This window comes from Salvia splendens, chromosome 19 (genome assembly GCF_004379255.2).
Source record: "Salvia splendens isolate huo1 chromosome 19, SspV2, whole genome shotgun sequence".
NCBI lineage: Eukaryota > Viridiplantae > Streptophyta > Magnoliopsida > Lamiales > Lamiaceae > Salvia > Salvia splendens.
The window spans coordinates 7,642,430-7,714,518 of record NC_056050.1 but is presented as its reverse complement, the minus strand read 5'-3'; the positions used below and the strand labels follow the sequence as shown (position 1 = coordinate 7,714,518).

The window sequence follows — 72,089 nt, the reverse complement described above, 5'->3', positions numbered from 1 at the left end:
TGTAAAAGTTTCAGTTATAATGAATAAATTGTCATTTATAATTTACCTTCGAAGACAAAATGTGTGAGTTGTTTTACATAAAAGTTCAATCATAGATTTGTCCGAATGATTTCGTGGATCTTTCTTGAGGAAAAATTAAATTTTAATTGCTTGGAATTCAGCGTGAGAACTAAATTCGAAATTGAATCCGACATATTTTGCTGTTAGGGGCCACATTTAAATTTCAAAGAAAATTACGTCTCAAAATATTACAAACGCTGAAACGCTTGTATTTATTATATATATAGAGAGAGATATACTGTATGAAAGATAATTATACGAGCATTATATGTGACCATTGAATTCGTCTAGATCACATTAGTAGTCAATGTTTATTTTATCTTGTATATTTAGTTTGTTCTCATCCCTGATCTGCTTTATTATCACTCAAAGGTTCATATTAATTCAAGGTTATATAACAATATAAGATATTCAAAATTGAAAAACTATCTATTTTTAAACTAATAAAACAACAGAAAAATCATATGTCGAATTTTAAAGCTCTGGGTATTTGTAATTAAATCTTGCACCCCTAAATAAAGAATTCTAGATCTGTCACCGTGTTTGCCGGAACCTACTTAATTTTTTCATTGATAATTTATTGCTCGTATCAAGACGCCAAGTTCAATTATAATAATGAACACACTATTGATTAGTTATGGATTATTATAGCTGCTCTTCGAATATGAAAAATAAAACACTGATGTGAAAAATAAAAGAGTAAAAATATTATACAAACTCATGTGTAATCTTCTTCTAAGTTGTTGCACGAGTTCACTCCATTAAGGCTATTATTTATTGTTTACAAACAAATTTTTGTTCCATTTCTAGTAAACATATCTTGATTAATTTTATTATATTAATTCCCATCCATTCCTACATTTATTTGTTCCAATTCTAGTAAACATTTCTTGATTAATTCTCCACTCTTATTATTTTTATTTTGTTCACTTTCCATGCACATTCTTGCACTCTAGCGAAAGACCCGATGCCTATTCATAAAAATCTAAGTCGGTTGTTATTACAGACTTGAATTTGATACCCAGCGAGATTCTACCTAAATTTGATAGTAAAAAAATTAAATCAATGTATTGTATTATGCTAGGGTAATATTCTTTTAAAATTTTCAGTCTTCTATCTGCTTCAACCAATACTATACAAGGAAATATTGTCTATTTATGTACACACATTTACTAGATCTATTTCTAGTAAACTTTACTTAATTTATCTTGTTTGATTAACTCTTATCCAATTTTACTTTATTTGATTCACTTTGCAACACTTCTTCTAAAGCTGATTGCATTCTCATACTCACTATGTCCCAATAAATATGAAACATTTGGTTTTGGGCACGCAAATTTATGCAGTGTTGTTTTGTGAGTTAATGAAGAGGATGATAAATTAGAGATGATATTATTTTCTATTTCAGAAAACATTTCATTTTTAATCGGAGAATCTAAAAAGGAAAATATTTCATTTTTAATAAGCAAAGGAGCACTTAACTTGCAAATCTTCAATTTTATGAGTAGTTTATACTCAATTGAAATCTCCATTGAATGTTTAGGCTTTGTTTCAAGAAACAACTTCAATCTTCTATTGACAGTTTTGACTCGTATATTAGAACCATTCATTTACTCTTTTGATAATTTCCTTATCTCTTTCCTTCATTGACTAAGTCTAGTGTTTGTGATTCTCAATTCCACTAGAAATCAGTGGAGACTTTATGTTTACTAGTTCAGATAGTAATTAAAGACTTATGAGTTGTTTAAAACTCAGATTTTGTTACACACTTGAGCTGTACATATTATCCTAAGCCTATCTCTTAAATATGTGGCCTTTGCAGCTAATGTTTGCCTTCCTAATTCTCACACCGCATTTCTCCGCCGCTCTAAATGCCAAAGCCGGATGCCCTGACAGTTGCGGGGACTTACCGATTCGATATCCTTTCGGCATGGGATCAAATTGCTCCCTTAACCATTATTTTAACATCGACTGCGATACATCCACAGACCCTCCAAAAGCTTACCTCTCCATTATCAAAAAACAAGTGGTTGCATCTTATTAGAGTGAAGGAAAGTTCATAAAACATAAAGTTTTTATTTTTAGAGGACGGACCAAAAGGAAAAAAAATTCTATTTTTAGGGGACGGAGGGAGTAAATGTTTAATCACAAAATATATACTCCTTCCGTCCCTGAAAAGTATGAAAATTTGGTTAACACGAGTTTTAATGCATAATTGATAAACTAAGAGAGATGTAGAGAAATGCTTGTGAAAGTAGTGGTAGTAGAGTAGGATTCACATTATTAGTAGTGTAGTTGGATTTTCAAAATTAGAAAGTTTATATTTTTAATGGACAAATTAAAAAGAAATAGTTCATACTTTTCAGGAACGGATGAAATATAAAATAGTTGCATCTAGGTCAAATCTACCATGCTAACCCAACTTGGGTTGCGGGCTAAATGGGTGAGAAGCGAATTGGATTATAATTTTATTGAGCTATAAATTTTTAACTAGCTATTAGCGCCGGCCTATGGATTGCGCACTGGTGAGGTATCGAGTAGAAGCGACTACACAAACTTAGATAATTAATTGTCGGATTTTTGGCGTACATTAGAAATTTAGAATAGAAACACCATCCTAATTGTGGGCAGCTTAAATTGGCAAGGACAGCACATTTAGTGATCATTTGGTAGAATAATCGTATTTCGACTAGGTAAGATATGTAAGTATTACATGTTAGGGAGTTTAAACAAAATCTGAACAAATCGGATGTCCTAAAAGGCGTGAAACACTTTCAGATCAAATCAATTTGACGGTTCTATCAATATTTTATCGGATACAATTCAGGTTTCGAAGATATTCGTATGTAGATTATGTCTCCTTTCTTTGAACCCAGAAATTTATCATACGAAGAGGCTGAAAACGAAGAGTCGCATCTCTTCGTTTCATAACTGTTTTTAACAGTTTTTGGCAGGAATAGGAAATTGCAAAATAGTCCTTCAACTTTCGGAAATTACGTTTCCGGATGAATTTTCTGTACAACAACTTTAATGGAAATAAAGAATTTTATGTACAGCCCGACCCCAGCTAAGGGCTCTGCCCCTTGGATCCCGCCAGGGGCCGCCGCCCCTTGGACCCCGCTACTCGGGGGCGCTGCCCCCGAACCCCCGTCTAATCATAACGAATTCAAAAAAGTGTACACTCCGCACTTCCAACTTATTTGATGTCTCATTATGATCACGTTGATCAATCAAATTAATCCAATTACACTAAGATTGTAACACCCGTAAAAAAAATAATCAAATAAATCTAATTAAATCTTTCCCTAGTTGACTTGGTCAAATATATTTCTCTAAACCATATCACCAAACGATTTCCCCATATCTATACTCCCTAAAATCTTTCCAACCACCAAATCCATCAATACCTATCAGTTTTGTCTATATATATATCCAATCAATCCCACGATATTTCTACACATAAATTCAATATCAAGAAAAATCAGGAACTAAAATTTAGAGAAAGAACGGAGTTGGAGAAGAGAGTTTTCTGCCGCCTAAGAAGGTAATCACCGATCAATTTCCAGCCTTGATTTCCTTGCATTCATTTAGGATAACTCTAATTTTGGAGCATGAAATATGTAGTATTCGGACAGTAGGTTCCGACGCATGTTTGACCGACCAAACGAACTCCTTTTTATACGATTCTTTTTTCTGTGTAAATCTTAAGGTGTCTTCTGTGTGGTGTGTGAATTTCAACCTATTTGGACGAAAGATGTATTTTTGGTGAATTTTTGAAGTTGACTGCGCAGTTCTGCCAGAAATTGTTTTTCTCAACCAGGGAGTTACGTTTTCGATTTGACCGACCTAAAAAGATTATTTTGATGTGAAATTTTAATTGAATGATATTTTATGTGTCTACTGTATTGTGGAAAAGTTTCAGCCCCAACGGAGACCGGATGAATTTTAAATGATTTTTACAAACCAACCGCGCAATTCTGCCAGTTTTGTTGTTAGGTGAAAATATCACTTGTTGCTAAGTTTTAATGAATTATATGATGCATGTATGATTTAAGAAGGTATCCTATGGCATGATTATGTGTAACACGTTGAGAAGTATTATGGCATGTTTTTCCTTATGTTGATGAACGTTCGGGAATGGACAATCCAAGAAAACGATGAAAGGAACGATAGGACATGCATGATAATTGTAATAATGGAAAACCTGATTGTTTGGTGATATTGACAAGGGTTGTTGCACGTACGAGGGTACCAAGAGTAAAAGGTTGCGTAAAGTCGTGATTGTGTGGTATAAGCAAGCGAGGTGGGCTTTCTTTTTAAATATGGGCAATGCCCTAGTATATTTTTATGTGAAAATGATATGAATATTTGTCATGCCGTGTTTTGTTTTATTCTATGGAACCTATCTGATGTGGCTTTTGCCATCAATGGATAATCGAATTCGGGTCTGTCTAGGGAGTGAGTCCCTATTCAGGCTAGTGTACACCTATGGAGATCGTGAGCCGTCTTTCGGGTCGGCCGGTCTAGTGACTTGGAATGTGGCCACATTCTTTGTCATCAATGGATCAGATATGGTAGACATCTATGGGAAAATGACTGATCAGTCGAATTTTACAATGGAAATGATTTTAGTGTCTTGGGCGATTTCTAAAGTTAAAACCCCAAGGTCACTCAATGGTGGCATGATAAATACTTTTTATAAAATGATTTCGGCATGAGTCCACTGAGTGCATCAAGTACTCAGCCCTGCTTTTCTTTTAAAAAATTGCAGGTTGAGCGTGACGGGTGCGGTGGGTGTTGAGCAAGACCGTTGAAGAAATTAAGTGTTTAGAATGTGTCATGTCTTCACACGTGGCATATTCATTCTCTCAAATGCTTCCGCTAAGTAGTTGTTCTTCTTTTGAGTTCGTGTATCGTTGAGATATTTTCATTTGGAGTTATTGATTGTTGAATTGATACTCTGATTTTATTCGAGCTATTACCGTTTGTTTCGAGCTATGGTCGAGTTGTGTTGTTTTCCCCCTTTCTTCCCCGCTGCTTTAATCCTCCCCTAGTCGCGATCAACCGTGTTTTCTATCCTTAGAAAATACGGGCGTGACAAAGATATCCAACATTACATCCGTGATGTAGTTCACTCTCTCCCGAATTCTCAATTTAGTTGAAGTATTTCTTTCGAATACAAAGATTAAGCAATTATATTAAATGAGTTAAAAAGAAGATAAAATGATAAAGAAATAAGAAAAAAGTAGAAGAGAAAAGAAAGAGTAAAAGAAGAAAATGTGATAAGTAAAAGTGATTAAATATTTTCATTTTTGCCGAAAGAGGAAATAACTCAACTTAATTAACATCTTCAAAATAAATACAACTCAATTTAGTTGAAACTGAAGGAGTGTCTTTTTTTATGTGTAAATAAATTTTAATTTAAAGGTCGTGTCACGGAAGACTCGAACCTAAGACCTTTTGCTTCGGGCTTTAACCTCTCTGTCGACAAAGGGTTACTAAAGTAAAAAAATTTATTTTATCATGAATTTAGGTTTAGTAAAGAATAATAATTAAGTTAATTTTGTACTCACAAATATATCTTCCTTGCAACTTTATATTGATCATAATAACTTTATTAATTAACCCCCATTTCTTGAGATTTAAAAGAGAAAAAATATAGACTGTTTTGTTTAATAAATAATTGGAACTTGGAACTTACCTGAATATTACTCCCTCCGTCCTAAAAAGTTTGTCACATTTTTTCATTTCCGTTTGTCTCACAAAATTGGTCACATTTCACCATTTGTCATTTTTGGTAGTGGTCCCCATTTAACATTAACTCATTATCACTTACATTTTTTTATTATAAAACTAATAAAGTAGGATTCACCTTCCACTAACTTTTTTAACTCACTTTCCATTACATTTCTTAAAACTCATGCCCGGTCGTATATTTTTGTTAGTGGACTAAAATCGATTTAAACTCAGTGGCAGAGGTAAATTGATGGAAGCACAACTGATTGAGTTGAGTGGAAAATCACTACGTGAAAAGCTTTTCCCATGTAGCTACGCCTTTATAAAGGAGTTTTTGGATTATGATGACCTCACATTATCTGGATAACACAAGTGCATTGCAAAATGATGATTGGAAATCAGCATCTATGGCACCAGTTGTGCGGCTGACAACTGCAGTGTAGCCAAGAATTTCAAAACCTAGTATAGGAGGGTAACAGGTGATGGGAAGAAAGATGGAACAGGTTGCATTCACCAGTCGCCATCCAAAATTAAAGCACTTATCTTGAAAGGTAACAATAAAATCATCATCATATATGCAATTCAATAAGGTTGCAGGTTTATGTTTTCACATGACTATATTTGCATTTAGGCATGGGCTCTGGATTGGGCTGCTACTCTTAATGTGCTTTGGCTTATATAAGGTGTTCCAAGATAGAAAGCAAAAAATGGTTAAAGACAAATTTTTCAAACGAAATGGTGGCCTTCTCTTGCGACAACAAACCAATGAAGGGGTACTTGGAAAAACAAAAGTTTTCCCCGCAAATGAGTTGGAGGTAGCCACTGATAACTTTAACGAGAGCAGAATTCTTGGACATGGAGGGCAAGGAACGGTTTATAAAGGAATGTTATCCGATGGTAAGAGCATCTGTAACGCAAGGGGCCGGGCCGTATCTCGCGAGTCCCGGCCCGTCCCGAGCGTTGCACGGAGGAGAGTCACGGCCCAGGCCGTCCCGGGGCCGCGTTCCCGGCCTGTCGCGCGTCCCGCGTCCCGGCCTGGGACGGCGTTGCACGGTGACGGGCCGCAACTGTTGAGTCCCGGCCCAGCGTTACACGCTCCTCGGGCCGGGCCGCAACCAAATATTTTTTTTTTTAATTCGAAAATTTTTTCTATAAATACTACTCCATTTTCATACACATTCAACTTCATATTCAACTTCAAATCTCTTCCTAGAATTCGAAAAAATGCCTCCACGTCAAAGAATATTCGAAGATCAAATGTCCCGGTCATTAGCAGAGGCGCTACCGGCAATCCAAGAAGAAATCAACAACGAAGTTGAACGCTACCAAGCTGTTATTCAAGCTTGGAACGAACAACAAACCCGGGTACCACGTACCCGGATGTATATTCACCGAGACCGTGAACAAGCTTCCTTGCGGCTTTTCACGGATTATTTCTCTAGAGATCCGCGATGGAGTGATCAGATGTTCCGTCGCCGGTTCCGGATGCGGAGGCCGTTGTTCCTACGCATTGTCAACGCAGTTGTAGCTCGTGACCCGTATTTCTGCCAAACTACCGATGCTGTGGGCCGGGAAAGTATATCGACGTTGCAGAAATGCACGTCTGCCATTCGTCAACTCGCTTACGGAACTACATCAGATATGTTCGATGAGTATCTCCATGTAAGCGAGCCTACTGGCCGGGAGTCCCTCGCTAGATTCTGTCAGGCAGTCGTCGAAGCATTCAAGGATACGTACTTGCGAAAGCCAACGACCGACGACGTTAGGAAGTTGGTCGACATGCACGAGCGGGCCCACGGCTTCCCGGGGATGCTTGGAAGCATCGACTGTATGCACTGGCAGTGGAAGAATTGTCCAACGGCTTGGAGAGGACAATACACTAGCGGGCACAAGGGCACACACACATCCCACGATTGTGTTGGAGGCCGTTGCCGATTGCAGATTGTGGATCTGGCATGCCTACTTTGGTGTCGCGGGGTCCAACAACGACCTCAATGTGTTGAACGAGTCTCCATTGTTCAACGACTTGTGTGCTGGGCGAGCACCGAACGTAGAGTTCACGGCCAACCACCGTCGGTATAGTATGGGGTACTATCTGGCAGACGGGATCTACCCTCGATGGCCCGTGTTCGTGAAGACTATCACAGCTCCGACAACCGATCGGAGGGCAATGTTTGCCCAAAGGCAAGAGGCGGCTCGGAAAGATGTCGAGCGTGCATTCGGAGTCCTCCAAGCGCGGTGGGCTATCGTGAAGGGAGCGGCCCGTGGTTGGCAGCGGTCAAACATCGCCGACACAATGTATGCATGTATCATAATGCATAACATGATCGTTGAGGACGAGCAAGATAACGTCACTTTGTAGAGCGACGATCCGCTCGCCAGCACCGGGAGCAACTACGTTGTCACCGAGCCGCCCGTGCAGGGCCTTCCTCACGACATCCGCAATGTCATGGCCCGTTCAGCTGCGATGCGCCAAGAGGAACAACACACTCGCCTCCAAGCCGATCTAATCGAAGAAATTTGGACTCACACCAATGTTTTCCAGAATTGACGTTATGTTTTTATGTATTTTATTTTCAGTTTTAAAATTTCTAAGTTGTAATTTTGCAGTATTCGATGAAATTAAACTTTCCGTGTTATAAATTTCCAGCGTTTTTTATTTTACGAGTTAAATAGGTTGGAGTTGTGAATAGTGTCATATATTAGTTGCGGCCCGGGCCGCAACCTGCAGGGTTACAGCAGTTGGGACCTGGGCCGCAACTGTAGAGGAATGATGACGTGGAGGGGACTTGGAGCCGGAAATGGGGACGGGGTTAATGATGCCCTAAGATTGTGTCCATAAAGAAATCAAAGTTGGTTGAAGAGAACCAATTGGAACAGTTCATTAATGAGGTGGTCATATTGTCGCAAATCAATCACAGGAATGTTGTCAAATTGTTGGGTTGTTTAGAGACAGAGGTTCTGCTGCTTGTCTATGAATTCATGCCAAATGGGACTCTGCATCTTCCATGCCTATCTATCATAGAGATATCAAGTCTACTAATATCCTTCTAGATGAAAAATATGTTATCAAGGTATCAGATTTTGGAACTTCGAGGTCCATTGCTGCGGATCAAACTCACTTGACTACTCTGGTTAAAGGAACATTTGGCTATTTAGATCCAGAGTATTTTCAGTCTGAGTCAATTCACTGAAAAGAGTGATGTTTATAGCTTTGGAGTAGTTTTGGTCTAGCTTCTTACTGGGCAAAAGCCAATATCTTTTGATAGAACTGAAGAGGAAGTCTAGCTACACGATTTCTAACATGCATGGAAAAAATTTGTTTGAACACGATTTTAGATCCTCGTGTTTGGGAAAAAGAGAAAGGAAGAGGTGGCACCAGTTGCGAGGCTTGCACAAAGATGTTTGAACTTGAAGGGGAGAATGAGACCGACTATGAAAGAAGTGGCTACTGAATTGGAATGTTCTAGGATATTTGAAACGTCGACTGGTGTTAAAGTTGAATCTGAAGATGCGAGAGACATAAGAGACTTTGAAGACATGCCCACGATGATTTCAGACATTGAATACACATGGACAGGTGGTTACAAGAACGCTTCTGCATCATCACCATCAGACACACATCCTTTAATGTTCGCATCTACTATTTGAACGTTCGCCGTAGGATAGAACCATATATACTATAGACTCAAAGTAATGCACTTATTGCACTTTTTCTTGGGAGATGATTAAGAACACTTAGTTCTACTATGAAGTGTGAGATCGACTTTGATTTTTATATATTATTATATTGATGTACTTATTCATATTTACTATGTGCGATATTATAATTGCTTCCATGATTTTGAAAATTGAAGGTTGTTATGTTGATGAAATGATATGAAGCCACTTAGATAATATTAATCTTAGTTGTCTAGATAATCTAAGCATCTTAACATTGTTGCAGTTGAGTAGTTGTTAAATGTATTATGATTATTTATGGCCTAGTTTGAGTATGGCAGGTTTTGGTGTTTTTTAATAGCTGTGATGATGGATCTTATTATATTCTCTGCTTAGATTACTATGAAAATTTGGATTCCATACTGAAAAAGGATAGAAAATACTCCTACATAAGTAGTTAAGAAGGATATGAAGAAATGACAAAAGTCAGTTGTCCTATTGTTTCCTTCAGTTTCAGGGGTCTCACTATTTAATGACTCTGCTTTGAGATTCTAACTAAATCCTAAAACCCTTCATTTACCCGTAAAAGATGATCTTTCAAGGAATTTGATTATTTCTTTTTGATGCTTCAACACGGCTTTAGTCTCTCAAAAGTCAAATCACATGCCATTTTCTGTTTTTTTATCAATTTTATCCATATTCCCTCTGTTGTTATTCTAATTTTATATTAGGTGATATGGTGGAGTGCACCAAACACTATGCATGCATGAAAAAGGATAATTTTTATGCTCCCACCTACTAGCCCTTCATTGCAAATTTGCAATTATAAAATCACAATCACATTAGCATATATATATATATGGTCCCCTTATATGCACAACACCTTCTTAGTGTAGAACTAGAGACTAAATATTGACCATTAGATTTAGATTTTAACGGCTGAGATGAGATACTGTGAAGATGATGTATGTTATTCATTGTAAGAGCATTTTACTTCATCCTAGGGGCTATTTAGTCATAGCACATTAGGTCAGACGGTTTTCCACATGGTATGTCCTTGAAATCTGGGGTAAAAATTGTGCATTACTTTTTTTTATCCAAATCAACTTCCCACCCATTCACAGATTCATCTCCCTAATTTCTTCTCCAAATTTGCACCAGGGGGTGGAAATTTCATCCATCACCAACATCGTTACTTCATCCACCGGCGTTACTTCATCACCAGGCGGCGGAAATTTCATTGATGAGATTCACAATGGTAGACAAGGAATTCAACGATTCAAGCTTTATCTGATTTTTTTAACTTTCATTTTCGAAATCCATGGCTAAATTTGCGTAAAATTTCCATTGCAGATGCGCCGCTTGCATTCTGAGAGAACTTACCCAGGTATTCGTTTGTGAAATTTCTAGTTTTCGAAATTGTACCAAACACTTTTGGTGAGTTAACCAAAATTGTCATTTTAATTTTGGGTCTCTATTATTGAAATTGAGAGAGTTATAGTTCTGTTTCTTCTTCATTTTTTTTACATTTTTTGTTTTCAATTTGGGATTTCTCAGTGATCTACAAGATATGAGTTTCGATTTGTTTGATGATTCAAATTTGGTTCATTTTAACTCTATACGGTGAACTGATTACAGTATAAGATGAAGTGATTTCGTAAAAATAAGAAAACATTATATCATAAGATGAAGTTATTGTTTTGCATTGTTCAAATTTGGTTTATTTTAGCTATAACGTTTCCATTTCTCGGGTGTATAAGATGAAAAAATGTGATTATAAGACAAAGTGAGTCCATACTTTTGTAGTGATTAATTTTTTAGTGCATTTTGTGGTGAGTTCCAATTTGGTTTTTTCTGTTCATTTCATGTGTAAAGATGGTTCTGCAGTTTGAATTTGTTCCACGGTGAAGTGTAGATATGTTTTTGTAATGAAATTATTAAACACAAGTAAAACAGCTAATGCTCATGCAAAGGTTGGGGATGGGAAATCCAGTAGGCCAGACCCAAGATTGCCGCACGTGTTTGGGGAAACGACTAGTAAGATAAATCAATTGTTGTTTTAGGATTACATTCTAAGGTGATTCAGTTGTTGTCTACTCTTTTTTTTAACTGTTTTGGTTTTGATTTTGGATTTCATGAAAGCTATTCAAGAGATGAGTAATTACGGTATAATATGAAGTTACTACGGTATAAGATGAAGTTATTATATTACTAGATGAAGTGATTTGATTCAAATTTGGTTCGTTTTAAATTTGGAGTATTTTTTGGGAAGGTTCAAATTAGAATATGAAATTATTACATTATAGGATGAAGTAATAAAAGTATAAGATGAAATTGTTACATTATAAGATAAGCTTTCTTTAAAATTTGAGTAATTTCAAATTTTGTTCTTTTTCTGGAGGGTGCAAATTTGCTCAATCTTAACTGACGTGTTTTCAAGTCTCGATTAAAGTTATAACATTATAAGATGAAATTGTTACAGTATTAGATGAAGTTATAACATTATAAGATGAAATTGTTACAGTATTAGATGAAGTTATAACATTATAAGATGAAATTGCTACAGTATTAGATGAAGTTATAACATTATAAGATGAAGTGATTTGTTTCATATTTGGTTCATTTCAATTGTGTTCATTTTTTGGATGAAATTATAACATTATAATATGCATTCCTTTCTTCCAAGTTTGGGCCATTTTAGGGCATAATAACTTCGTTTAAGCATAGTTATTGGTTCATTTTTAGTGCATTTGTGGTGGGCTCCCATAGATTAGCTTTTTATGTTTTATCCTTTTCAATTGTCAATATGGTTCTGTGGTTGGAATATGATATGGTGAAGTGTAGAAATTGTTTTATGTTTTCGTACTTAAACTGCACCTCCCGTCAGTGCAAAGGTTAGGGTGGGCAATCCTGTAGACCGGACCCGAGATTGCAACATCATACCACGAAGAGACAAGCAAATACAATGATATTGATGTTGAAAAATGATAGCATATTACCTAAAGAAGTAGAAATGTATTTCTTGGTTTATATTTTTGAGCAAAGATACTACCATACTTTTGAAAATGATATTATATTTCCACACTTTTAATTATGTTCAAAATTAGTGTATACATACTTCATCTTAGTTAAAATATACTACTTCCGTCCATGAAAAATAGAGCACATTAGTCATTTTTTGTTGTCCACGAAAAATAGAACACGTTTAAAAAATGAAAATTTTCAATAATTTCTTTCTTACTTTTTTCCCTCTCTCTTACTAATAATATGAACCTCAAATTCCACTAACACTACTTCTCTCTTACTTTTCCCTTCTCTCTTACTTTACCAATTCCACATTAAAACCCGTGACATTCACAATGTGTCATATTTTTCATGGATGGAGGGAGTATTTCATTTCGTCATTCTCCGTCGAAATTTGCTTCAATTACATACCACCACAATGATACAAAATACAAAAAACACTTCATTACGAAAAGTATTCTGTTCATAAGACTGAGATTTTATTTCAACTCAAGAAATAATAAACGACAACAAACTGTATAGAATAAAAAGGCCATATTTTATCAATGAAACACAAATGCAACAATAAACACATCAATATCAATCAAATTACTCGGATAATCACTACAAGGACAACAACTATAGTTCATTATATAAATAAATAGGTTTAGAATAAACGCATCAAAACTTCATTATATAAAATCTACGCTTCTAAATAACAACGCAAAAGACTTCATCACATATTGTAATTCAAAACACATTAAATTAAACAGAAAAAAATGAATAACCAATCTTTATAAAAGAGCTAATCCATTGTCAATCCAGAGTATCAAAAATCAAAAAGTAATAACACTAAAACAAAATACCATAAAAACTTCATCTCGTATGTAAAATGATGCATCAAGCTGATAATATAGTTCAACTACGTAAAATTAAAGAAGTTCAAAAGCTGGGAATTACATCTAAAATTTATTCAAGATCAAAATTGATTCACGATTCATGGTGACAATTGAGTCAAACAACGAGTCTTCTAACGTGTAAAATTCAACGCCGACTTCTTCAATCAGATGTCAGCTTCAGTTCATTGTTTGCCAATTTGAATTAGATGGATGGATGTCGTCGTCTTCGTATTAGCTTTTCCAATTCGAATCAGATGGATGGATGGACGTCGTCGTCTTGGCTTCAGCTCCTCGTCTTCCTCCATCTCAAAATGTGTAAGTCAAGAATAGTTATCCATTGCAACTCGTCGAGAACTGGCCTCAATTGTTGTTCGCTGTTCGTCGAGAATCGTTCTCAATTATTGTTTGGCGAGAATCGTCCTCCAGGCTCCAAAAGTTTTTCGTTGTGAATTGTCCTCCATCGGTAAACAATACAATAGTAGTATAAAATTTGAGGCACGGTCGCGTTAATTCACGATGGAAATCGAAGGCAGATTTTGAAAAACAATCGCGATTTACATAGATAAGCAGATTCTGAATATATTTTCCATAATTACTTGGCATGATTTAAGGGAAAACAAACTGCAGAGATATTGGTTTCCCAATTAACCCTTCAGCCGATTTTGTAACATTAAAAAAATAATATTTGGTTAATTTATTAAAACCACAAGTTTACAAAATAGATGGCTGAGATTTGTTCTCTGGTTTGGTCTTTAGAATTAGTTCGACATTGAATAAAATCATATATATATATATATATATATATATATATGGGAGCGTTATTCTCCTTTTCACATCTTAGATCCTTTTTCCTTCTTAATATTACGCGTTAGATCTAAGGCATCAACGGATCAGATTGATTCTATAAAACTGGTTCCGTGTTGCATTATAGAAGGTGGTTGTATGCATTACAGGGTTATTATTGACATTTGATGGAAAAGTAACTGCCACATTTTGGTATCTGTGAATAATGCACCACATGGTCACGAGTAATGCATATAATTGACTATATAATGCACAATATGTGAACTGCAATGCATACGAATAAGATGTACCATGTTATGATGTTTGGACACACGTTTCTTGTTTCCCCTAAGGGTTTAATAATCTTAGGGGCTAGGGTATAGTACGTAGACACGTATGTAATCTTCACATGGTAACAATTAATGGATATAATAGACTATATAATGCACAATTTGTGAACTGCAATGCATACGAACAAGATGTGATGTGTTATGATGTTTGACACACGTTTCTTGTTTCCCCTAAGGGTTTAATAAGCTTAGGGGCTAGGGTATAGTACGTACGCATTAATAACAAATTATAAAACGATACGAATAATTCACCAAATTGTCACGAGTAATGGATGTTATTAACTATATAATGCACAATATGTGAACTGCAATGCATACGAATAAGATGTACCATGTTATGATGTTTGACACACGTTTCTTGTTTCCCCTAAGGGTTTAATAAGCTTAGGGGCTAGGGTATAGTACGTAGACATTACTAACAAATTGTTGTTATTGGAATATACGTATGTGCATTATTTGGTTTAGGTAGTGCATTATGTAGCTGTTAATTGTCATTATCTCAGTATATTATGCATTATTAGAGGTATTGTGTATATGGGTTAATCAACGGATTGAAGATTACATACGTGCATTTAGAAATGTCTACGTACTATACCCTAGCCCCTAAGCTTATTAAACCCTTAGGGGAAACAAGAAACGTCTGTCAAATATCATAACATGGTACATCTTATTCGTATGCATTGCAGTTCACATATTGTGCATTATATAGTTAATAACATCCATTACTCGTGACAATTTGGTGAATTATTCGTATCGTTTTATAATTTGTTATTAATGCGTACGTACTATACCCTAGCCCCTAAGCTTATTAAAGCCTTAGGGGAAACAAGAAACGTGTGTCAAACATCATAACACAACACATCTTGTTCGTATGCATTGCAGTTCACAAATTTTGCATTATATAGTCAATTATATCCATTACTCGTTACCATGTGAAGATTACATACATGTCTACGTACTATACCCTAGCCCCTAAGCTTATTAAACCCTTAGGGGAAACAAGAAACGTGTGTCAAACATCATAACACAGCACATCTTGTTCGTATGCATTGCAGTTCACATATTGTGCATTATATAGGCAATTATATGCATTACTCGTGACCATGTGGTGCATTATTCGTAGCGGTTTCCAGCCATTATTAGATTACTATTGTACCCTCATAATGCACAAAATAGGACAAATAATGCAACACGGGATTAATTACCCAATGTTGATCTTGACCGTCCATTTCTCTAATCTAATGGCTGATATTAAGAAGGAAAAAGGAGGAAATATAGGAAAATGAAATGAATACATCCCTATATATATAGTTGTGATCATATAATAACCCTCAAATCACGTAATAACTCTATAACCAAATCTGAACCACACATATTTTCTAATCTTGTGGCTGAGATTCAAACTTAGATTTACTTCTGACTCAACTTATTTTAACACAAGTTATACCCGCAAGTGTACGGGGCTAGTGTAGCAATCAGTAAGCAAGAGTATCGTATCCCACAGAGACAATTTTGTATGAACTTAACTACCACGAACAAAGATCAACTACTATCTAGACAATCAAGTGCAGTTTGGTTTGTTCTAACAACTAATAAAAACATATAATAAGCAAGTAACAATTAAGAACAAGAAAACACAGTGTGATAATGAAAGATAATATGGAGAAATTGTAGAACTCAAGGATCCGATGCACAATTCCAAGCTCTTATCCAATTGACTCGCCCTACCTTTTGGTGTCTCTAGAGTTACTAAGTCAACCACGATTATAGATTAAACCCCCTCCCGAGGTGAGAAACCTGTAGATTAGATGCTAGAATTGAAGTCCCCTTCTAATCCTAAAACCTCTAACTCCCAAAAGTTTGATTAGGTTAATGACCTCACTCAAAACCTCAACTCTCCCGAGTTCTATTGTATTAAGGTGTGAATTATTCTTCTTTCCGGATTAACTATTTCATCTCCCGATTAATCTAATTAATCCTACACAATCAAGTGGTGATCAAGCAATTGAAAGGAATAAACCCAAGAATAATCAAATAACTACAAGAGCAAGGCAAGAACAAAATCAATCGGATAAAAACTATGAAATTAGTGCATCATCACCAAGAATTCTACAAGAGATGTTTAGCTACTCATGTTTATGAAGAAAATCATATTCAACACAAAGAAATTCAACAAATACATGAAATATAGATACTAAGTACTCCTGTGAGATCAATCTATGGAATGAAGCTTCAATCTTCCGATATAGAGTCTCCAATCTTCAAATCTTTCTCTCAAAGGTGTTCTTGAGGGTGTGAGTGCGTGTGGTAGGCGGTAGGTAGAATGTAGAATGAACCCTAGGCTTCTTCTCCTCTTATTTCCCTTCAAAAATCGCGTTTTCAGCTTTCAGACGCGTCAGACAATCCGACCCGGCCGGGTTGTATTTTTGAACTGGAAATTCAACCCGGCCGGGTCACCATTTTAGGACAGTTGCTGGATTCTGGCTCAACCCGGCCGGGTTGTATTTTTGTACTGTAAATTAACCCGGCCGGGTTACCTGTGCGCGGATTTCGTAGATCGGTCATATCTCTCTCATCCGAACTCCGATTAGGGTGTTTGAGATACCCACGCGAAGCTCTTTCGAAGACGAAGAGAATGATATGCAGTGGGTGTTGATTGGACTTCAAAATCTCTAGAAGAATTGTCTCAAACCAAGGCTGCTGCATATCCACCTATTTTACACCTTTTTCTACACATTCTTAACAAAAAGGTCAACATACCAACATAATAGAGAAGTAGATATAAACACGCCTAATAATAGACGAAATATGATCACATTCATACAAAACCACCCTCTAAAATCATGTAAAATCCAAGTATGTCAACTCCCCCAAACTTACATAATTGCTAGTCCTCGAGCAATGAAGAAAAAGAATTAAAAGAAGACTTGGATTTAAAGGGGTTTTAGACATCATCATCGTCTCAAAGAATATGGAATAAAGGAGCTTATCACAATACAAATTCCATCAAGTTAAGCTGTCGAATGCACTTTTGCTACTAACTCGTATATCACCTTGGATTCGTACTTCACTCGGGATGTATATATGTGTGTATATTCACCTCACTAAAAAGTGTATAACGTATCAAGTAGTCACTCAAATCAAGCAAAAATGCATGGTTTACCATAAGCTTGCTCAATGTCTGACCTCTCCTCTACCTCGTGTGACAATAAATCAAGAGTCCGAAAGGTCTTTTATTTAGGTTATAATGTAGGCTCTTTGGTAAGGTGAGGAAATATTTGGCTAAAGTGACTGAAATTCCCAAAACGTAAAATCCCAAGAAATCACAACAATCAACTTTTAACTTCAACCATTCTCAAAACACTTCTAGATAATAACTAGACTTTGTCTAATTTCTTCCCAACTTCCAAAGACCTCAAATTATTCTCTATATACAATTTTTTTTTTCTTCTTTTTCCTTTTTTTTTCTTCTTTTTTTTTCTTTTTCATTCACTTTTTTTTCTAAGTACAAACTCAACCAACCTTTTTCAATTATACTTTCCCAACTCTTCTTTTTCAAATCTCAACAAATTTAGAGTCTAGGATTCCCAATCCACTTGATTAGCTTGACAAAAGAAAAGGCTTAAGGCTCAAACTTGGCTAACAAGGGTGTTATATACTAAGGTTAGTGTTTAGGTAAAAATGAGGCTAACAACGATGGCCTAACATCTTCCCCTATATTTAAGGTCACTTTGTAGACTCAAGAAGACCAGGAGCAAGTTCTAGAAACACATGCACAATTGATGATAAAACACACATGAAAGAATTGAAGGCTCAAAAATCTCACTTGGGTAAATAGCATGAATCAAGGCAAACAAGCAATTCGTTACTTATGCACCCAATTACTCAAACTCTCAAGTCAATGGTCAAGTGATAGCTCAAAATGGATGGTTCTTTTATCATAGAAGACTAGTCTTCACCCCAATTATACCAATTTTTTTTTTTAATTCAAGCCCAAAATTTGCAATGTATCACAACCAAACAACACAAAACTTCATGAATTTCTTAAACAAAGCAATTCTATCCTAAAACAAAATAAAAACAACAAAACACAACTAATCAATCTAAAGCAAAAAGATAAGTACCTCGTTAGTGTCCCTATCCACCATATCATCCCACCAAACTTATTCAAAGCTATGCAAAGAATAAGTTTGAAAAGTTGGTGGAGAAGGGAGACTAACATGGTATGCAAGCAACATAAAACACACCAAAAACAAACTGAAACAAAAGAATTAAAAGATACCTACTAGGGGTTACCTCCCCTACAGTGCCTTTGGTTATCGTCGTTGGCTCGACGTCGTCCATGAGCTGCATCATGTCACGCCATAAATGGTGGCGTTGGATTTTCTGTCAATCTTGGAAGCATATGATATAGCCAATCTCTTCTTCCACCAAGTATTTTTCAGAGCTCCATCAGAAATTTCAGTTTCCACTTTGGATAAATTTTCAGCTTTTGTTTTCTTCACCTTCACTTTAGGATTTGATGTAGTCTCTTCTTTAGAAGTTGATCCACCACATGAACCAAACATCCATTGCGGTAAAGAAAAATCCCCAAATGTGGACTCAATTTCTTGTGCCTTTTGGACCTCTACAACGTGCACAGCTTTGCACTCTTTCTTCATAACAAGTTCTTCTTCCTCACGACTCTTCATAGCATTGTAGATAGATAGGATGTGACGTTTGTTACCCATATGAAGAGTGAGCTCTCCCTTTGCCACATCTATCAATGCTTTTCCCGTTGCAAGGAATGGGCGCCCCAGGATAAGCGGTATATTCACGTCTTCTTCCATATCCAATACTACAAAATCGACGGGAAAAATGAAGTCATGTACCCTCACAAGAACGTCCTCAACAATTCCTTTAGGATAGGTGACGGTTCTATCTGCCATCTGTAGTGTTATTGTTGTCGGCTTGAGAGTGCCGATCTTCATCTTTCTGAAAAATGATAATGGCATCAAATTTATGCTCGCCCCCAGATCACAAAGTGCCTTTGTCTGTCTGTCATTTCCAATAACGCATGAGATGTTGAAACTCTCAGGATCTTTAAGCTTGGCCGGTAGCTTTTTCTGAATTATGGCACTACAATTTTCAGATATGTTCACCGTCTCATAGTCAGTCCACTTCTTCTTCTTGGAGAGCACATCTTTTAGAAACTTTGTATATGTAGGCATTTGCTGTAACGCCTCTACCAACGGGATGTTGATGTGCACTTTTCTAAATATGTCAAGAAACCTAGAGAAGTGATCATCTAGTTTCTTCTTCTGCACGCGCTGTGGAAATGGGATCTTAACCTCAGCAGGGGGTGCAGGTATCACGATGCTTGCCTTGGGAGGCGGCACCTCTTCCACTGGTTCTTCTTCTTCCACCACCTCTTCTTGAGAGATTTTCTCCTTCTCTGCAGGCAAGGTTGGGCCATCATAGCTCTTTCCACTCCTAAGATTAATGGCTTTGCAATCCTTACAGTCTTTAGGATTTACAATTGTTTGTGACGGAAATTGGCCCGGTTGATGTTGAATACCCACTGCCTGTGAAATCTGGCTCATCTGGTTATCGATGCTCTTCATGTGAATATTAAGGTCATTCACATTAGCTTCAACCTGCACTAGCCGTTTGTTGGAGTCCTTCATGCACTCTCCCGTTTGCTTCATAAAGGCCATTAACACATCTTTCAGCTCATCCTTCCTCGGTTCTATGATTTGGCCATTTGATACCTGGAATCCGGGTGGTGGTTGCAGGGCATTATTTGGGTTCCCGTATGACAAGTTGGGATGCACCTTGTTCCCATAGTGATTGTAATTGCCTCCTCCTTGGTTGGGGTGGTAATTGTTGAAATTTCTGTTGTTGCCACCTTGATAAACGTAGTTTACATCTTCGACTCCTTGTTGCATCTCAGTCCCAAACTGAATTATTCCCATATACCCAAGCTTGTCAGTTAGAAATTCCAGCTGCTTGGATATTGCATCAATCCTATCATTATCGGAGGTGGATGCCACCCTATATGATTTTCCTCTGTCGTTTCTCCATCCATCATCATTTGAAGCTACCCTCTCGATCACTTCAAGTGCTTCAGCTTCCCCCAATTTCAAGAGAGATCCTCCGGCGCTCATGTTCAGTTCACGCATTGCTTCCAGCGTGCCTCCCGTGTAGAAGGTTAAGATCTGTTGTCCCGGAGTTAGCCCGTGATTGGGGCATCTTCTCATCAGCTGCTTGAACCTTTTCCAAGCCTCCATGATATTCTCCTGAGGGTGCATCTTGTATTGAATGACCTCAGCTTGGCGTTTGAGTGCCTCGCTAGGTGGATAATATTTCTCCAAGAACAGCTCCACCATTGCATCCCATGTAGGCACAGAGTTAGGACCCATGCTGTCATACCAGTCCCTTGCCTCATCTTTCAAAGAGAATGGGAATAATCGGAGGCGGACTTGCTCATCTGTGACCCCATTCGCCTTCACTGTGTTGCTGATCTGTATGAACTTGGTGAGGTGCTTGTTGGCATCTTCTGAACCTGTCCCACCAAATGCGTTTGCTTCTGCTCTGTCTATCAACCCCGGTCTCAATTCGAAGCTGTTGGCCGCTATCCCCGCATTGTTGACTGGTGGATTAGCAACCTGTCTGTAGGCAAATTGATTTTGCACGGGCACTGGCCTCACATTCTGTTCATTCAGTTGCCTCTGCATGTTAGCCAGTTGTAGACGGAGTTCACGAATGACAGGATCCTCATTGTTGTTCTCTCCGCCGTTCTCCATTAGAATTGGAGAATGAGGCTCGTACTGGATAGGTGACGGAGGTGGAGATGGACTGGGTGATGGGGTTCTCTGGATAGGAGAAGGTAGACGCCTGTGCGCGGGTGAAGAAACCCGAATCCTTTGGTTTAACCTTCTCTGCGCGTTCCTCCTTCTGTTGGATGCTTCGATCTCGAGATCGATAGGCTCTAGAGGTGGACCTTTAGAACGCGTGTGCATACACCCTGAACAAGGAAACACATCTATTAGAGAACTCAAAAATAAAAAATAAAATAAAGCAAGTAAAATCTAGATTAGTAATCTCAATTATTATCACGATATTAAGCTATAATGACACACAATTGTCCCCGGCAACGGCGCCAAAAACTTGACTCAACTTATTTTAACACAAGTTATACCCGCAAGTGTACGGGGCTAGTGTAGCAATCAGTAAGCAAGTGTATCGTATCCCACAGAGACAATTTTGTATCAACTTAACTACCACGAACAAAGATCAACTACTATCTAGACAATCAAGTGCAGTTTGGTTTGTTCTAACAACTAATAAAAACATATAATAAGCAAGTAACAATTAAGAACAAGAAAACACAGTGTGATAATGAAAGATAATATGGAGAAATTGTAGAACTCAAGGATCCGATGCACAATTCCAAGCTCTTATCCAATTGACTCGCCCTACCTTTTGGTGTCTCTAGAGTTACTAAGTCAACCACGATTATAGATTAAACCCCCTCCCGAGGTGAGAAACCTGTAGATTAGATGCTAGAATTGAAGTCCCCTTCTAATCCTAAAACCTCTAACTCCCAAAAGTTTGATTAGGTTAATGACCTCACTCAAAACCTCAACTCTCCTGAGTTCTATTGTATTAAGGTGTGAATTATTCTTCTTTCCGGATTAACTATTTCATCTCCCGATTAATCTAATTAATCCTACACAATCAAGTGGTGATCAAGCAATTGAAAGGAATAAACCCAAGAATAATCAAATAACTACAAGAGCAAGGCAAGAACAAAATCAATCGGATAAAAACTATGAAATTAGTGCATCATCACCAAGAATTCTACAAGAGATGTTTAGCTACTCATGTTTATGAAGAAAATCATATTCAACACAAAGAAATTCAACAAATACATGAAATATAGATACTAAGTACTCCTGTGAGATCAATCTATGGAATGAAGCTTCAATCTTCCGATATAGAGTCTCCAATCTTCAAATCTTTCTCTCAAAGGTGTTCTTGAGGGTGTGAGTGCGTGTGGTAGGCGGTAGGTAGAATGTAGAATGAACCCTAGGCTTCTTCTCCTCTTATTTCCCTTCAAAAATCGCGTTTTCAGCTTTCAGACGCGTCAGACAATCCGACCCGGCCGGGTTGTATTTTTGAACTGGAAATTCAACCCGGCCGGGTCACCATTTTAGGACAGTTGCTGGATTCTGGCTCAACCCGGCCGGGTTGTATTTTTGTACTGTAAATTAACCCGGCCGGGTTACCTGTGCGCGGCTTTCGTAGATCGGTCATATCTCTCTCATCCAAACTCCGATTAGGGCGTTTGAGATACCCACGCGAAGCTCTTTCGAAGACGAAGAGAATGATATGCAGTGGGTGTTGATTGGACTTCAAAATCTCTAGAAGAATTGTCTCAAACCAAGGCTGCTGCATATCCACCTATTTTATACCTTTTTCTACACATTCTTAACAAAAAGGTCAACATACCAACATAATAGAGAAGTAGATATAAACACGCCTAATAATAGACGAAATATGATCACATTCATACAAAACCACCCTCTAAAATCATGTAAAATCCAAGTATGTCAACTTCATAAAAAAGACGCAGAGAGTAAATATGTCATTTCCCTCATTTAATTTCTGAATTTCGCTCCATTATTTCACTCTCTCTCAGTTCGATGTTAGGTTTACTGCATAAGATGATAGTTTTGCCAGATAGAATGATACTCTGAGTTGATACAATGATACTTTTACTGATTTGTAGGTATGTACATAAAATGATAGTTTTGCCAGATAGAATGATACTCTGAGTTGATACAATGATATTTTTACTGATTTGTAGGTATGTACATAAAATGATAGTTTTGCCGGATAGAATGATACTCTGAGTTGATACAATGATACTTTTACTGATTTATAGGTATGTACATAAAATGATAGTTTTGCCGGATAGAATGATACTCTGAGCATGTGAATATTGAACTAAGATTTGAATTGTAAATTCAAGTTGTTAAAGGGGAAGGCTTCTGCATTTTACACATGTTTTATTTGGTTCTGTTGTGTAATCTGCGTTTTATTATGAACTCAACTCCATAATCGATGTTTTCAAGTATTTAAGTGGAAATATTTTGCTACTTTTCTGTAAAGAAATGCTCAAGATTTATTTAATTTTGTCCGTTTGACTGAATGGATACATAAGCATATCTGGCTCCCTACAAAAATACGAAGATTTAACCTTTTTGGTCTCATAAATGAGCATAATTTGGTAAATTATAGAAAGACATTTTAGCAATAACTGAGCATAATTTTGTCAAAGACATTTTAGCAATACCTAACGGATGATTTCTTTTTTGCTTAAACAGTAACTGTGGCAAATCTTCAACATTGGAGATTTAGTTATAGGGTTATCACACAAATTCAGTTGCTCTAATTCACCCAAGATTATCATTTTATCAGTCAGAAGTATCATTTTATCTGCTGCAAGTATCATTTTGTCATTTTATAGGTCAGAAGTATCATTTTATCTGCTATGAGTATTATTTTATCATTTTATCATGAGCGAAATTCAGAAATTAAATAAGGGAAATGACATATTTACCCTCTGCGCCTTTTTTATGAAGGAAAGCTAAGTTTGAATCTGAACCACATGATTAGAAAATATGTGTGGTCCAGATTTGATTATAAGGTTATCACACAAATTGGGGGTTATCATTGTAACGCACCCCTATATATATATATATATATATATATATATATGGTGCTGTTAGGTTGAGATTATTTAGCTAAATTGAGAAATGAGATGCAATCTCAGCCACTAATCCACAAGATTAACGAAATGTCAACAACTATCACATTATGTCAACACGGGGGTATAAGTGTCATTTCATTAATCAAATGGTGGAAAAACATAAAATTAGATTTGAAATCATTTTCTAAAACCCTCTCTAATATATATCGCCACCATCAATAGTCTTCGCCGATCATCAATCAAGCCAGAGACGACGACGCCTCCAGACACGCCCTCTCTCTCTCGCGGTTTAACGCCGCCGCTGTTCATCGAGCTTCGCCGCTCCTGCTGCACGAAGCTCCGAACAGCCTTCGCTTCTCACGTCGTCGCTTCGCCGGAAGCTTAATTGTTGATTCGAGTATGGATTTGGAGGTATTAGGCTTTGTATTATCAATTGTGTTGGATGTGAACTGATTTTTAGTGAGAGAAATCGCTACCTATGTTTTCGCTGTTGTTGTTCGCATTTGTCGCCGGAGCTCTGTGTAGAATCCAGAAAGTCGAGGAATCAGCTATTTTGAGGTTCAACTTTGCTTCGCTGTTTTTATCAAAATGCTTGAACATTTGGGGGAAAATCTGAAAATACTGATTTCTGCTCATTTCAATGCTGAATTTTGCTTTTATCTCGCAATTTCAGCAGAGATCTCACAGTTTTTTTATTTAATTCGATTTCTGCTGTTTTTTTTGTTGATTAGCGATGGTAGAATCGGAAGAGATGGAAATGAACAATGCTGCTGGAAAAAACGGAAGAGAACAAGCATCTTCTTCCAGTTAAGGATTTGTTTAAATTTTTTAGATTATTGATATTTCATACAATAGCTATTGACATAGTTATGATAATATACTTATGTTTTCTATAAACGGCATATACTTGTTATTGAGATGATATTGTATACTGTTGACATAGTGTATGCTTGTTTGGATTGTTGTTGACATTATAAACTTTAACAATTGATATAATAGTAATAAGATAAGTGTGCTTGCTTTAAACATGATATACTTGTTATTGACATAGTGTATACTTATTAGAATCGTTGTTGACATAATCAAATTGACATTCAGCCTCTGCTGATAGGGAGGTGTTGGTTTTAGGGTTGGCGCCGTCTTCCGAGTACACATTTTTGGTGTATGCTTCTCCAGTTGGAAACTATTTCAAGGTTGTGTTTACGTTTTCAATTTTAATTCGATTGAATCAAGGGGATATTAAGGAGTTTGTGGATAAGGTTTAATTGTTGTGATTTTCAGGAAGAGACTGTGCCTATCAGCTTGTACGTTGAGGATGAGTTCCATCGCGCTGGCCGCGGTGGTTCTGGAGGTGTGAAGAGCGTCACGAATTATGCGCCGGTATGTAAGTGTTGCATCTTTCTGCCAACTGTTTGATGAAAGTTCTAAATGAAGTTAGCTACTGAAAGTTCGTCAAAGTGTTTTTATTTTTTTATTTTTATGATTTTGATATCAATTAATTTCGTCCTGCTTGTAAAAACATGTTTCTTAGTATGAATTATCGGAATAATGTTTTTGATGCACGACTAAATTTAACAAATTTACAAAGTTCATTTGATATTTAATAGTAGTAAATAAATTATAGGTGAGGTCATGAACTGCTAGTAATCATGGAGAGCAAGAACTACCAAGCAAGCCACTATGCCACTCAGGGCGATGAGCAGACATTGCTCTAGCGTCTGCATCAAGAGCTTTACAATCTCAAGTTTCTAATCGTGGATCGCACACGCTTTGCCGGATAAGGCAAACGACAGTCGGATTCTTCTCACCACTAGGCTTCGGGAGGTCTCTGATAAAATTTCTGAAAAATCTAGTTTACTTCATCTGAAAAATCTAGTTTACTTCATCTGAAAAATCTAGTTTACTTCATGAGATGCAGCCGCTCGGGCTGGAGCACAGCTGGCAGTTGCTCTGTTATCTTACCTTCGGTGATATGCTGAAAAATGATAATGATGATGTTACATTGCCCCGCCCTCCTCACTTGAAGGAAATTGGAAGATCGATCGCCGAGAAATGTAAAGGTCTTCCTCTGTCACTGGTTGTGGTTGGTGGTCTTCTAGGAGACAGAAAAGATACTGTTGATGCTGCTGCAATGGGGGAGGGTTCCTACTTGGAGATCTTGGCTATAGAGCTACCTTTACTTGCCCGCTAGACTTCAAGGTTGTTTCCTTTACCTGGGTGCATTCCCGGAAGATTGTGAGATACGTGCCTCTAAACTCATCTAACTTTGGTTTGGTGAAGGCTTCATCCTAAAACCTACACTACCCACACAAACCATGGACAACTATTGTAGTTTCTGACTTTTGAACTTATCAGTATGTAATATATATGAAATGTCAATCAGTTCAACAACTTGTATTGAAATGTCAACAACGCAAAAACAATTCTTATAATTAAAAAAGAACAACTATTTTCTCTTAATTTTTTTATTTGAAACAAGTTCTGGTATCATGATTATGCAATACATGTCAATAGCTTTCGTATCAAATGTCAACAACTTATATGAAAAAATCAACAGCTTGTATATCAAATGTCAACAGCGTGTCAACAACTTGTATATAGCGTCAACAACTCAAAAACAATTCTTGTAATTAAAAAATAACAACTATTTTATCTTAAATTTTTTATTTGACCCAATTTGTGGCATCATGATCAAACAACACATGTCAATAGCTTGCATATCAAATGTCAATAACTTATAGCAAAATGTCAACAACTTGTATATAGTGTCAACAACTCAAAAACAATTCTTGTAATTAAAAAATAACAACTATTTTATCTTAATTTTTTTATTTGACACAAGTTCTGGCATTATGATCATACAACACATGTCAATAGCCTCCACCTCCAACACCGCCGGCACACTGTGCCTCAGATCCTTGGACGATTTTGTCACCTCCACGAGCTCGCGAGATCTGCAGAAGAGTTCCGAATCGGAACCATTGTCACTGAGCTCCATTGTCAAGTCGATGATCTCCATCCCAGATAATCGAACGGCAGCCATGGTGTCCGGCAGCTCTTCCCTCGTGGCATCCATTAGCTTCTCCCGTGATTCTGCAGCTCTCTTGAAAGCCTTCAATGGAGAAAAACAGAGGATAGTATATCATGTCACCACATCCAATCAAAGAAACAAAATCATTGCATATCAATATCCAGAATACCAAATGTCAACAACTCGTATTAAAATGTCAATAACTAAAAAATAACACTTATAATTCACATATCAATATCGAGAATATCAATGTCAACAACTTGTATTAAAATGTCAACAACTAAAAAATAACACTTATAATTCGCATTTCAATATCGAGAATATCAAATGTTAAGAACTCGTATTAAAATGTCAACAACTAAAAAATAACACTTATAATTCACATATCAATACCGAGAATATCAAATGTCAACAAATGAAAAATAACACTTATAATTCACATATCAATAGCGAGAATATCAAATGTCAACAGCTCGTATTAAAATGTCAACAACTAAAAAACAACACTTGTAATTCACATATCAATAGCGAGAATATCAAATGTCAACAACTCGTATTAAAATGTCAATAACTAAAAAATAACACATCAAACGCATCTCTCAAATCCCCATCCCTTCCATCCGCTGTCGCGGTGTCTCCGTCACCGCCACCATCCACATCTGAAATCAATTTCGGCTGGAGATCGACGAAGTTCATGAAAGAATCGGTAAAATCGGGGAATGCTAACCTGAAAATTGGAAGAGAAATATTGACGTCAGGCTCCGCGCTCACCACGAATCGCTCCATCTCGTCGCCGACATACACCGGCAGGTGCCTCTCCGGAACGCCACCGGAGGAGGAGCGCTTCCGCAGTGACTCCGATCTGAGCAGCCACTACTGCGATGAGTCTCCTACTTTGGATAATCTTCTCATGAGCTTCCTCAGTAGACGGTGGCGGAAACGCCTTCCATTGGCTAATTGGTTGAAAATTTGGTGCAGGCGTTGCTTTAATGGAGGAAAATTGGGAATGGAATTGGAGTGCTGGAAACCACGCGTGTTTCATTTGTTTCTAACTTAAATTACCATTATACCCTTTCATAATAAATTAATTTAAAAATATTTTTTGTGTGGAAAAATCTGGACCACTCATTTAATAAAAATGAGTGGCTGAGATTGCATCTCATTTCTCAATTAGCTTAAAAAATCTCAATTGATCATGGACCTATATATATATAGGGGTGCATTATAATGATAACTCCAATTTGTGTGATAACCCTATAACTAAATCTCCACCACACATTTTTAAAATATGTGGTCTAGATTTAATCTAACAAAACTATCATTTTATCAAATAAAACTATCATATTTCTGTTATATAAGGGCAAAATTGTCATTTCGTTATAAAATTGGCGCGTCGAAAGAAAACGTTAACTAGACGCTGAATTCAATTTCTCTCACACTCAAACCCTCCGAATCGCCATCAAACCCTCCGAATCGCATTTCAAACCCTAGATTCTTCAGCTTCGAAGGAAAAACCATACAAATTCTGGAATATGACGACGGAAAACGCTCTAGCATTATCGAAGAAAGGTAAGATGAAGTTTATTACTTATTTCACTGTTGTTTTTGATCGATTTTATCATTTTGCCATCGATTCACGTTTTTTTAGATTCTATAGTTTTTTAGTGTAGATTTAGAGTTACATATGATAGCATGATGAATTTACTTTGAATTTACTTCATACTTGGTTTTGTATCATCAATTCATACCTTATTCCATATTCTAACCTCCTGACCTTTTACACTTGAGAAGCCATGATCTATTAGTAAAACGCTTTGGTTTAGAAAATAGTGTGCAGCAGCAATGCAGATTCGAAGCAGTTTCTTTGAGTGCTGATTTTGTGAGTAGTGTTTTGTTCTACTTAAGTGACAAGTCAGGCTCTCTCTGCTGTTTTGAACTAATTGAAATTTAGCAAATGATAGTTTCAGATGGTAAAATGATAGTTGCACTTGATAAAATGATGGTTTCAGATTATGAAATGATACTTTGAGTAGATAAAAAGATATTTGTGTAGATAAATGATAGTTTCGGTGGATAAAATGATGGTTTCAGGGGATAAAATGATGGTTTCAGACATTTGTTTCTGCTGTTTTGAACTAATTGAAATTTAGAAAATGATAGTTTCAGTGGATGAAATGATAGTTTCAGGGGATAAAATGATGGTTTCAGATTATGAAATGATAGATTCAAATGATAAAAATGATACTTTTGCATCATAAAGTGAGAGTGTAAGGGGATAAAATGATAGTTTCAAATGATAAAATGATATTTTTGCATAAAATGATAAAATGATAGTTTCAGTGGGTAAAATTATAGTTTTAGTGGGTAAAATTATAGGTTCAGTGATAAAATGATACTTTTGCATCATAAAATGATAGTTTCAAATGATAAAATGATACTTTTGCATAAAATGATTATTTCGGAGAATAAAATGATAGTTTCAGTGGGTAAAATGATAGGTTCAGTGATAAAATGATATTTTTGTTTCATAATGATAGTTTTAGATTTTAGGCTGATAAAATGATATTTTTGCATCATAAAATGATAGTTTCAAATGATAAAATGATACTTTTGCATAAAATGATAAAATGATAGTTTCAGTGGATAAAATGATAGTTTCAGGGGATAAAATGATAGTTTCAAGGGATAAAATGATACTTTGACTTTATATAATGACATAAACCGTTTAACACAGTGAAATCTTTTGTGTATTAGGAAAGAACATTCGTGATGCTGATGATGATGATAGACTATTAGCAGATGAAATAGAAAGTATAAGAAATAAGAAGAAAAGAAAGAATGATGATGCAACTAATAGTAAGGCACTTTCAAAGAAGGGCAAGAAAAAAGTTGTTCAAGATGATACAGCCATTCAGACACCGACTTTGGCAGGAAGAAGAAACACTGAATTCTTCGTTGACATGCTTGAATCTCTAAATAAGAATCAAAAAAGAGAAGTTCGAGAGATTGGGTTTGGCACACTCTTAAACTTCAATATAAGAAGTTTCCCAAGAGCATTGGCATATTATCTGATTTACAACTTTATGCCTAAAAGTTCATCAATTCAATTGAACAGTGGGGAATCACTATTTTTAGATAATGAAGATTTTCACATAACTCTTGGGTTCCCGATTGGATCTCTACCTATGAATAGGATCAAATTTCAGAAGAATATCAACATCAAAACACAAATTGCTAGATTCTGTAAAGGTGGAGAAAAAAAAATGTTGCCAAAGTATATTGTAGAGCAGATGAAGAAAGACGAAGAAGGTGGTGAGTGGTTCAAATGGAATTTTATGGTTCTCGTGGAGTATGCCTTGATTAACACTCCTGCAGATGGAAATGTGAGCCCACAAATTTTAGATTACATAGCTAATGTTGAGAAGATCAAAGAATACAATTGGTGTAGCTATGTCATATCTAAATTGCATGAAACACAAAAAAGATGGAAAAGAAACACAACAAAGATATTTACCGGACCAGTTATCTTTGTAGTGGTAAGAATATATTTGTTTTCCATTGTCTATGAATCTGTTTACAAAAAAACTAATATTTAGTTTTTGTTAATGTAGGCTTGTTGCGTGGACAGAATTGTCTTTGAAAAAAAATGGTGCCAAGATGTTATCCAACAAAGGATGGACTGTCGAACTGTTGAAAGAAAGACAAAGAGCAGAAATGATTGATTCAGATTTTGGTCTCGGTCATAAGTATGACCGATATAAAAAGTAACCACATGAAGAGAAAGATGAAGATGATGAATCTAAAGATGAAGATGATGAACCTGAAGATGTACAAGCTTTGATGATGAATGATCATGATGAAGAGGGGACAAGCAGTGGAAGTCAAGACTTTCATAGATAAATGGAAGGAAGCTGTCAGGGATTGTAAAGCCTCAATGTTGAAGATGCTTGATGTCCTTGAAGAAGCGCCGGATGAACACAGGAACTTTGACAGCTTTAAGATAATCTGTGATACAACAAGAAATGCAATGGGATTGAGAGAGGAAGGTGTGCAAAATGTTATAGAAACTCAGAAAACAATGACACATACTATGAGCAATGATGAAATTGATGATCCTGAATGGATTGATATCATGATTGAGCTAACTAAAGCTGCTGAGAGGGCATGTATACTGAAAAATAGGAATGAGTTTCCTACCTTCACTCTGATACCGGAATATGAGAACACTCCAGATGAGAATCAAAATTTTAATCAGGAAAAGGATATGGAGAAGGAAAAAAATGATGAGGTGGAAAACGAGCAAGAGAAACAGAATGAAAGCGAAAAGGAAATGGCTAGTAAAGCAGCTCGAGAAGAGAAGGAAAAAGTGCTAGAGAAAGAAGTTCAATTCTTTCTCAATGATGAATATGAGGTAACTTTTAAAAATGATAGTTTAAGTACATAAAATGATTGTTTATATGTTAAAATGATATAGGTTTGATGATGTTTTTTTGGTTGTTCTGTTTTATTTGAAAAATGATACTTTTGCATCATGAAATGATAGTGTAAAGGGATAAAATGATAGTTTCAAATGATAAAATGATACTTTTGCATAAAATTATAAAATGATAGTTTCGGGAAATAAAATGATAGTTTCGGGAAATAAAATGATAGTTTCAGTGATAAAATGATATTTTTGCATCATAAAATGATAGTTTCAAATGATAAAATGATACTTTTGCATACAATGATAAAATGATAGTTTCGGGGAATAAAATGATAGTTTCAGTGGGTAAAATGATAGCTTCAGTGGGTAAAGTGATATTTTTGTTTCATAATGATAGTTTTAGATTTTAGGCTGATAAAATGATACTTTTTGGCTGATAATATGAGTTCCATTGGGTAGAATAATATCCCTTCTGTCAATAACAATTTATATTTTTGAATGAAAGCATGACAGAGCATATACCACCATAATATCCACTGTCATGGAGGATATACATGGTGAAATAGGAGATGATGAAGTTTTCCAAGAAAATTTGAAAAAGGACAAAGGGAAGAAGATGGTTTCCCAAGAACCTCCAGTTGAAAAGGAGAAAGTTGTTGAAGCACTGTGCTCTCCCTACAATGTCAGAGCAGTAAATCTAAAAGGAAAACTGAATAAAGAAGAGAAAGAAATAATGTACTGGGCGATGACACATGAAGAAAGCGAATAGTAAGTTTTGTTCTTTTAACTAACATTAAATATGAATTTGAAATCAGTTATGAGACAGTTTATGAGAACAACATGATGAGCATGTTCAAGATTGATTTCCACAGCCTTGCTCCATGTACATACATCAGTATCAACATCATAGATGCATGGGTTGTGTACCTCAACTACCAAGAAAAATTCAAATCAAAGGCATCACCGAGTTGTCTTTTCATCAACACCACACCTACGGTACAGTAAACGAGAAAATTAATAATAGTGTTACATTAAAAGTTAAATTTATTTACAAAAATGTAAACATGACAGGTATACAATATTACTGCAAGGAAATCTGAATGAAATGAAGCCAACGCTCATGAAAGATTCTGCTCAGCGTTAAATGATTTTGTGTCAAAGATTGAAACTTTCAAATGGGAAAATTATGACATGGTAAGTCATAATGAGATGTACATTACAGAACAACATACATATATTTTTGAAAATGACATTTGTATATAATGTTTTGAAAATTAGATATTCTTTCCGATCTGGGCGTACGAACATTTTTATATCATGTGCTTCAATCTCAAAATCCAAATGATGGATGTGATTGACAATGCTCTGATTAGTGAAGAGTTGATTGAGAAGAAATATGGAGATGCACCAAGGATGCTGGTATGTTTAGTTAAATGCATTCAATATTTATTAGTTAAAATGCATTGAATATCATTTAGTACTTTTTAATCAACCTCATGTATGTTTTGTGTTATATGAATAGAAACATTTCTTCCGAATTTATCTTGGAAATGGAGTTAATCCATCAATGGGGAGAATTGTCAAAATGTCAAAAACCAGACACATGAATATGCCATGGTAGAATGATACAAATAAAGTTGACTGTGGAGTTTATGTGATGCGCCATTTGGAGACTTACATGGGTGGTGCTATTCGTAACTGGAATTCGGGTTTAACAAAGAAGGGGACAGAGGCTTTCACAAAACTCCGTGCCAAATATACTGAAGCATTGCTTATTGGAGATACTAACAAGAAGGCTTTTGAGACATTAACAATGATACAGAAGAAGTTTCAGAATGATAGCAAAAATGGGGAAATCGATGTTGAAAAGATGATTAGAGAATTTGAACCCCCTAAAGAGAGCTATTAGTTGTAATAGTAACTTGTATGACTTGATACTAGTGTTTTGTAATAGTGATTTCGAATATAATCACCCAAGATTATCATTTTATCACTCAGAAGTATCATTTTATCTGCTGCAAGTATCATTTTGTCATTTTATAGGTCAGAAGTATCATTTTATCTGCTGCGAGTATCATTTTATCCTCTTAGATTATCATTTTATCGGGTTAAAGTGTCATTTTATAAACAAAAGTATAATTTTATACGGTGAAAGTAACATTTTATCTGAAAGTAACATCATTTTATAAACTATCATTTTACACACTGAAACTATCATTTTATGATGCAAAAGTATCATTTTACCCACTGAAACTATCATTTTATTCCCCAAAACTATCATTTTATCATTTTATACAAAAGTATCATTTTATCGTTTGAAACTATCATTTTATCCCCTTACACTATCATTTTATGATGCAAAAGTATCATTTTTCAAATAAAACAGAACAACCAAAAAACATCATCAAACCTATCATTTTATCCACTGAAACTATCATTTTATGATGCAAAAGTATCATTTTACCCACTGAAACTATCATTTTATCCACCGAAACTATCATTTTATCATTTTATGCAAAAGTATCATTTTATCGTTTTACCCACTGAAACTATCATTTTATGATGCAAAAGTATCATTTTACACACTTAAACTATCATTTTATCCACCGAAACTATCATTTTATGCAAAAGTATCATTTTATCGTTTGAAACTATCATTTCTATATCATTTTAAATGTATAAACAATCATTTTATGTACTTAAACTATCATTTTTATAAGGTTACTGTCATTTTATCCTCTTAGATTATCATTTTATCAGGTTAAAGTGTCATTTTATGAAAAATGTATCATTTTGTTAACAAAAAGAGTATCATGTTATTAGCCAAAGTGTCATTTTATAAGCACAATGTATCGTTTTATTAAACAAAAATGTCATTTTGTACACCAAAAATACCTATCATTTTATCTGTTGAAAGTATCATTCTATCAGCTGAAAGTATCATTCTATCAGTTGAAAGTGTCATTTTATATCAAATGGCTTCAATCTGCCTTCTCATTGACTCCACCACAATTTCTTGAATCATGACGACCCATCTCATGACATTTACCACACCGCCGTAGAGGCTTATTTGCTTTCTTTATTGCACTCTCCCTCTTTGATACCCTGTCACTAGCTGATCCTTTGGTTCTAACAACGTCTGGAGTGTGTACATCAATGACATCAGGTATTGTCATTCCATAAAATTCCTCAACCATCTTTTTCTTTTCAATGACTGAAGGTATTGCACAATTTCCAAATATATGCTCTTCCAAGTCATCAAGACCAGCACATAACAAAGACAGATAATCCATACTTCGCTCAGACTTTTGGACTAATCGATAAAAGTTGGAGAACAACTTTTTCCTAACTTCCTGCTTTTCATCCAAATCTGCAAGGTAAAAGATACCATTATTACAATAAATACTATCATTTCTCTGACTGGAAAATAGAGTTTTTACAAATAAGGTTAAAAATGGAGCATACGTTCAAATGGTTGTATCTCCTCAGATGGTAGACCATGGGCTGCCTTTAGTAAAGAGCTCTTCAACCACCTTCGACCAAAATATTTCTCAGGAATGAGATTAGCAGACTTATTCTTCAACAAACAAAATATATGACAGCATAACAAACCAATTCTGGAAAACTTCTTACAACTACAGTTGAATGTGTCTTGCTTACAATCATACTTAACATCCCATGTTCTATCATATTGGTCCTTAACCTTATGCATCTTGATGTTATCCTCAACAGTTATAGAAACAATCTCACATACCATACTTATTTCATGTTGTACATGTTTGAAAATAGAATCAGTGTAGATTGTAGATGCATGCTTCTCAATAGGCAATTTGGTTGACAAATCAGGAATAGTTGAGTAATCCAAGTAGTTCAATCGTGAATTGGCATTCCTTTGATCTCCCACAGCACAGTTAAAGAAATTGATGAACTGTACAAGATTTGCACGAGGCTTTGTGTAGTTTTTAAAAAAGCTATTCTCTGATTCAGACATCGATGTAGTCCTAAGAAGCGACCCCATGGGAAAATCTCGAAAATAAGCAGGAACCCAGTATTCTCTATCTTCAAACATCGATCCAAACCAGTGCACGTCTTCTAATCCATACCGTTCCATTATATCATTCCATATTATATCAAACTCATCAGGCTCTAACAAATCAGACCAAACACATGCATTCAACTCTTTTTTGAAATCTTCATTACCAAGCAAGGATTTGGGCAACTTATCTGACACCTTAACCATAATATGCCACATGCACCATCGGTGCCTTGTTTGTAAAAGTACTTGTTGAACAGCAAGTTTGATCCCCCAATCTTGATCAGTGATAATCAATTTGGGTGGTACCCCCATACATCGAACAAAACAGCCAAACAACCAAGAATATGAGTCTCTACCTTCACTTGATAACAAGCCAGCTCCAAATGTAACTGCTCTGGAATGGTTATCTTTTCCAGTGAATGGAGCAAAAATCATGCAATACCTTCAGAACATAACATAAAAATGAATTATATTTTTATACATACAGAAAAGTATCATTTTATCAGCTATGAATATCATTTTATCAGCCAAAAGTATCATTCTACCCACTGAAATATAATTTAATCAGCAAAAAGTATCATTTTATGTCTATTAGCAGCAAAAGTAATATACCAGTTAGTGTTGTATGTTGAGTCAAATGAAATTACATCTCCAAACATATGATAATTTCGTCTTGAAATAGCATCAGCCCAGAAGAGTTTAGTTAACTTTCCATGAGATCATATCTCAATTTCATAATAGAAGGCATCAGATGATTCCTTTTGAGAACGCATATACTCAAAAATCATTTGAGCATCTGAACCATCAATATTGGACATAATATCGCGATAACCATTTCTAATATCAATAATATCACATCCAACATTTTCAGGTCCACCCATTATCTCCTTCCAAAGTTTGAATGTGAGAGTGGGACCAATATTACACCTGCCACAATCCTCCATAAACCTCCGATGGATAGGATCCAGACTGCGATTGGCCGTCATAAAATGCCTATGCTCATCCGCAACCATTAAGTTATTATGATACTCAACAAACTGATAAACCTCATACCCTTTGCTCATGCCATCTAAAAAATATCTCAAGTTGAGCTTAGCAAGACATTCACACCTAAATGACCGACACCTACGCTTCTTATCAGACACTTCAGTTGATTGGGATGCATCACCAGGTATAAAATTCTTAGAGCCTTGTCTGTTGCAAGCCAAATACTGCAACTTAATAATACCATGAACTGATTTGTTGCCTAGTTTACGAATGCCAAAACCAACTGAATGAGCATAATATTCATAGAAATCAGATGCTTCTACTAATGTGTTGAATTTCATACCAATCATTGGCTTCAAAGCATCATCACAAACAGGAATGTACATACCTACAAAAAACAGTAAAAGTATCATTTTATCAACTCGCAGTATCATTCTATCTGGCAAAACTATCATTTTATGCAGTAAACGTAACATTTATAAGCCAAAAGTATCATTTTATCAACTCAGAGTATCATTCTATCATTGTATGCAGTAAACCTAACATTTATAAGTCAAAAGTATCATTTTATCAACTCAGAGTATCATTCTATCATTGTATGCAGTAAACCTAACATTTATAAGCCAAAAGTATCATTTTATCAAATCAGGGTATCATTCTATTCGGCAAAACTATCATTTTATGCAGTCAACGTAACATTTATAAACCAAAAGTATCATCTTAACACATAATCGGCAATACATAATATAATTAAATAACAAGTTCAGTATATCAGAAACATAAACCAATCGACAACTAATATTAATCTAAAATCAAATTCAATACATGAAGCAAAACAATCAATAAATTAAAATATGAACACAATCAATAAGCTAAATAATAGATAATGATTGTTACCTTCGTTATTTGCTACAGACTCCATCGAAGCAAATTCTGACAGCAATTAAACAGGTAATCAATGAAAATAAGAACGTAAAATTTAAAACATCTTCCCGGTCACAATTAAGCGAGAAATATGGAAACAAAATCTGGAGTTTATAGAATAATCAACCAAATCGGAAGAAAATCTGGAAACAAAATCGATGAGAAGAGGAATATGGAAACAAAATCGCTAAGAAGATGAGAGAATCGAACTGAGAGAGAGAGTGAAAGAATGGAGCGAAATTCAGAAATTAAATGAGAGAAATTACATATTTACCCCCTTGCACCTTTTTTATGAAGTAAATCTAAGTTTGAATCTCAACCACAAGATTAGAAAATATGTGCGGTTCATATTTAGTTATAGGGTTATTACGTGATTTGAGGGTTATTATATGATCACATCTATCTATATATAGAGAGAGAGAGAGAGGACTGTGATCAATACCAAACCAGTCTTAAACCTTAAACGACGAACAACATCATTATAAGACAACCTGAAGTTCATTATAATGAACTAATAACAAACTTATAATGAACTTCAGATCTTTATATTATGCTAAATGATGTCATTGTTTTTAAATCTTTGAATTCCCTATAATGAACTACAAATAAAATTGTAATGAACTCCGCGTTGTTTTATAATGATGTGTTTGGTGTTTAGTGTTTAAAATTAGTTTGGTACATAAAACAACCCTCTCTATATATATATATATGGTTTTGATCTATGCCAAACTAGAGAAAGAACCATAAGAGGGAGGGCAGTAGGGATAATGATATAAGTAAAACTTAATAACGGATTAGTAGTGATTTTAGTCTGCGACTAAATATTTGTTTTAACTTGATAGCATCATTTCATATATGGGACTACAAATTATTGCAATATTCTACATGTGCTTTGGTGTTGATGATTAGGGAGTAGTTGTTTTTGAAATTTTGTTTGAGATAATACTATAGGAGTACGAGCGAATTTGTCTGCTAATTACAGTTTGCTGCTATATCCGTTAACAATGTATTACCAGCAGCACAATTATACTATCTCCGTCCCAATAAATATAAAACATTAGGTTTTTGGCACGGAATTTTATACAGTGCTATTTTTTATATTAATGAAGATAGAGTAAAGTAAGAAAGACGAAAAAATAGAGATGATATTGTTTCGATTTTACCTAAAAAAAGGGAAATAGTATTTATTTTTAATGAGATAGAAGGAAGTAATTTGTATGCTTCATGGCAGACACTGCTCCGCAACTATATCCACTAGTAATTATGGGGCTGCAATTTATCAGAAATCAGTTATAATTATGCTAGTAGTTTTACCGGTGGACATTCCATCACCAATCCGCTGCTAATAGCGTCAGAGTAAATTTCTATGTTAACGCAAAGTTTTTTTACGCACAATGAACATGTTTTCTTGTTTTACAGAAATCGATCGGCTAAAAATGACTGTGTTGATCTCAATGCACCCCCAAATTTCAATTATTGGGGAATATTATTCTCTGAAAAAGTCTATTTAGAAAAATAAATTATAGTATAAAAAGTGGGCTTGAATATCGTCTATTCTCTATTGTATGAAACATGAATATCTTATTGGCAATTTTTTTGACCTAGCTCGATATAAATAAGTTACTATAAATTTATGAATTAAAAGATGTATACTCGCAATCCACATTCGCAATGTAGAAATTAAGATAACTTATCTTCAAGAAAAGCAGCTGTGATCATGGTAGTCACTAGTTAAAGTTACTGATAAGGCTCATTTCATGCATCGATTTAGGGGTAAAATGTACGCTACTTGATCGGTTTTATCCCGCAAAACAAGTGTTAAATGTGCAGGAATGCCGCTTGACCAAGGCAACAAGGTCAAACTAATCAAGCAAGTACAATAGGCGAAAAAAGGCCAGGAATCAGGGGGAATTGATCAAGGAGGTAATCAAGCAGTCAAGGAGGGGACCACTGGCTTCCAGAAGAAGGACATGTGAGGCAATGAGCTGGATGGTGCGCATCATTCTGTTATCAAGGACAACGTTCTAGAAGGAAAGCACGTAGCAATCAATGAGTCACTCACTCTCAGCATGAGCGAAGATTCCCTGGCAAGATCGTTATCCAGCTGAAGGTCGTGCCGAGCCTATAAATAGACAATGTGCCACCACATTGAAGGGAGATTTTTTACCTTTCCGTCTTTAGTTTTTAGTTTAGTTTAGCTCAGTTCTCTAGATAGCTTAGATAGAGAAACGTTTAGTTAAAGGGCGACTGAAGTGAGCGCTACAGAATACTCGATATCTGTCGGCGTTATCTCAAGTTTCCTGCCGAGGATCTTCTCGGTTTTACTTGCTTTCGTATTTTCCGAAGTGTTAGCTTAGTCTAATTTCAAGTTGCTTTGTAGTTAAAGTTCCGAGCTTCTTACATTCCGCATATTCGTTGTACTCGTTTGAATGCTGAGTATAAAATCGAAGTTGTTTTATTTTCGTCATCGTATTTATTATTCTAAGTAGTTAATTCTCATTCCAGTCTGCAATTTACTTGATCCAGTAGTTAAAATTCCCTTGAGCAAGTAGTTAGTTACTTTTCTGTCTAAAGTAAAATCAGTAGTTCAAAACTCCCAAAATTAAAGCGTGGCAGCAGTCGAACCCCTATTCACTACGCACACACTCGATACACTAGCTTCTCTGTGGGATCGACCCCGAACTTGCCGCTTTATTGTTAAAATAGTGCAAAATTGGGAGTATATAAATTACATTGGTGGTGCGCGAGAGCGAGAGCAACTTGATCAAGTGACAACGACATTTGCTAACTGATCCATCCGGTTCAGTTATCTCTTCCATATAACTTGAATAAAAAAATCCATATTCCGCGGTCGCGATCCGTGTTACCCGCCAAAATGGCGCCGTTGCCGGGGAAGCATGGTGTTACCCACCAGTTACAAATATATGTTAAGACTTTTCTCCAGAATAGCAGCACTGATCATGATAATCACTAGTTAAAGTTTTAAACTTATGTTTTTCTAATATCACTTCCGTAATATATGAATCATATATAAAATGTGCCTATATACCTGTATATATTTCAGATTTACACAAGAATTAGCACACTTGTCATGGACAAGCCTCAAGTGGAAATGATTTGTAAACTCCAATTGATAATTTTCTTCTTTGTTCTTCTTCATCTACTAGCATCAACTTCTAGCCCGGCTCATAAACGAGCTGCCTATAGGGATCAGACTACTTTGGATTCACTATTTATCGAGATCTCTTTGGTCTTGTACAAGATAGCTCAGTCAAATTATCAACCAAGCGACTGATTTACAAAGATACCTAGCTATTACAATTGTAGCTAGCTAATTATCTCGGACATGCAATCACCAACCGAAGGCACCACAAAGCCACCGAGAATCCTGCACACTAGAACCCTAGTTAGTAATACAATACAAGATCCTCTCGGATCTAAACAAATAATGCAGTAATAAGAGAGAAATCAAAGGAATCGCATAGATCTTGTAGCTATGGCTCAGTCACCCACTAATAGTACAGATCTATTCACCAAAACCACGATCCAAGGATGCAACGTCGAATCCAACCGTGAAACTCTTCACACACAATGGATTACAACCCCAAACCACTCCACTACACCAGATCTATCCACTCTCGAAGCTCACAACCACAGAAAACCTCTCAACAAGAAACCCTAACCTCTCTGGAACCCAAGCAACCGAAGCAGTTGCTTATCTCCCACTCACACACGTTTAATCACTCAAACACTCGTGATAAACCATCGTGTAACAACCAGAGGAGAATCATCAGAGAAGAAAACCCAAGGGAAACTCAAAAGACTTGAGAGAGAGAAGTGAGAGAATGAAAGAGTGCAGATTGAAGTGAGGCGGTGGAGAAGTAGAGGGGGGTTTATCAGATCCGAGGATAGGCTATGGCAACACAACAGCCCACACATTACCTGGGCCAGAATAATTCCCAGCCCATTAATAATAGTCCACCAATACAACAACCCATATAATCAACATACTCCACCTTGGACATTATTTTTAGGAAACCAATTGCACTACTAGCTAAGGTTTAAATCATTATTGCCTACAAGGCAGTCCCCACAACACCAAAAAACCAAGTTCACTTGCTTAGGGAAACCACCAGGTTTGCCTACTAGGCTCCAGAGGGGCTGACACCCATTAGCCTATAGGACTTAGTGCCTTCAGCCAACACACCCTTACCACAGTAGTCAGGTGGTTGAGGTCTTTTTATACCCCGGGACATGCAGCTATCCTAGGTCAAAATGCAAATACCTAATGCAGAAAATAAGTTTTTCAAGTGGTAAGCATTTAGTCCCCATGTCAGCTGGGTTTTTATCAGTATGTACTTTCAAAAGAGAAACCTCATTCTTTTCTACAATGTCCCTAATGTAATGGAATCTCACATCAATGTACTTAGTTCTATCATGAAAAATTGGATTTTTGCACAATTGAATGGCTGACTGTGAATCTGAAAACACAACAGGAAGAGTCTTCACAAAATTAAGTTCAGAAATTACTCCCTTTAACCATACAGCTTCTTTCATTGCCTCAGTAATGGCAATGTACTCAGATTCAGTAGTGGACAGAGCCACAATATGCTGCAACTGTGATTTCCAACTTATGCAAGATCTACATACAGTAAAGACATATGAAGTGGTGAACTTCCTCTAATCTCTATCATTAGCATAATTGGAATCAACATAACCCGTCAATTTAACGCCATCTTCACATCTAGAATAGCACAATCCATACTTAGAAGAATTTTTCAGATATCTCAGCAACCATTTCAAGGCTTCCCAATGAACAGGACCAGGATTACACATGTATCTACTCAAGCAAGACACAGCATAGGCAATATCATGCCTAGTGCTAACCATCAAATACATCACAGATCCAATAGCATTAGCATAGGGAACCTTCTTCATGGCATTGATATCATATTTAGATTTAGGACACAAGTCTTTACTCAACATAAAATGAGCAGCTAAGGGCACTGAAGCTGGCTTAGCATCAAACATATTAAATTTTTTTAGAATTTGGTGCACATAGGGTTCTTGATGCAAAACAAGCACACACTCTTTTCTATTTCTGAAAATATTAAACCCTAATATCTTCTGAGCATCCCCTAAGTCTTTCATGTCAAAATTCTCACTCAAAGCAGTTTGCTTATAGTCTTCAAACAGGGACCCATAATCAGCATATCATCCACATATAACAGTAGAAAGACAGGCACAGTGTTCAAGTTCTTCACATACAAGCATACATCAAAGGTACTTCTAACAAAGCCTAACTTATGCATACAAGTATTAAACTTAATGTTCCACTACCTATGTGACAGTTTCAAACCATACAAAGCCTGTTTAAGCAAACATACATGATTAGGAAACTTAGGACAAACAAAGCCTTCAGGCTGTTTCATGTAAATTGGTTTATCCAAATCACCATGCAAGAAAGCAGTTTTGACATCCATTTGTTTCAGCTCCTAATGAAAATGAGCACACAATGTAAGCATTAATCTCACAGTAGTAAATTTAACAACAGGTGCAAAGATTTCAGTATAATCTACCACCTCTTGTTGAGTAAATTCCTTGGCCACTAATCTGGCCTTGTACCTTTAACCCTCCACCTCAGTTTTTAGATTATATAACCACCTGCAGTCTACAACAGAAGCACCCAGAGGCAGAGGTACAAGTATCCAGGTAAGGTTTATTTTCAGAGAGTTCATTTCCTCTAACATAGCTTTATGTCATTCATTCCAAAATTTAGACTCAGTAGCCTGCTTATAAGATTGAGGCTCATCCCCATCAGATTCATGAACATTAAAGGCTAAATTGATTAAACAACCAACTCCACATAACCATCATATCTAGCAGGCTTTTGAACATTCTGTCTTCTAGGCCTATCTCTAGATAGCACATAATCATTCAAGTTGGGAGCATCAATAGCATTTTGAATCCCTGAGGGAAAATTTAACACATTCTGCACAGGCAAAGCAGGAGGAATCCTAACAGGACTAACAGGCACATTAGCATCATTGTTCACATTGTCAATCAAGGGCACATTAACAACATTATCTTGCAGATCCCCCTCATTAGGTGTTTCACTAGGAGTATAGATTGGAGTAAAGTTCCAAAATGGTTGTTCCACCTCACTTGGAACATCCTCTGGATGCTCCACATCAGTGGGCTTGTCTCTGGACTCCACCTCAGTGAGAGGGGGGTCACTGCCCACAATCTGTGGAGCTGGGTTTTCAGTCAATTGCAAGCATGGGAACTCAGTTTCATTAAACACCACATCCCTACTAATGATGACTTTAAACCCATGCTCATCTCTCAGCTATACTCTATACCCTTTCACACCTTCAGGATATCCCAAAAAAAACACATTTTCTAGATCTAGGTTCAAGTTTATCAGTTTTAGTATGCACAAAAGTAGAACAACCAAACACTCTCAGATTAGAAAGGTCAATGGATTTCCCAGTAAACACATACTCAGGACATTGTCCTAACAAAGGTACAGAAGGAGATCTATTCACAAGATAAGTGGCAGTCATCAAAGCTTCACCCCAAAACTTTTTGGACAAACCATACTTAGCTAACATGCATCTCACTTTATCAAGTAAAGTCCTATTCATTCTTTCAGCAACCCCATTCTGTTGTGGGGTATAAGGAACAGTTTTATGCCTTTTAATGCCAAAGCCAGCACACAATTCGTCCATCTACTTATTACAGAATTATAAACCATTGTTTGTTCTAATTACTTTAATCTTCTTTCCAATTTGAGTTTCAATCAAAACTTTCCAAGTCCCAAATTTTTCAAAAACATCATTTTTGTGCTTCAGAAGAAAGCACCAAACATTTCTTGAAAAATCGTCAATAATTGAAAGAAAATATACAGAACCAAAATGAGATGACACAGAAGCAGGGTCCCATACATCCATGTGCAAGTATTCCAAAATATTTTTACTAATATTTGCAGGCACATGAGTAGGAAAAGAGACCCTATGCTGTTTACCTAGCACAAATGTGTCACAGAAAGGCAAATAACCAGAAACATCAGATTCAGACAATATGGCATGCCTTTTCAGAATATTCAACCCCTTTTCACTCATGTGACCTAGCCTATTATGCCATAACATCAATTTATCAGATTTCACAACATTGGCACAAGCATTTTCACAAGACAGAGGCACAACATTACAGACATACAAACCACATTTCTTTTTTGCTTTAAACAAACACATGGAACCCTTACAGATTTTCATGCACCCTTCCCCCCACTTTCCACTCATGTCAGAGTTCTCTAAGGCAGTACTAGACATCAAATTATAGCACAATTCAGGCACATATCTTACATCCCTCATGTTCAACACATAGCCATTCTCAAACTTTAAACACACAATGCCAATGCCAATGCCAATGCCATGAACTTCACATTTTTTGTCATCAGCCATAGACACATAGGTATTATTTACAGGCTCAATTTCAGTGAACACCTCCTTGAAAGGACTAACATGATATGTACACCCAGAATCACATAGCCAATCATTTGATGAGAAATGACACTTGGGGGAAGCATTTATGTACAACAAATCATGCAACATGAACACAGAATCATTTTCAGCATCAAACTTTGTCATATTAGCAACAGTTTCAATTTGAGAGTTTCCATTGTTGTTAGGAGGTTTATACTTTTTAGGCTTATTACAGTCCCTTTTAAAGTGCCCAGGCTCTCCACAATTATAGCATTTCTTCATAAATCTGGGGTCCCTACTGTTGGACCTAGATCTGAATTTTTTCTTGGAACTTAATCCTCCATTAGATTCATTACCCCCTCTTGATTTAGACCCCCCCCCTAACATTTAAAACCCTATTAGGAGTAGATTTGTCAGAAGCTCTTTCCCTTAATTCAAGTTCCTTAGATTTAAGTGAGCTAATTATCAAATAAAGAGGAGCAGTATCTCTGCCATATTTAATAGGAGCTTTCACATCACTGTATGAATCAGGTATGACATTCATCAAAGCAATACTAGTATATTCATCAATAGTTTTATCACCTGGCCTCTTAATGTCTTGAACAAGCTTTTGAAATCTATCCACATTGTCATCAATATCTTTTGACAAATCAAGCTTAAATTTGAAAAGTTTTTCAAGCAAATACATCCTTGAAGACATAGAAGTTTTTGTATACAAAGTATCAAGGTGTTTTCACATTTCAGACGCAGATTCAATGTAATTAACTTTCCTAATCACAGAGTCAGATAAGTTGAGAATAATAGTAGCTTTAGCCAATTCATTCATTTCATCAAGTTTATCTTGTGGAGTATCACCAGACACTGAACCATCAACACATTTAAAAACCTTTTGTTGAATAAGGACACATTTCAGCTTCTGTTTCCATATCACAAAATCATTTTTGCCCTTGAAATGGACCAGGCTCACAGATTGTGCCATTTTTTAAACCAGAAAATTTTCAAGTGACGCAGAGAGCAAGAAAAAACAACACAAGCACACAACCTAGTAATCAGCCAACCTTCAGACAATCACACAGGCAGCAGAACACAAAATTACACAGGTTTCACCCAAATTTCACACAAAAAAGACCTCCAATCCTTGACTGTCACTAGCAGGGCGGCTAAGGCTATCCCAGTTCGCAATCACTCACTTCTGAAGGGCGCAGGGGGTCACTTAGGCAGCACAATATACTGGATGGTCAAGTAATAAGAGATCAAGAAGCAGAGAGCGCCAAGAAACCACGGAAGCACAAACCACAGAGTGAAAAAACACCAGAGAGAAACCCTAAGTCTTGCCAAGACTGTCTACCAGCAACAAAGATCCCAATCCTATATTTGGCATTATACAGAAACAAAAAACCAAAGAGTTTTAGCCAATTTACCAGAGCAAACCCCCACTCGAGGGAGGGTTCCACTTGCCCACCTCCTTAAGCGACTCGGCGTGCCAAAGCAGTCCCCCCGTGGCTCTGATACCACTGTAGGGATCAGACTACTTTGGATTCACTATTTACCGAGACCTCTTTGGTCTTGTACAAGATAGCACAGACAAACTATCAACCAAGCGACTAATTTACAAAGATCCCTAGCTATTACAATTGTAGCTAGCTAATTATCTCGGACATGCAATCACCAACCAAAAGCACCACAAAGCCACCGAGAATCCTGCACACTAGAACCCTACTTAGTAATACAATACAAGATCCTCTCGGATCTAAACAAATAATGCAGTAATAAGAGAGAAATCAAAGGAATCGCATAGATCTAGTAGCTAAGGTTCAGCCACCCGCTAATAGTACAGATCTATTCACCAAAACCACGATCCAAGGGAGCAACGTCGAATCCAACCGTGAAACTCTTCACACACCACAGATTACAACCCCAAACCACTCCACTACACCGGATCTATCCACTCTCGAAGCTCACAACCACAGAAAACCTCTCAACAAGAAACCCTAACCTCTCTGGAACCCAAGTAACCGAAGCAGTTGCTTATCTCCCACTCACACACATGTTTAATCGCTCAAACACTAGTGATAAACCATCGTGTAACAACCAGAGAATCATCAGAGAAGAAAACCCAAGGGAAACTCAAAAGACTCGATAGAGAGAAGTGAGAGAATGAGAGAGTGCAGACTAAAGTGAGGCGGTGGAGAAGTGGAGGGGGGTATATCAGATTCGAGGATGGGCTAGGGCAACACAACAGCCCACACATTACCTGGGCCAAAATAATTCCCAGGCCCAATAATAATAGTCCACCAATACAACAGCCCATATAATCAACATACTCCACCTTGGACATTATTTTTGGGAAACCAATTGCACTATTAGCTAAGGCCATTTTTAGTTCTAGGCCATTATTTAAGTTCCATAAGTCTTCTGAGCTTTTTCTAAATTCCGTCTTTATGAGAGACGCATGACATCTCCTTTTAATGAAACGCATGACGGAGTTGCGTTTTAGACTAAGATGCATGAACGTAATGCATTTTTATTTTTTTAAAATTTTATTGGACGACGCATGACCCTTATGCGTGTTAGGGTAAAACGCATGAGGGTCATGCGTCTCTTGTTTGAACATAACGACGGGAAACAGAGGCAAAAGCTCATTTCAGCGTGAAAGAAAGAGAGAAAAGGGGCAGCGGCGATTTCTTGGGTGATTTCCGGCGATTCTCGGCGATTTCCCCTTATCTTTCGGTGAGTTTTGTTCAATCTTTCAACATTCCTCAATTATTCGTTGTTTATTGCATATTTTGTGTAGGTTTTTGGTCATTTTGTAAATTATGGTTTATGAAGAAATTGTTCAATTAGTCCGATGATATGTTGTTTTGTCAATTGTAACTAGTTTTTATTGATGACATTGATCTGTAGAGCAGTACCTTTTCTGAGTTTGGAACAGATTGGGCACATAAAGTTCTGATTTTATTTTTTTTGAATTTTCTCATTGATCGGTGAAACTGTGTAATGAACACGAATAATGCTTTAATTGTTAGTAATTTATCTATGAGGAATGAGTAATGAATTAGGCAGGTGTTTTTCTATGCTCTCTCTCTGGGGTTAGGGTTGAGTGCTTGGTTACTAACTATTTCTATTGGATGCAGCATGTTACTCTCGGTGAAACTGTGTAATGAATTTTGTGTAGGTTTTAGTCATTTTGTAAATTAAGGTTATGAAGAAATTAAGGTTCTTGTAAAAATTATACAATTGTCATCTACTGTTAGAGTGCTTGTGAAATTAAGGTTCTTGTAGAAATTATGCTAAATAGATATTGTTGGAGTGCTTGTTTGAGTACAGATTGAGGGATTGAAATTGATTGATTGGTCATGTTATGTATAGTACTATGTTGCATTAACTTGAATATGATGTTTGTAATTATTGTTTTGTGAATATTTTGCAGGATTAGATGACAACTTCAAGTTCCAGAGGGCAATTGTTATATGGACCTGAAGATCCGTCAGTTCTATATCTTCAGAAAAAACACATCAAATAAACTACTGACGGATGGCACAACACATCTTTTCAAAGTTCGCCGGACGGAAAGTAAGACATGGGATGTGGATATTCATGCCGATATGAGGCATTGGCTTAACATGTTTGGTTTTCAAGGCGTGATCGAATGTGGGAAGTCGATGAAGGTCGATAACGAGCTTATTACTGCTTTGGTTGAGCGTTGGAGGCCGGAGACACATACTTTCCATCTACCGGTTGGAGAGGCGATAGTCACCCTAGAAGATATGCAAGTCCTGTGGGGCTTGAGAGCGGACGGTCGTGTTTTCTCAGGTCGTGGTCATCATGTCGGATACACCGATTGGCCCAGCAAGGGCCGATGGGCTTCAAGTTCCTTGTTTGTTTGTTTGTTTGTTTTTTCTTTTCCTTTCTCAAATGGGTAACTTTTGCACACAGGTCTAGCCTCTGCTTTGGGACTTCTATTGCTGCTTTTGTTATGTTTTTGGTTGCATAAGGTGTTTGAGAAGAAAAAGGGGAAAAAGGCGCAAAGAAAAATTCTTCAAACACCTTGCGTCGCAACAACAAACAAGCGAGGGCGCATTTGGGAAAACCAAACTTTTCACTGCAAAAGAATTGGAGAAGGCCACCAATCATTTCAACGAAAGCCGCATCTGTGGACGAGGAGGGCAAGGCATCGTCTACAAAGGTATGTTATCTGATGGTACTATTGTAGCCATCAAGAAACTAAAGGAGGTTGATGAGAATCAAGTGGAACAGTTCATAAATGAGGTTGTGATACTTTCACAAATCAATCATAAGAATGTGGTCAGATTATTAGGATGTTGTTTGGCGACTAACACTCCTCAACTTGTGTATGAGTTCTTACCAAACGGAACCCTCTTTGATTTTATTTATCACCCCAAAATCGAATTCCCACTAACATGGAACATGCGACTAAAAATAGTTGCAGATGTGGCGGGGGCATTGGCTTATTTACACTTTGCATCTTCTATACCCATTTATCATAGAGATATCAAGTCCACTAATATCCTTTTAGATGAAAAGTATATTGTCAAAGTATCAGATTTTGGAATTTCTAAACTTGTTCAAGTAGATCAGACTCATTTAACCACACTGGTTAAGGGGCATTTGGGTATTTAGATCCAGAGTATTACGAAACAAGTCAATACACAGAAAAGAGTGATGTCTATAGCTTTGGGGTGGTTCTTCTCGAACTTCTAACAAGTGAACGACCAATATCTTTGGAGAGGCCTGAAGTGGGAAGAAATCTAGCAGCACATTTCCTTTCATACATGGAAGCAAATAATCTTGAAGCCATTTTAGACACTCAAGTGTCTGAGGAAGGTGCTATGGAGGAGGTTGTCGCATTTGCAAGGCTTGCAAGAAGATGTTTGAATGTTAAGGGGGAAATGAGGCCAAACATGAAGGAAGTGGCCACAGAATCGGAAAGTTTAATTATATCCCAAATTCCTGAGTCTGAAGAAGCAGCAGTGTCTGAAGCCAAGCACATGATGTTTTCAGACGTTGAGTAGTTATCATACTTTATAATTAAATGCATGATGTCTAAAGGAGTTTGATATTATTAATGTCAATTTTTATGATTGTTTATAATTTAAGATGGTATTTCATTTTCTATTATGTGGAACTAGCTACTTCTTTTCCTTCAATTTTTCTTTTGTTCATTTCTAAGTCATAAAAATTATTCCATTATTGGTAGCTTTTCTAAAAATATAGAAAAGCTGCTTACTGTAGGGCAATAGATGTGATCCAAAGTCTCTATTTCGCCCGCTTGCAAAGTCTCTATCATAATATCTTGATGGACCTTTTTAAAAAGAGTAAAGGTCAATTTTGGTCATAAATATATAACTAAAATATGAATTTAATCTAAAATATTTACTTTTTGAAAAACAAGTTCATAACAAATGAAATCCTTGTCGGAGTGGTCCTTTTTTGACAGTTCCGTCAAAAAACTAATGGTCATGTCACTGTGCAATTAGCGTTCACCGTTACTTTTTTATGAAACCGTCAAAAGAAGGACTACTTCGTCGACATTTTCATTTGTTATGGATTTATTTTTCAAAAAGGGAATGTTTTGGACCAAATTCATATTTTAGTCATATGTTTAGGACCAAAATTGACATTTACTCTTTAAAAAATCCTAATATCACTGTATATAGTAAATGAGGATTTCATCGAACACCTAGTGTTGACTTGGACTGATTTCTCATGTTGATCGAATGACAAATTAGTCATTTCTCGTTCAAAAAATTAGCCTTCTTAGAGCATCTGCAACGCAAGTAATGTGTTGCAGGCGTTCCCCCGAATGGGGAACACGTTGCAAGCGTCCCCCCCCAATAACTCACGTCATCAAGCGGGGGTAAGTTGTCCCGCTACATGCCTCCCTTTACATGGACAAATGAGGACGTCCAAGCGTGAAGCCCACATGCCCCCGACTAGTGGGCTTCTACGACAGTTTTAAATATAATTTTATTTAAAGAAAATTATAAATTAATGTTTTATTTAAACATTTACTCCAATATTCTAAATATATCCGTTATATTACTACTTCCTCTGTCCCACTCAAGATGTCCACATTCTAGAGTGGCACGAGATTTGAGCAGGAGGAGTTAGCTGAAGTAAGTAGAGGAGAAAAAATAGTTGAATATTTTAATAAGGAGAGATGGGAGGGAGATTTATTTAAAAAATATAGAAAGAGGATATCTTGAGTGAGACAAAACTAATAAGGAAATGTGGACATGTTGAGTGGGGCGGAGGGAGTAATTTTTTCTTAATTTTTTCATTTTTTTCATTTTCTTTCATTTTTTTGTAATTTTTTTTTTTTTTTTTAGTAATTTATAGTTAATTCTTTATTTATATTAATGGTTTTTTAATTAATTTTATTTTTAATATAAAGAAATAAAAAGTGGAGTCATGAATAGTTAAGTGAAGAAATAATGAATTCTTTAGTGTTATTTCTTAGGTAAGGAATGGAGTACAAACGATGTGGGCTTATGAACAGTTTAGTCATGGGAGAGAACCCAAGAGGCAGAGACAAGGGTGTTAAGCACCTAGTAAACTCATTTTTATAAATATTTTCTTTGATAAAATTCTGTTTTCTGAATTTATTTTAAAAAAATAAAATTCGAGTTAGGAACTAGTATTATACTAGGTTTAAAATAAAGAGAAAAATATAATTAGTAGTATAGTAGTATTTTTTTTATGAAGCTATATTATAATACATTCTACATTTTTTTAATAATTGACAATATTAAAATATGACATGATAGTAATTTTATAGACTATATGACAGTATCATTATAAATTTAAAAATTATTATTGGATTTAACTTTAGTACGGTGTATAGTAGAAACTTCATCTAAAAAAGTATAAAAACTTAATCCTAAATTTAAAAATAGTGTATTAATGAAAACAAAAAATTTAAAAATGAATGAATTAAAAAAAGAAATGTAAAAATCGAATTAAAGAATTGAATTAAAAATAACTACGATTAAATAGAAAGGATAATATTAAATGAGATAGTTAAACTACTCATATCCATAACATCTAAATTTACAGAAAAAAAAATTTAGGGATAATCGTAAAGTGGTTGCATAAATTTATTCATATCCCTAAAAATATTCAACCTTATCTTGGGTAGAGAAATATGTCACCCACCAATACTACCAATTTTCTACCCTAATTTCGGAAAATTGGCATAGAACAACAAGAGTAACGATTCTTCTCCATTTTCCCTTTAATAAGTTGGAGGCCTAGTCTAGAGGACAGAATTACATAAATGATGAAAAAATTATATTCTAATAAATCAATGTAAGAATTACCTGATTATAACCTGCAAGCTTAAATAAAATAATAATAATAATAATAATGAAATTAATTAATATTCTAATAAATTTTAATTATATTAAAATCCATTAGGGAGGGGGTAGTCCAAATTTGTTTGAAGCCCTAACCCAATTTAATCAATATTAACTATGGAAACATAGAATTAAATAACATAGAATACACTATAAACACTCGCAAATACGCATACTCACACGGTCTATTGGTAGTTGGCTTTCTTCTCCTTTATTAGAGTTAGGGCTTTTGATAGTTTACTACTGTCCATGCAATAACCAAACCTCAAATAAGGATATTAACTAGATGATCTCAAGGTAGATTCTTTTGGTGTAGGTAGTGATGAGAGTAACAAGCCCTTGTCCGCAACAAGAAAAGTTGTAAAGTATATGTAAATCGACACCTTATTTGCATGTTACGAGGATCGATTCTTTTCATTTCTATATGCGGCTTGCGAAATTGGGTTCTACAGATAGATCTATTTTCTAAATAATTACATGTAATTTCGTATTGGAAAATTATCAACAATTATTACATATGTTGATTTTGAGTAACAAATGTCTGATTGATTGATGAATTTGTTGTTAGAAAAAAATTCTATCTAGAATAACCTAAAAATTAATACTCGTAATTGAAAACAATTGAAATTAATAACTCAACGTTCCCTTATTTCAAATAGAAGTATATTCCTTTAATCCCGCCCGATTCTTCTTGGTCTCATTCTCACCTATATAAACCCACTTGTCTCTCTCACTCTATTCAATTGTATCGCCGCACTCTCCGCAAAATGGCGCAAACCAGCTCCCAACTCCCTCTCGATAGCGACGCCATCTGCATGCTCTGTAAAGAGAAGCCTTCCGAGGAGGCCACTCTCTGCTGCGCCACGTGCGCCACGCCTTGGCACGTGTCCTGTCTCTCTCAGATCAACAATTCTGCCCTAGGGTTTGAGTGCCCTGACTGCTCCGGCGACGCCCTCACCGGAGCTCCCGCGCCTGCAGATGCGGATAGCAAGGATCTCTTCGCCAAGATCCGTGAGATCGAGGCTGATGATTCCTTGTCAGAGGCGGAGAAGGCTAGCAAAAGGCAGCAATTGCTGGGCGGGAACATCCAAACCGATGCTGGAGAAATTTCGGAGGAAAAAGAGGACAAATCGTGTGATATTCTGGCTGTGATGGGCGAGACTTTGAAGTGTGCTTACTGCATGGAGCTTCCTGAGAGACCTGTTACGGTATTGATTTTGCTTTACTCTTTTACATATTTGGGCATTTCGATCAAATTCAATTGAGATTAGAAAGCTAGGTTTCCATATAATGTTATATCTATTGAGATTCATTCTATGTTAGTTGAATGCAAGGGTGATTGAAATTTAATTGAAGTGTTTTGTTTGAAATCCAGACGCCCTGTGGGCACAATTTTTGCTTGAAATGCTTTGACAAGTGGATCAAGCAGGGAAAGCGTACCTGTGTAAAGTGTCGTAGCAACTTGCCGGAAAAGATGGCCAGCAGGCCGCATATCAACTCTGCGCTTGTGGCTGCTATGAGAATGGCGAAGCTGATGAGAACAATCACCTCTGGCTCTGTTGCCCCCCAAACTGTTCATTGCTACTTACATGACCAGGATCGTCCTGACGCGGCATTCACTACTGAAAGGGCACAGAGAGCTGGAATGGCCAATGCTGCTAGTGGGAGGATTTTTGTAACTCTTCCGAAAGACCACTTTGGACCTATCCCGGCAGAAAATGAGCCTGAGAGGAATCTAGGGGTTTTAGTTGGAGAAACGTGGAAAATGCGTATGGAAGTCAGGCAGTGGGGAGTGCACTACCCTCCTATAGCTGGTATTAGTGGGAAGGCGCATTATGGCTCACAATCGGTTGTCATTTCCGGAGGCTATGAGGACGATGAAGACCATGGTGAATGGTTTATCTACACTGGAAGGTTATTTTGCATTTGCAACTATCTCGATATTTCAACTGTTTTTTGTTTTTGTGTTTTGCTTTCTGTTTTTATCTTATGTTTATATGTTTATATTCACATTTGGAAGGCTATTCACATTTGAAACTATGTTGATACTTCAACTGTATATTTTATGTTTGTCAAGAGTGTAATATGGAAAATGGACGGTGTTCCCATCTTATATTTGATGAAATATGCCATGTTTCCAATTTACGCCATAACATTTTATGGATAAGAAAGTTCACTTATCTACCGTTTTTCATGTACGTTACTTGTTACTATATTTTATTTTCTTTTCCTTATTGTGTACGTTGATTTCCATCACTAACTGCCTAATCTTCCTTACTAATCTTCCTTATATTTTTGGCTCTCTTTCTATTGCAGTGGTGGGAAACAGCTAACAGGAAATAGACGCACGAACAAGGAGCATTCATTTGATCAGGAATTTACAGACAGCAATCAGGCTTTGAGAGTTAGCTGCATGAAAGGTTATCCGGTTCGTGTTATCAGGTGATAATTTTATGCTTTCTACACCTTTATTAGATGTGCATTTATTGCCTATGCATGAGACAGCACAACACCATATGAGTTGTGTACGTCTCTTTTTTTGCTCTTTAAAGTGAAGTTCCAAATCTCTATAAAATTACTATATGCAACCCTAAGATCGTATACCTTGAAAGAACAACTATTTACTCCAAATTGAAGTACATGATTCATTTTCATGGCGATTTAGAGCTAGAACATCTATAAGTTTTGGCAAATAAGGCAATAATTGAACATGCCAATGTCGACAAGTTTTAAGAAACAAACTTTTATTCCACCCTCCTGGAAAAATTAGGTTTCTCATATATTTAGTAGTTTTTTTTATCAAATCAAAATGCATTCCCTACCTTATATTTCTATATTGACTTTAAAGATCAACTTTCAACTTTTTAACTATTTAATCTAAGCCATACTAATCGATACATATTTCAAGTCATACTAATTGATACATATGATAAATATAAAATTAAATGTATGCCATGATGTCTTGATGAAACATCGAGAAATGTACTTATGGAGTACTTAGTGATCATTCTTGGTCTTGCTTCCATTTTGAATGCTTGCTCAAATCTTGTTTGATCAGCTTGCTGATGATTCTGTTATTATAATTGATATCCTAATGAGTCCAAATTTGTTAAACCAGCTAGAAATATTTAAAGTGAAGAATACTTCATGCTTAGTCTTTGTTTATTTATTTACATTGTATTTGCATAGTACTTCTCCATTAACTTTTTTTTGTGGTTTGTGCATTTGTTGATTATTTTGTTCCATGTGAACTCTATAATTTAACCCTTCAAACTCACTATAATAAGTTTCCCCGCATGTTTTTCCATTTAACAGATCAGAGAAAGATAAGCGTTCTCCTTATGCCCCGGAGAAAGGTTACCGGTATGATGGGGTTTATAGAGTGGAAAAGTGTTGGAGAAAAGCAGGAATACAAGTATGGCATTTTTTCGTAAACCAGACTTTCCATGTTGTCATTTTGTCTGTGCGTTTGCTGATAATTTTACTTCTTTTTCTATCAGAAGTTCCTTGTTTGCAGATATCTATTCGTAAGATGTGATAATGAGCCTGCTCCATGGACAAGGTTCTTGATTATACCTGGTCTTTATTTATGATTTCATCTGAGTATACTGTAGTTTCAATTATTTTCGTCACTTATTCAGTGATGAGCATGGAGATCGCCCTCGGGATATGCCAGTCATTGCCGAGCTTGATGAAGTTCTCGATGTTTATGAAAGGAAAGATAGTCCTTCATGGGATTATGACGTAAGTTGTTGTCATTTTATATTGATGCCACCGAGCTTTCAAGATTTTATGCTTTGTGAGTGTTTGAATCATATGACAAAGTGAAGAATACATAGAATAAACTATTAAAAGCAGTCAAACTTATAATGAATTATTTAAGTTGCAAAGCAGTCAAGTAGTTATTTTAAATCCATTTAAAGTATAATCTCCATCTTACACCTTTTTATGATTGCGCTATGCGTTCTTTGTGTTCACCTTCACTTTTTACTGTTTTTAGCATTCAAACTTATCGCTTAATTCTATAGAATTCCAATCATTTTAAACTATCCGGTCGATACACGGAATTGGAACTGAATTGGGATTACAGTTTTACACAATTGAAAATGAAGTAGAATTATAATTCAATTCCAAATCCATTGTTCGATATAAATGATATACATGATATGAAGAGTGTGTGCAGTGTGAAAGTACCCAATTTTATAACTATTTGAAATTCCAATAATCTACTTTTGATTTAAATTATGGAATTGGGAGGAATTGGAATTGTAATTGTAAATCAATTACAAATCCAAATATTTTGCAGTATCAAACATTGGATTTGGAATTGAAGGCTCCAATTACAATTCTGCATGCCCAATTCCATGATACAGAACGGAGTCTGATTGTTATCCAACCACCACCCTTTGATTTTGATCTTAGGCGGTAGAATGTTGTTGGAAATGGATTAAGCCACCACCTCGCAGTGAAGAAAAAGTGGTCGATGTAAATCCTGAAGACAGGGCGAAGGCAAAGTTGGTGATTAAGAAAGCTCAAACAATTTCAATGAGCGAAAGGCTTCTACAAGGTATGATATTCCACAGATTATAGCACTTAATCCAAACTATGTGACCAACTTCTGCTTATTAATAATTTGTCATAATGGTTCCCGTAGACGTGATTGTTTCACTTATGGCGTTGTTAACATTTTTATTCCTATAAATCTGTTATTTATGGTAACCCACAAGGAAACAGTTCTATATCAATATAGAAGTTGAGATCAACAATTTCTTTATTTTTCTTCGGTTTGTTATAGGATTTTGCTGCCTCATATGTAAAAAAGTGATGAACCAGCCCTTGACGACTCCCTGTGCACATAACTTTTGCAAGTCGTGTCTTGAAAATGCATTTGAAGGCCAATCATTTGCACAAGAGAGGGTCTGTCAGAATGGACGAAGGCTTCGCTCGAAGAAAAATGTATTGACATGCCCTGCATGCCCAACTGATATTTCTGAGTTCCTTCACAGTCCTCAGGTATGACTAATTATCATGAGACTATCCTATGTGCTGTAAAATAATATTAGGTGCCATTTGGTTGTCATGACTAATTATCATGAGACTATCCATCTAGGCTTAAGTTGTTGGATTATTTTAGTTGGAGGGGGTGGCTATGATTATCATGAGACTATCCATCTAGGATTAACTTGTGGGATTCAATCTTATGAACCAATCGTACATATTTAATCATGAGATTTAATCTTGCAAACTGAAGTCCCCTTAGGGTCGTTCTGTACACAGAATTGAAATTAGAATTTGTATAATTCAATTACAAATCCTTTGTTTGGTAAATATAATAAAATTGATATGAAGTGCAGTGTCTGTGTGCAGTATGTGTAGTGTGTGCGCAAAGTGTGTGTGCAGAGTGTGTGCAGTGCTCAATTTTATAATTATTTGGAATTGCAATTGTGGAATTTGTAGAATTGGAATTGAATTCCAAATATTTTGTGGTACAAAACATTGGATTTGGAATTGAAGGCTCCAATTCCAATTCCGCAGGACCTATTTTATGATACCGAACGAAACCTTATAACCATTTCTTGAAGCTTGAATGTTGGCCTATAAACTAAAAAGTGTCCAATATCCCTCATATTTTAGGTAAACCGGGAAATCATGGAGGTTATAGAGAAATTGCAGTCTGGAATTGATGCGTATGCAAACGGTGATGCTAAGGGCTCAGAGGAAGAACTAATAGTTCTGGGAAGGGGGGGGCAGGACGATGCAGTTGACCCATCAAATGAAGAAGCGGAAAGCCAGCCTGAAAATCCTCTTAAGAGAAAGAGCAGTTCGCCTAGCCTCTCAGATGAAGAAGAGAATACAGAGATAGCCAAGAGAAGCAAAGTGGATGTTGGTGATGGCCATTAAAATACAGAATTCGAAAAGTGAGATATGGAAAGATTCACTTTCTCATCTGTTTGCATTGTTGTAACATGGACCACATTTTTTGAGAAACCACAATTCTTTTAGTTCCAATGTAAAGTCATGAAGATATGAAATGTGGGAAATGGTAGAGAAACAAATATGAAGAGCAAGGGTTTTTCTAGATGATTTCACTGGGTTTTCTCACAGAATTTGAACTTAGAAAAATCTTGACAACAGACCTCCTCAACTGTGAATTCCCAATGTTCTTTCATCTCCATCAGTTTAGCTAATCTGGACCGTTCTTCCAAACATTGGCATGAGAATTCTCCAAGATTTCGTTTTTTGTTGTGTTGATTTGAGATTGACCCGTAGGTTCTAATGCAAGGAAGAGACGCAGGAGGGGAAATACCAGTTTCGTTCTGGAATTCGTAGAACTGGAGGATCCAAGCAATATCTACGATACTCGGAATCACATTTATCACACAACAGAACATTGTCACCATCCTTGTCCCTTCCACAAACATTACATAGTCCCTCATCCCATGGAGCTCTAGGGAATGCACTGTCACACACTTGAACAAGTAGATCATCTCTCTCATTCACACCACTTGAAACTTTAACATTGCAAATATAAGATTTAGAGAAGAAGAACGAATCCAAAATGAACACCATAGTCTAGGTGAACTCAAATCCATTTTTAGAGATTTCATATTTTATCCATGAGTTATATACAAAGTGCACAAGATAATTATTAAAGATTTAGATAAATTTCTTATTAATCATAATGGACAAAACTTACTATTATTAACGGTAGGGCTGAAATTGTTTTCTTGACACGATAATGCGCACGAACACGCACGAAGTTATTGGATTGAGACCCAATAAGAACCTGATGGTTTTGGGTTGGGTTGGGTTGGGTTAAGGTTTGACCTTATTGGGTGGGTCGATATCGGATTGAATTGACTCGATAACTACCCAAATCCGTACGATTTGCCAACCCTAGTTCCAGTGCGATTTCAACTTGGCATGGACTTAGTTCATCACTCTCGTTGTGATCATTCCCTATTAACTTAACAACGATAAAGTAATTTTCACGAGATTCCTCTCAATAATTGATAGTGTTTGAATTATCACGACTAAAAAATAAGAAACTATTAGTATTGATCATTTAAAAAAATAAAATACCGAAAACTTGATTTTGCATTAAGAGCGCATAAAACACAACATTGGACGCACTCCCCTATTAGTGCAACTACATGCTAGTTTATGATATCTATCATCCGTGTGATGCACGGACCATTAATTATCTTTATATTAATTTAAAATTTAAAAATTAAACAATATCTACATGAAATACAAATAATATAACTAAATATATACACAATAACAATTTATCTTCGTACAAAATGATTACAAATTTAGTAAATTCACAAATAATATACACACCCTAGTAATATTGTTTGTGATAATAATTCTTAAATTAAATTAAAGTAGGAATGTTGAACTACTTTTAAACACTGAACTAGAGACCAAATCTCATCCACTCATTAATCACATCTAATGGTTATCAATTAAATTGACAAAAGGGTAGTTTTGGAAGACCAAAAATGATGGTATATATACCTCTTCCTCCCTTCCCAAGTCCCATTAACTGCAGGTCGAGGCTTGGTATCCGACGGCTCTCACCACGTAATTCCGCCTAGTCCTCGGGAAAAAATGGTGATTCCTAGACTGCAATTCCAACCGGCAGTGGAGGAATACGACGAGGCTTGATGGAGATGATTGGTTACACAGTGGGCGAGCTGTGCAGCCGCGTTCATGGCGAAAACTTTGAAGCTGCAATTCAAACCGGGGAGCAATGAAAACGAGAATTGGACCTGAGGAAGAGCAATTTTGAGTGTGCGCTGTGCATTTATTAGGTGAATTGCTGAAAGTGTGAGTAGTTAAATCAGCAAGCCGGGAAATACGTGGTGGAATCAGAACCCGCCCACTTTTATTTATTCAACTTGTACTATTATTGGCTACGAATTTGGAGAAGAACAGGTGTGAAAATCATTGTTATTTAGATTTATATATTACTTCAATCAGCTAGACTATTACTTCATTATATAACATTCTATATTACTTCATTTATCAATTCTAATACTTCATTCAAATAGTTTTATCGCTTTATTCGACTAGGTTATTACTTTAAGGGATTCTTGAGCAGATGAAGAAGAGTGATCACTACTCCATTCATATGTTCATTTACTTCATTCAACAAGTATACTACTTCATTCAACAAGTATACTACTTCATATCAATAGGATTTTACTTCATTGAACTTCAACTGGGTTATTACTTCAGTCCATTACATTTAATTAATTAAATGATGTTATAACTTTATCAACATTAACATACAGATACATCATAATAAAGAATAAATACTTAATTTTGAAAACACTTCTTTGCTTTAAATTTTGTAAAAAGTTTAAACAAATTCAAATTCGAAGTGGAACGAAGTAATAAACTACCGCAATGAAGTAATTAACTATTGGAATGAAGTAATAAATCTACTGGATGAAGTAATAAACTATAAATATAATTTGACAAAAATATCATCGGATGAAGTAATTACTGGGGTTTGGTGCCCCTTGCACAGCAGAAGTCGTGCATACACAAATAAATCAGATCTACAGATCTTTTTGACCGATTATGAGATTAATTGATTCACATATTAAACAATCAATTGCATGCTACAACACACATAAATTCATGCTTAAGGAAATTAAACCCTAATTCATGAATTTCCTACGGTTTAGAATTACAGATCTGATTCTCCAAAGAATCATCGATTGCTTGCGCCTTCTCTACGTGATGTTCTTCGTACTCAACCACGAATCTTCTAATTTGTATCCCGAACTCAGATAATGACCTTTGAGTGGACAAATCTTGTCAGAATCGAAAAGGACTTGATTAGAAAGAAGACAAAACTTCAGTTGTGTGAAGAATTGAGAAAACCGTTCACTCCAGTGAGGGGAGAACGAAATTTACAATTAAATTCACATTTAATCTCCTTTTATATAGAGTTATGATGGGCCAGATTAGGGATCCATGGAGGTTGGACTTGGGCCAAACCTGTTGGACTTTTACTAGTTAAATTGAGCCACAATTTAATATATGTCCAACAGAATATTATTATCATCCACTATAGTACAATAATATTGACTGTCCATCCAATACCAAATTACGAGTAATTCGGGTTTTACCTCTTTAATTTATTATTTCCCGTGTTTAAGATATAAATATCCATTAATTAATTTAAGTCTGCTATTTGACTTTAATTAATTAATATATTTTTCCAAGAGTTGTCTAGTTCAAAATCTTTATTTATTATTCTGGAATAAATTCCAGCCGGTCGGGTTTCTGAATAATAAACTTTTTTCGAACACCTCTTGAGGATATTATCAAACTGGACTCACCCAGCACACGATTCATTGCAATAACAATACCAGCACCTCTAGACATTGATCACCACTACCCAAGATATCAGGATTCATGGATTAAGAAAAATTCACACCTTTTGATAAATCAAAGTAGTGCATAATCAATATCGTATGCTTAATGTTATATCAACAATGATTAAGAAATAATAATCACCTAAACCTCATCTTTCAGTAAATAGCAAGAAAGACTTATCTCAACTGTTAGATCCTTCAGTGCTATACCACACCAGTGTCGTTTATTTCCTAAGGTAAGGAAACATGCGGACTGACACTGCAACCTTTCGCAATAGGTAGCCAAAGTCTATCTAGGTTGTGAAATTCTATTTCTCTTCTACAAAGAACCGACTGCATCACCTTCTGTGAACGTCGTTCATGGCCAGTCTACTATGTAGAAGAATTAGACTTATTTGCTTCTTATACATTTAAATGTTTGAGAAACATCTTATAAATGCACAAGCAAATATCAATGCGATAAAATTACTTCTTCTCGCCTTAGGTTAAAAGTGGATTGTAGAGTTTATTGTATGCAAGCAATTCTATCCGTGCAACATGCTCGAAATATATTTTTCAGTATATCAATCCTAACAGTAATTTGGCTACCTAATGAAGAGGGAAAATTTTCATTACATCATCTCATCTCATCTATCAAAAAATAGATCTAAAAACTCTAATTTGGTCTCTAGTTCTACACTAAGTAGTGGATTTACCTATAATGGGACTCTATTCACATAAACATAAAAAGTGAGTATATCAATAAAACAAATGATCATTAATAGAAAACTGAAAAATAAAAATTCTTTACTTTCCCAACTTTATTTGTAATGACAGTATAAGAAATTGATAGATTTCTTGGAATTATATTGATCTATTATTGTAGAATTGAGTAATTCTAAATATATATTTAAAGATTATTAATATTGATTAGACGTATTTTAAAATTACATTAAGTTATTAATTTCTTACATTATTAATAATAGTTTAAGGTGATGTTCGGTTTTCAAGATAAAATAATATCAAGATACAATCTAGAATTGAGTTGTGAGATTATTTTAGTCATAGGGGGTTAGCTATGACTAATTATCCCATGATTATCCATCTAGGATTGAGTTATGGGGTTGAATCTCATTAACTAAACACACTACAAATTTAATCACGGATATAACCTTGTAAACTGAACACCCATAAATAGATTCATGCTTTGTATCCAACAAAGATACTAAAGCATGGTGCCAATTACTGTAGTTTAATGGTAATGTAATTGTGTGCTGCTACTTCATGATATTCAAATATATGACCACAAAAGTTCCATTAAACTACCCATTTAAGATGCTCACATTTCCTTTTTAGTTTATCCGATGTCCACTTTGTTGGAATCGTAGTCCCGTCAACCCAATTAGACCGGGTCGTAAAGTGATGGATTATTTAATTTTGAAATAATTAAATAATTTATAATCAATCTACGCTCCGAGTAGACGATTGTGGTATATTTACTTTCTCTAAACAGATTCCCGGTGAGTGAGAAACAATATATTAAAGTATGTTACAATATATGGAGTAATTAATTAATTATTTAATTAATTAATCTCATTTTGGACACGTACACAAAACCAGTGGCGGACACAGTAGGACAGAATGGAGGGCTTAAGCCCCTGCCAACAAGTTATTTTCTTCTTTTTTTTCTACTTCAAAGCTTTTTGAAAATTTCAAAAGCAAGCTCCAGCCCATGCCAAGATAGGACCATTGAAGACTAAATCAACAAAAATTTAATGGTAGGAAGGGCTGAATTGAACCTGCAAATTGAAAACGTAAAGAGAAAAATAAAGGAAGAAAATGGCCGCCCAAACGTAAACGTACGAAGGAAGAAGATGACATCTGACAATCAATATAGAATTATTATATTATAAAAGGTTTGTGAAAATTTAAGTGATGCTTTATTGATTGCTGTGCCTTTTAAATTGACTTTACTTAAAAGAAATACTATATCTATTTTATTTCTATAATAATTCACATTAATGTACTAAAAAAACAAAAAAATTGAGGTCGATCAATAGTTTGTGGGAAATTTAGTGGCTCAACTTATTCCCACAAAATCAGTTAAAATTTGTTATTAGCCAATTTTGGTTTTTAAGTTCAGTTTTTCTTGATTTTTCTTTTTATTCAATTATGTAAGCATTATTTTTTTTATAATTCTTTATATTTACTTTATTATGGAAATATTAGAATAAAATATAAAAAAAAATATGCATCGATGTATAATAGTACTCCCTCCGTCCCGCACTACTCGCACATTTCCTTTTGGGCACGAAGATTAAGGAATGAGTGATAGACAAAGTCAACAATTACGGCTGTAGGTATAAATTGTTACTAAAAATGGAAAGAGTGCAAATAACTTGGGACGCCCAGAAAGGAAATAAGTGCAAGTAGTGCGGGACGGAGGGAGTATAATTTATATAAAGTTGTACTCCCTCTGTTCCTTGTTAACAGAGGCATTTCTTTTCGGCCGAGGTTTAAGAGTAATGAGTTAAATGGATGGTGAAAAAAGTAAGAGAAAATAAAGTAAGAGATGTGATGAGAGAATAAAGTAAGAGTTATAATTACTTTTTACCAAAAATAAAAATGACTCAATTTACTTAGAACTTCCCAAAATAGAAAAATGACTCTATTAACATGGAACGAAAAGAGTATAATTTATTAAAAAATTAATTAATTTATGATTATTTTGCTTGACTTAAAAATGTTAGGGTTAAAAATTTTTATGCCAGGTTATAAATATTTTGAAGTAGATTCAAATCATAATACACTTTTTAGAAAATATATAATTCAATCTATCTAAATACATATATATATCAAACAATAACAAATATAACTACAACATGAATAGTTTTAATATTTTGCTTAAAGCGAAATTTCGAAATGAGATTTTATATGGTTTTTATTTAGAGTTTAGTTAAGAAAGGAAAAAATAGAGAGAATGTAAAAAAGAAACGAGTCATCTTAAATGGATCATGGAGAACATTATTTTTTCATATACTAGTGAAGCCCCTGCCAAAAAATATTTCTGCGTCCGCCACTGCACAAAACAATGTGGCAAATGAGCATACAGAGAAAGCTTCGTAGAATTCCATGCGTGCATATTGATCGAATCGTCCAAATACATTTCTGAAATGAACAACTACGTGAGAGGTGTCTAGATACATCCAGTGGCAGATTTAAGTGAGGACAGAGGGGTACGAGCGTACCCAAAACAAAATACTAGTAGTGGTGCAGTAGTTAGCATATCACCTTTACCATCCGGTAGACTCAGGTTTGACTCCCTTAGACAACACTCTTACTGTCTATCTCATTCGGTGTTTATTTTATTTTTTTCTTACTATTGATATATTTCTGATAAGGCTAATTTCATGCATGGGTCTAGGGATTTAATTCGTGATTTTACTAGGACTAACGCACGTTTTAAGCCAGGTGTGTGAAGGAATTCGCCAGGTCCAGGAAAGAAGACCAAAAAATCACAAGGTCGAGGAACTGGCGATTTAGTGAACGATTATGAAGAGAATTGCTCGACGGAGGAAGCTCCAGAGTTGAAGGGTAGAATAGGGATTTCTACGAAGACTCAAGGACTATGTCCGCATCTATAAAAGGCAGAAGCATGCAAGCTGGAGGGATCTTCCCGGGGGAGACCTCACCACAGCCTGTTGCTTAGTTCACTTTCCCACACTTACACTTGATACTAGTTTTGAGGAGATCTCAGTTCGCACGTCCGGGTTTCATCTTAGCTTCCGATATGGTGTAACACCGCTCTTGTTAGGAGCGAAGAAACAATTTATTTTCCGCTTTCCGCATTTTGCTTACTCTGCCGAGCTTCGTTGTTCGAAGCTCGGTTCGCTGTTTTCACCGAATAGTTTCTGGTTTAAATGCAAGTTTGATTTTCCGTTATGGCGATTGTGTTGATTTCTGGTTTGATCGTTTCGCTTATTGAGATTTTGGAGTTTTTAAATTGTCTGAGTTGGATGCGTTTCGCAGCTGTTTACTGAGTTATTGTAGGTTAATGGTCAGATCTGGGAGATTGGAGTTGGATTGTGGAGGAATTTTGGTTGGATTTGCTGGATTTGTTGGTTGTTGGGTTCGGATGTCTTGGATCCGGAGTGGATCAAGTATTCTGACGTGAATCTGAGTAGTTTCGATCTGATTTTCATGCTTAGTTTACGTGTTTTTCTTTCATTCCGTCTAGTGTACGCAGATCTGATGTGTTTCCGAGTTGCAGCAAGATAACGACGGCCAAATCTCTATATTCTGTTCGAATCTCGCTTTTTGCTCTGTTTGTTCATCTGCAAGTTTAATTAGGTTGAGAGGATGCATTTTGCTGCGAGCTAGCGTCAGAGTTTGTTAATCTGCAGTTCTTTCCGTACTTGCCATTTTTGGAATTATGGTCCCCACTTTCAGTCATATTCTGTTTAGCTAGATTAGGTAGCTGTTTACACTGTCTAGGAAGTGGTTATGTTTCTTGTTGTCGAAGTCTGAATTTACAAGTTTAACATGTCCTAGGTCTAGCATTTACATTTTCTGCCTAGGTCTAGAGTTAGTTTAAAATTCTCAACCCTTTTGTTGCGTGGCAGCAGCCATTTGTCTGTCCAAAGTCTCTGAGCACTACTTTGCGAGTCCATCTCTGTGGGATCGACCCCACTTCCCTATACTAATTCATAGTATTCGGGTTGAGGGATTTATATTTTTTTTGAAGGGGAGTCGATGTGTGTCCAACGACCAAGCACTTTATGTTCTCTTAAGTTCCTAGACCTTGTGCTCTAGTGGATTTAAGGAGCGTGGTGTCTTGACCAAGCGCTTGCAGTGATCTATTTCTGTGCACACGCGATATAAAAAAAAATCCTCGTTTCAAATGGCGCCGTTGCCGGGGATGGATGGCGAACTTTGTGTTAGTGCCTAGAGTTTTTGGTGTGAATAATTTTAATTTACTTTTTCTTTCCGTTTTCTTTGTAGTACATGAACAGGAACTCGTCTGGTTGGAAATACGGTCAGTTCGTTTGGAAGATCAAGGATACAGCTTCCACTGTGACTACCAGATCAGGGTTCACGACGGGAGATCCGTTCCCGACTGAGTTTTTGAGTGACGAATCTTGGGAATCTTCAGGACGAACAGATCCGGAGTCCCCACCAGAATCGGAAACAGAGTCAGAAACAGGGGAGGAAGAGGAAATTGAGATGGCACACGTAGCGGACCCAGATCCAGAAATAGGGTCACTAACGGCTCATCTCGATGGAGAACCAGCACACGCAATAGTGATGAACCCACGTCAGAGATCTATTGAGATCAAAACGAATGTGTTAGGTGTCTTGCCAACATTTTCTGGGCGAAGGAGTGAATGCCCGTACGAGTTTTTGAACGAGTTTAGCAAGTTATGTGGCATTCAAAGGAGGCCTAATGATGCGACAGAGGAGGACTATCGCTTGCGCGCGATTCCTTTCACTCTAAAGGGGGAGGCAAATACATGGTTGTTGAGATTACCCCCGGATTCTATCCGCACCTGGAGGGACTTTAAATTGGAGTTCCTAGATTACTTCTTTCCATCCAACAAGACGAACGCTCTGAAGAAGGAGATAGTGGAATGCAAGCAGGATTACGATGAGTCATTGAGCCAATACTGGTCAAGGTTCAAGGGATTGCTGGACGCATGCCCGAATCATCGGATGATAGAGGCAGAGACCTACTCTCTGTTTTATGAAGGGGCAACTCCCGAGTCTAAGGATTTGATGAACTCCTCGAGCGGGGGGAATTTTACAAGAAAGAGAGGAAGTGAGGCAAGAGAGATTTTGGGAAGATTAATCGACGCCAAGAAGGCGTATGACAGTACGAGGAATGCTGTGAGAAAGGCTCTGTGAATGCATTGAGGGAGCAGGAGGATGACAAAGTTGAAGCAAGGATTGATAGGCTGGAGAAAGCCTTGCTGAATGCTATCGAAAAAACTAATCAACTCCAGCAATATTACGGACCTCAGGAAGGTGATTACCAGGCCCAGGCGAACGCGATGGGAAGTTGGAATCCTGATGGAAGTTGGAACCAAGGAAGACAAAGAGATGCACCCTGGAGGAATCACCCGAACTTTAGATGGTCTGAAAACGAGCAAAGCCAGCCAGCACCCCAACTGAGTATACAGTCCGCACCGCAGCCCGAGAGGCAGGGTAACTGGAGAAATCATGAGGGGCAAGGAAATTGGAACAACCGTAATCAAGGAGATCACTCGACCTGGGGAAACAAGAATCAAAATTATCAAGGGAATTCTTATGTACCACCACATCAAAGGAATTTCCAAGCACCTTACCCAGGTCAAGGAAGTAATTTCAACAACAATCCAGGAGGTCAAGGGCACATTCGCCCAGGCCAAGGAAGTGGAACAAACCAAAATATAGGGCCAGGCCCTAGTCAGCCAAGCTCTAGACCAAGGAACCTTGATGAGATGGTTCACGACCTCGTTAGTTCCCAGCAGCACATTCAGAACAATTTACAGTCGAACAATGATGTGGTCCACAAGCTTCAGGATGCGCAGCAAGAACAGAAGGCGGCAATGGATATGTTGGCCAAACAGTTGTCTCAAATAGCTACTTCCTTGAGTGATATGCGGGGAAACGAGGGCAAGATTCCTGCATCGGTCAGACCACCTGACAAAGCCAATATTAGCCAGATCACGCTGAGATCTGGGAAGGAGTACGAAGGGCCGGTCATGAGGTACAGAGAGGTCACGACCCCCATTAAGGATAAGGAAACAGAGGAAAAAACCACTGAACCAAGAAACTCGGTTGAAAGCAACCCTGCAGTTAGAGATGAACTTCAGGCAGGAGATTTAGAGAAACGGCTGCCCAGGACAATCGAACCATTTTTCCTAGATCCAGAACCGGAATTGGTAGAGAAAAAAGGAGTCGATGAATCTTCAGCAGGTGAATGTTCCGGAACCGGGAAACGACCAAAACCTTTCCCAAACCGAGGAGAGGCAAAGAAAAAGAAGGATGAGCCAGTGGATCTTATGGATATTTTCGGGAAACTGGAGATAAATCTACCCTTCTTACAGGCTTTGAAAATGCCAGTTTTCAGCAAGTTCATCAAAGAGTTTATAGCTGGGAAGGCTAGACCTAGTGGAAAAATCTTGATAGGCGAGAATGTGTCCGCGGTAATTCAGAAGCGGAGGATGCCTTCGAAATGCAATGACCCAGGTATGTTCACCTTGCCTATTTCCATCGGCGATGTAAAAATTGAGCATGCTATGTGTGACTTGGGAGCATCCATAAATGTGTTACCCCTGTCCATATACAAGAGGTTAGTGGGAGTAGGTATGGTGGATACGAAGGTTGTGATCCAATTGGCGGACAGGTCATGCATCTGCCCTGAAGGAGTGCTCGAGAACGTAATAGTCAAGGTACACGACTTCCTGTACCCGGCTGACTTCCATGTGATTAAGATGAGAGATAATGAGTCTGTAGAGTCTGGCGGAGTATTATTGGGGAGACCTTTCCTACGAACTGCTAAGACTATCATTGATGTCTTTGATGGTACTATCTGTCTCGATTACAATGGGGATAAATATACATTCAGCATAGATGAGGCAATGAAGAAGCCACTTGATGTTGAAAATATGCATTCGGTAGATATCATTAACCCCTTGGTCCAGGAATACCTCGAGACTGAATTAATGCAGGGACAGATTGAGAACTCAGAGATGAGTCATGCTGTTGATAAGGAGGTGGCCAGTTGGTACCAAGCAATGAATACGAGCAAGTTGTCAGATGAAGAGCTAGCAGAAGCAATTCTGGAATTTTGCACCAAGCCCGAGCTAGCCAGATCGAGGGAGACACTTTATGGGGCAAGCAAGGAAGATCTTCCTGGATCGACTAAGGGGATGACGACTGGAGCTGCAGAAAAGAACCCCCTGCCCCAGGAAAAAGATGTTCCCAAGAAGGAGTTGAAAACACTTCCGCCAGGCCTAAAGTATGCTTACCTTGAGGCGAATGAGACTTTTCCGGTGATTATCAACAGCAACTTGATCAAGGAACAGGAAGAGGAGCTGCTGAAAGTCATCCGAAGGAACAAGAACGCTATTGGTTGGACACTTTCTGACTTGGTAGGGATTAGCCCTGATCTGTGCATGCATCACATTCGATTAAATGAAGGAGCGAAACCCTGCAAAGACCCTCAACGCAAATTGAATCCCAATATGAGGGAGGAGGTATTGAAGGAGGTATTGAAGTTGTTATCCCTAGGAATCATTTATTCCATACCAGACAGTGAATGGGTTAGCCCAGTACACATGGTACCCAAAAAGTCGGGAATCCAGGTTGTCAAGAACGACAAGAATGAGTTGGTACCGACCAGGCTAGTCACCGGTTGGAGGATGTGCATTGACTACAGAAAATTGAATGAGGCAACCAAGAAAGACCATTTTCCCCTTCCGTTCATTGACCAGATGCTGGAGAGATTAGCAGGCAAGCAATATTTCTGTTTCTTGGACGGATATAGTGGGTATTTCCAAATTTACGTGGACCCCGAGGACCAGGAGAAGACAACTTTCACGTGTCCGTTCGGAACGTATGCATATCGGAGAATGCCGTTTGGCCTTTGCAATGCACCAGGCACTTTTCAACGATGTATGATGAGTATTTTCTCAGACCTGCTGGAAGATTGCATCGAGATCTTTATGGACGACTTCACTGTATACGGGGATTCATTTGATTCATGTCTGGCGAGCTTGGATGTAGTGCTGAGAAGATGTCAAGAGAAGCACTTGGTTTTGAATTTCGAGAAATGCCACTTCATGGTCCCTGAAGGAATTGTCCTGGGGCATGTAGTATCGGAAAGGGGCATACAGGTGGACCAAGCAAAAGTGGACGTGATATCAAAACTGCCCCACCCGACAAATCAAAAGGAAGTGAGGGGATTCCTAGGTCACGCAGGATTCTACAGGAGATTTATAAAGGATTTTGCCAAAATTGCTCAGCCACTCACTCATCTGTTGCATAACGATGTTGAGTTTGTTTTTAATGAGGGGTGCATTAAGGCTTTTCAGCTGCTGAAGGACAGATTAGTATCTGCCCCCATCATCAGAGCACCTGATTGGGGTTTGTCGTTTGAAATCATGTGCGATGCGAGTGACTATGCAGTAGGGGCGGTGCTAGGTCAAAGAGTTGATGGAAAAAGTTACGTGATTTTCTATGCGTCAAAAACGCTAAATCAAGCCCAGAAAAATTACGACACCACGGAGAAGGAAATGTTGGCAGTCGTGTACTCTTTTGAAAAATTTCGACCATATCTGCTCGGGTCGAGGGTGATAGTCTTCACAGATCACGCTGCGATAAAGTACTTACTGGCAAAGAAGGAGTCTAAGCCAAGGTTGATCCGATGGGTGTTACTGTTACAGGAGTTTAACTGGGAAGTCAGAGACAAGAAGGGGACGGAGAACAAGGTGGCTGATCACCTGAGTCGCATTTACCAAGGTGAGACGGATGAAGCAATACCTGATGCGTTCCCGGAAGAACATCTTTATTATTTTAACGATTCTCCTAGACCTATCAATTGGGAAGAAGTAATGGCAGCAACAGGTCCAGGAGATGCTGAAAAAAGGAAATGCCAGGCGAATGCAGAGCCATGGTTCGCTTATCTAGCAAATTACTTGGTCACTAGAGAAGTGCCCAGTTCCGACGAAATTTCCCGGGCCCAGAAGATGAAATTAAAAAGTGAAGCCAAATACTACTTTTGGGACGATCCGTATTTGTGGAAAATGGGAGCGGACCAGGTAATTAGGAGATGCATTCCGGAGTGGGAGCAAAGGGATGTGCTGAATCATTGCCATGCTTTAGCTTGTGGGGGTCACTTTGGACCTAGGAAGACTGCAAGGAAGGTTCTAGACAGTGGTTTCTACTGGCCTACATTACATAAGGATGCATTCGAATTCTGCCAGAATTGCGAAAGGTGTCAGCAGATTGGAGGAATTTCTAGAAGGGACGAAATGCCACAAGTTCCGGTGATTGTTTGTGAGATTTTCGATGTTTGGGGTATGGACTTTATGGGTCCATTTCCATCTTCATATGGGAATACATACATACTTGTGGCGGTGGACTACGTTTCGAAATGGATAGAGGCAAAAGCTACGACCTCCTGCGAAGCTGTGGAAGTAGCCAAATTTCTGCGGTCTA

At 36.7% G+C, this 72,089-nt stretch overlaps 1 protein-coding gene and 2 pseudogenes across 1 annotated transcript; all 3 read left to right on the top strand.

Moving 5' to 3' along the window:
- The first annotated feature begins 6,503 nt into the window (after nucleotides 1–6,503).
- LOC121778957 lies at nucleotides 6,504–9,447 on the top strand (annotated as a pseudogene).
- Nucleotides 9,448–48,744: 39,297 nt separating this feature from the next.
- On the top strand, nucleotides 48,745–50,203 carry LOC121778956 (annotated as a pseudogene).
- Nucleotides 50,204–53,272: 3,069 nt separating this feature from the next.
- LOC121778259 (E3 ubiquitin-protein ligase ORTHRUS 2-like) lies at nucleotides 53,273–58,649 on the top strand. Its single transcript, XM_042175578.1, has 9 exons — nucleotides 53,273–53,723; nucleotides 53,891–54,429; nucleotides 54,832–54,957; nucleotides 55,831–55,930; nucleotides 56,016–56,077; nucleotides 56,157–56,259; nucleotides 56,938–57,082; nucleotides 57,311–57,528; nucleotides 58,150–58,649. The coding sequence occupies exons 1-9, from the start codon at nucleotides 53,283–53,285 to the stop codon at nucleotides 58,414–58,416; spliced, it is 2,001 nt and encodes a 666-aa protein (XP_042031512.1). The 5' UTR covers nucleotides 53,273–53,282; the 3' UTR covers nucleotides 58,417–58,649.
- Nucleotides 58,650–72,089: the final 13,440 nt, after the last annotated feature.

Excerpts from the sequence above, each read along its gene's own strand:
- LOC121778259 (XM_042175578.1), top strand. The coding sequence starts at position 53,283 with ATGGCGCAAACCAGCTCCCAACTCCCTCTCGATAGCGACGCCATCTGC. Across the intron at positions 54,430-54,831 it reads TGGTTTATCTACACTGGAAG|TGGTGGGAAACAGCTAACAG; the intron begins GTTATTTTGCAT and ends TTTCTATTGCAG. Across the intron at positions 54,958-55,830 it reads TATCCGGTTCGTGTTATCAG|ATCAGAGAAAGATAAGCGTT; the intron begins GTGATAATTTTA and ends TCCATTTAACAG.